Here is a 72089-nt window from a genome sequence, read left to right as displayed (position 1 = left end):
AGTTTTTATGGTGGAAAGAGCAAATAAGCAATTATTAGGATCCTGCTTAGACAATGAATGACTATCATTCAGTTTCAGTATGATGCGCAGAGAGGAAGTATTGGCAAACTGATTTTAAATAGTACTCTAAGTAAGTATGTGCCGAGTAAGTGGATAAACAATGGACACAAACCATCATGGTTTAATAACAAAATCTGGAAAATACTGAGAAAACAGACTGTTGCACTCTTTAGTTCAAAAAAGGAAGCATGTATGTCAAGAAACAAAAGTTGGTATAAATTTATTCATCTATAAAAAGATCAATGTCCAAAGCATACACCTTCCAACTTTGTACAATAATGAAAGATCTTGCCAAGAATCCTAGAAAATTCTAGTCTTGTGTAATAACACTAAGTGGGTTGAAAGCTTCTATTCAGTCCCTCACCAACCAGTCTTGTGTGGCAATACAAGACAGCAAATGGAAAGCTGAAGTTTTTGATTTCACATTTAAAAACTCATTATGCAAGAAAATCATACAGACATACAATTGTTTGACCACTGCACAAACTCCCTCATTTAGGACATAGAAATAGGCATGCCTGGCATTGAGGAGCAACTGAATAAGTTAAAAAGAAATAAATCACCAAGTCTCAATGGAATCCAGTTCAGATTTACAGAGGCTACTCTTTACCATCAGCCCTTATTTAGCCTGCACGGGTTCTGCACTGTTTAATGTCCACAGTAGTACTATTTTCCTTGCACATCTGCTGGGCCTTCAACACTTTTGTCTCATCCCAGTATTACAGGACACAGCCCATGAATAACCATAATTTAATTTAAAGTGTTTAACAGCTATAATATTTGAGTTACAGTACTCATATGTCCCCCAAAATGTGTATCATTGTACGCTCTTTAAAATCAAGCTTGAATTTTTACTACTGACATTACTGGGGACTGATATATGACACATACTTCACAATAAATACAAACCATGCAAGACATCTTTCTTATATGTAATAGGCATATAAGAGTATTAATTACATATGATTTTGCATCCTCATGTGGCTCATGTATGACACATGCTACAGATTCCAGATTTTAAAAGTTGATTGATCAAGCATGATCTATTCTTATACTTTAATCATGCTCTGTAGCATTCTATTGTGTCTGTCTAATCATTGTACATAAGTGATAAGTTCATTAGCAATCTTTCACACTTCTGGAGAAATAAATTTTTTAATGGTACAGGTCATCATATATTCTAGTAACTCTTGTAATTTGCTACCTAACAATACTTTGACAAGTCTTGTATCTGGTTTGGTATGGCTGTTATTAATTTTCATAGAATTGCCATACTTATTTAGCTTCACCTTACCATACTTTATAAGGAATTAATTTATTAAGGTGGTCTTATTGTCAGTAAGTCCAGTGTTACATTCCAAATTCAGCTGTTTATCTGTTTGTTATCTCCATTGGTTCAATAATTTTCCTTTTATTTCAACATACACTGCCTGACGAAAAAGTGAAGCACCCAGACGATGTAGACAGATGTCAATGTAACTTCTTCATACAGGTACACACCATCGACATGTACATAAATGATTAAGAGTTTCAATTCTCTGTGAAAGTTAGAAACGCTACCACAATTCATTAGTATAGTTCATATGTCATGTTGTTACCAGATCTGGTATCAGCACCTGACCGAGTTTGAAAGGGGCCTCATTGTAGGTCTCCATTGTATCCAGATTTATAAGGTATTCAGATGTCAAATTGGCCCAATGCTGGACTGCATGGGAATGTGAGAGAAGGCATACTCATCATCAAGGTTCTGATCGATCACATCCGAACACAAGAGGAGATCGCTGTATTGTGCATCCTAGATATAGTAAACCCTTCACACTTGTGCCTGTCATTCTAGAACATAGTAACAGGCACACTGTAACAGTCTGTGTCGTCCCACACCATTGGTCAGAGACTAGCAGCAGCTGGATTAGGGAATTAGCACCACAACACAAATGGCTGCATTTGGAGTGGTGCTGTGGCCAGGAGGCATGGACTGCTGAGGAATGGCCTTCACATTGTGTTAAGCGATGAATCATGGTTCTGCACTACCTTGGATGATCATCATCAGCGAGTATGATGGTCACCTGGGGAAAGGTCCCATTCTTCTAGTATTTTGGAAAGGTACAGCAGTGTCATGCTGTGGGGAGCCATCAGGTGTAACTTCAGGTCACAGCTGATAATGATTGATGGAACTCTGATTGCACAGCAGTACATCTTGTGTCCTCTTACGTTGCCTCTCATGTGACAGTATAGTGGTGCCATTTATTAACAGGACACTGCTCACCTACACATGGCATGTGTCCTGTATGAAATGTCTGTGTGATGTTGAGGTAATCCTATGGAAAGCAAGATCCCCAGATCTGTTCCCAATAGAACATGTGTGGGACCAGCCCACATATCAACCCTGTCACAGAGCCAGTATCTAGGATTTCAAAGAATAGTTACAACAGTAGTGGGCCAGCTTGCCTCAGCAGAGGATACAATTGTTTTTTGATACTCATTCCAAGTAAATCAGTGCACACATCCAGGCCAGAGGAAGTGGAATGTCATACTGATAAGTGGGCTCATACTCCCCAGTTATATGTGAATTTCACTCGATTTTGTGCTCGCTGAAATAACATCACACACCCGCCCTACATGTGAAGTTCATTTCATTTCCTCCTGGGTGCTTCACTTTTTTTGTCTGGCAGCTTATATATCCAGCATGTTGCTATCTTTGGCCAGCCATTCAAATTGGCTATTAGTGATGTGCACCTTGGCAGTTGGACTGGTTTCTCCTTGAGGTGGCCACTTGCTAGATTCCTGCTTATGCAACGCAATTGGCCTACTCACTGACAACTCTAAAAATGGTTCAAATGGCTCTGAGCAATATGGGACTTAACATCTATGGTCATCAGTCCCCTAGAACTTAGAACTACTTAAACCTAACTAACCTAAGGACATCACACACATCCATGGCCAAGGCAGGATTCGAACCTGTGACCGTAGCAGTCGCGCGGCTCCGGACTGAGCGCCTAGAACCGCTAGACCACCGTGGCCGGCACTGACAACTCTGTCACTGGCTACTTGTGGTGCTAGCATCTCCAAACAAGCCCTGTATACATACAACATTGCACACTAACAAGGTCTTACGTGAGGTTGACATCCTTCCACCATTATTTTCACCTATCTCATCCTAATATAGGTCAATCTCACCTGAATCGGTTGTTTTCTGAAATTTTACAAATCTGTGGAACTCCTAAGGAGATGTGCACTCCACTGTCTCCCCCAACTCATATTCCATACCATCTTACCCAATTTTCATTAATTTCTCCTCTTCCTGGGACACCTGCAAACCCAATATATGTATCAGAAATTCTAGTGCAAGAACAAATAATATAACCACCAACATACACTCCTGGAAATTGAAATAAGAACACCGTGAATTCATTGTCCCAGGAAGGGGAAACTTTATTGACACATTCCTGGGGTCAGATACATCACATGATCACACTGACAGAACCACAGGCACATAGACACAGGCAACAGAGCATGCACAATGTCGGCACTAGTACAGTGTATATCCACCTTTCGCAGCAATGCAGGCTGCTATTCTCCCATGGAGACGATCGTAGAGATGCTGGATGTAGTCCTGTGGAACGGCTTGCCATGCCATTTCCACCTGGCGCCTCAGTTGGACCAGCGTTCGTGCTGGACGTGCAGACCGCGTGAGATGACGCTTCATCCAGTCCCAAACATGCTCAATGGGGGACAGATCCGGAGATCTTGCTGGCCAGGGTAGTTGACTTACACCTTCTAGAGCACGTTGGGTGGCACGGGATACATGCGGACGTGCATTGTCCTGTTGGAACAGCAAGTTCCCTTGCCGGTCTAGGAATGGTAGAACGATGGGTTCGATGACGGTTTGGATGTACCGTGCACTATTCAGTGTCCCCTTGACGATCACCAGTGGTGTACGGCCAGTGTAGGAGATCGCTCCCCACACCATGATGCCGGGTGTTGGCCCTGTGTGCCTCGGTCGTATGCAGTCCTGATTGTGGCGCTCACCTGCACGGCGCCAAACACGCATACGACCATCATTGGCACCAAGGCAGAAGCGACTCTCATCGCTGAAGACGACACATCTCCATTCGTCCCTCCATTCACGCCTGTCGCGACACCACTGGAGGCGGGCTGCACGATGTTGGGGCGTGAGCGGAAGACGGCCTAACGGTGTGCGGGACCGTAGCCCAGCTTCGTGGAGACGGTTGCGAATGGTCCTCGCCGATACCCCAGGAGCAACAGTGTCCCTAATTTGCTGGGAAGTGGCGGTGCGGTCCCCTACGGCACTGCGTAGGATCCTACGGTCTTGGCGTGCATCCGTGCGTCGCTGCGGTCCGGTCCCAGGTCGACGGGCACGTGCACCTTCCACCGACCACTGGCGACAACATCGATGTACTGTGGAGACCTCACGCCCCACGTGTTGAGCAATTCGGCGGTACGTCCACCCGGCCTCCCGCATGCCCACTATACGCCCTCGCTCAAAGTCCGTCAACTGCACATACGGTTCACGTCCACGCTGTCGCGGCATGCGACCAGTGTTAAAGACTGCGATGGAGCTCCGTATGCCACGGCAAACTGGCTGACACTGACGGCGGCGGTGCACAAATGCTGCGCAGCTAGCGCCATTCGACGGCCAACACCGCGGTTCCTGGTGTGTCCGCTGTGCCGTGCGTGTGATCATTGCTTGTACAGCCCTCTCGCAGTGTCCGGAGCAAGTATGGTGGGTCTGACACACCGGTGTCAATGTGTTCTTTTTTCCATTTCCAGGAGTGTAGATATCAAGATCCACCATTACGCTTATTCCCTGTCTAGACATCATCATTCCTCATACATCCTTCACTCAACTAACTGCTGCTTCCTAACAGTGATATCTTGGCATATACATGTGCAAAGTAGTAGCTAGATCTAGTTAGTTCATAAGGACAAGACTGTGTGCCAAAGAGGCAATATTTCTTAAGTTCATTGGACAACAGCAAGAACAACTGGGACTACAGGGAAAAACTATGTAGGCAGCAAGAACAGGAGCTTCACCTACAAGAGCAGCAACAGTTACAGTTGCAGCAGAAGTGCATCAACAGTATCAAATGCAGCAGCAACAAATAAAACTTGTGGAGTGGTTACTATCTCACTGATAGGTGACTCCAACTTCCCTGGTACAGTCCACACTGCCCCCTTTCTTGTGTTAAACACCAACAGGAATGGAACTCATATGTGGCACATCTACACCATCACCTCATGGTGAGACACATTGCTGGTGCTGCTCGTCATTGGAACTACTTCCTCACTGTTATTTGTACCATGACTTGAGCCCACTCATACAAGTCCCCGTGAACATGAACCTGGATGTCTATTGTTACATTCTTGGTGACCAAATGTTGCCCTTTCTTCTACATCTACATGATGAATATACTGCTGATACACCTAGTTTCCATGACGACAATGGCTAAGTTTACAGAGTTGCACATAACCGTTCTTTTTTGATGGATACTCCACATGACATATCACACTTTGGCTGGCCTCCTGAATCATCTAATATTAATCCTATACAAAAGGCTGGGTCTATTTTGAACAGCAGATGGAACATGGAAATCAAATCCCTCCCTCTCAATCTGGAAGCTCTACAAGATCTAATCAGCAGTGGCTTCAGTTAGAGACATCTGAATGAAGAAACTTGTGGTTTCTGTTCCTCACTGATCTGAGGCCATATCAGAGCTACACATGTGCTGTTACACAGTATTAGTGTGATGTCCTCAGAGCAAGACTAATTTTTTTCACTGGTGTGCTTATATTCATATAACTTTGTTCAGTGCAGTGAAAAGTTTTATATGAAGTTCACTTTTTACCTCAATGGTGATTTAGCAGGCCATCCGAAGTGAGACAGTGTGTGTTAGTATTCATCAAACCAGAAATGTATGCATACAACCCTGTGAACATGGCTGTTGTCATTGTAGGTAGACTGAAGTATCCACAGCACACTCATCATAAAGGTGTAGAAGTAGTACAGCAGTTAGCCACAGAGAATGTTGAAATAAATAACTGTTTTTAATTTTATTTAATTCTTTCATATGATTTTGAAATGCACCCTTTTTGGTTTCTGAACATTTTTGAATGCATTCCAAATTGATTTCTGAACAAATCATAAGTTGATTTTTGAATGTGTGTATAGTGTATGTGATGTCTCTGTCAGGGGAATCCCTGTTGCATCTAGAAATAAAAAACTTTCCTGCAGACAAAAGGGGACGGGACTAAATGAGCTGATCCGAATAAAAGCCAACGGGTGAATGAAAATCTCTGTTTGATTATGTGGTTGACTGGGTGTGCGAATGATTAGCATTATTGTAATTACAAGTGAAATCCATAGATTCAGTGGAAATAAACAACTAACAGGAATAACAGATAAGAAAGATAGCATATTAATCTTCTGAGCGTATCCAAGAAAATGAAATTTTGACAGATAATTTTTGCTAGATCACTACACTACTAAGGGCCAGTTGTACAGTCCCTGGTTAGCAGCCATGTAAGTCCTATTCACGGAATAGCGCGGAAAATGCATTGTACGAGCACCTGATAATGCCTAACTGGAGAATAAATGCAGATAACTAAACTGGCGATTCTGGCAGGGTTAGTGAAGTTAACCAGAAAATAAGTTCTGTCAATGGCAGGAATAGTTACAGAATTAATTATGACAAGATTGTCTGAATGAGAAAGGAGGAGAAATTGAGACATCACACAAATTATATCGAAGAATATGACAATTCCAAATTTATATAAAAATAATGTACTAGTACTTTTTGATCTCATGCTTGAGAAACTGAATAGACATTTGATATTGATATGAGAAGAATGGATGTGTGGACTGTTTAAAAACTACAGCTGATTTAGACCAATGTTATTGTGGGTGATGGGTGTCAACGACACCAGATCTCACAGCAATGAATGTAATTAATTGAAAAGTGTGGCACTGCACCAAAATAGCAAACGCTGATTACTTCTGCTGGTATGGATTTGGCCACTGTTGCCTGGAATAAAAAAGTGATTCTTCTGGTTAATTATCTAGCAAAAGGGTTCGAAAATATAACTGATAAATACTATACAAGACCAACTAGATAAAAAAATATGTGTGAAGTGGGCTGAATTGTAATTAAAATAGAAATCATCTAGCATAATGACAATATAACATGCTTTGAAAATGGGAAAACTGAGGGAGTTAAAACATAAACTGTTGGCACACCCATTCTATTCCTCAGATTTTTCACCCCAATTTCCAATCATTCCCACATCTAAAATTTGTGCTCAGATAACAATACATTTATTTCTTTGTTCCTTCTCCATAGTTTTCATCACACCACTCTAATCACAATGTGGCAACATCATGCAATCACATTCCATCACTGACTGACTACTTTAGGACTTGTTGTCTTCTCTGTGGATGAATGCATTTCAAATATTTTATACTGCATGTTATTTAGTACAGTACTGTAATAAATTATTCAACAGTATTCAAGAAAACATGAATATTTACTGGAAGGATGAATTAGATAACTCTGAAGTAAGATGAAGCATGCATTTCAAATATTTTATACTGCATGTTATTTAGTACAGTACTGTAATAAATTATTCAACAGTATTCAAGAAAACATGAATATTTACTGGAAGGATGAATTAGATAACTCTGAAGTAAGATGAAGCATCTAGGTTTTGATTATACAAAACTTTAGTGCCAACAAGCAATTTACAATAACTGCGTGTGAAAACACAGCTTTTAAATGCATTATCATTCTAACCACTGAACGTACTACAAGTAGAGGGAAAAATCTCATTTACCTATGAATCCTTCTGTAATAAAGCATATATGAACTTGAAAGGATGTCAGCCTGATATACGAGGGTTGACTGAAAAGTAATGCCTCCATCTTCGTAACTCAACAGTTCGCAGCATTGGTATGTTGCAGGTACTGGCTTGTTCCGTAGCCTCTTCTCTAAAGCTCCAGTTGGCGGGAAGCTTTAGCATTGAATGGTTGTGTTGTTACAGTGTAAAGTATGGAACCCTGCGCAGATGGTTGGTCAATGTGATTTAAGCAACGTGTAGTCATTTAATTCTTGACAGCAGAAGGTGTCACTCCAAAGGAGATTCATCAGAGAATGAAAGCAGTTTATGGTGATTTTGTTGATGTGAGTACTGTGTGTCATTGGGCGAGTAATTTTAAAGATGTAGAGGCGGAAACACCTGCCCTGCGTGACAAACAAAGAGTTGGACGTCTTGTGACAGCAATCACCGAGTTTCACAAGCAAAATGTTGACAGATTGATTCAGGATGATCGTCATATCACTCAGAGAGAAACTGCAAGCACAATCGGCATTTCACGAGAATGTGTGGGTCACATTATTGCTTTGCTTGCTATCGGAAGATCTGTGCATGATGGGTACCCCAGATGCTGACTCGTGAAATGAAAGTGCACAGACTTAAAATTTGCCAGGAACTCCTATTGCGTTACGAGAATGAAGGTGATGCCTTTCTCCATTCAACTGTGACAGTGGGTACACCATTACAAACTGGAGATGAAACGTCAGTCTATCGAATATCGACACAAAGACTCACCCCAGCAAAAGAAATTCAAGACGCAGCCCTCAGCTGGAAAAATCATGGCCACAGTGTTCTGGGATGCACGTGGTGTTACCCGTGTTGATTTCCTTGATCATGTAACAACAATAAATTCAGAGCATTACATCACAACCCTGCGAACTCTGAAACAACGGCTAACAAGGGTCCGAAAGGGAAAGGGAAACATTTTCCTGCAGCATGACAATGCCAAACCACACACTTCACATGCCACCACAGCAGAACTTCAGACACTGAATCTCACCACCATACTGCATCCTCCATACAGTCCAGATTTAGCACCGTTTGACTTCCATATGTTCCCGATAATCAAAGACAATCTGCGGGTACATCATTATGCTTCCGATGAAGACGTTGAGAGAACTGTGAGACTGTGGTTGTGGAAACAGTGTTGACTTCTTCCGTGACTTCAGAAAACTTGTTCATCGTTAGCAGAAATGTATCCAATTGGCTGGTGATTATGTGGAAAAGTGAATACTGGTAATTAAAGATAACATTCGAAGGATTATTTCTGTGTTTGATTTATTAAAATATTTCCATCCAGACTCAATTAATGAAAGTGGAGGCATTACTTTTCATTCAACCCTCGTAAGTTGACAAAGGTACTATACTTTTGAGAAGCATGAGTGACAGAATGAGCCAATATTCTCTTAGAACTAGGTGTAGAAGAAAGTTAGGAAACCTGCACATAATAGGTCTGCTGGTAACTTATTGGAATAATAACAATAAAATAAAAGTAGCCCACATTTATGTGTAACTTCATTCACTCTTAAATATTTCAGTTTAATATTGACATGGACTTAACTACAAATTAGTTAACAGAACTGTGTAGTTAGAATTCCTCTCTGAAGAAGAAGCTCTTTTCTGTACGATAGAATCCTTTGTCAGAAACTTATTTATGAGATTAAAATGTGAAAATATACTAAGTAAACCAACTTATATGGAAGCTTGCAGATTACTTAAAATAGATTATTTTTTGCACATAGATGTAATTCACTTGCAAATCAGAATATATAAAAGTAAAAAATAAATCAGTTTAATATGCTGTTTTATCCAGTGTACATGCTACAAATTTTTGAAAAGAAGTTCATATGTAGAAGGTAACATGCTGCAAAGAAGAAAAATTCGTTTTGTTTGCTAGTACTGCATGGGAGTTTTCCATCATTATGTTGCAGAATAGTTTTTCTTTCTTTGCTCAATGATAAGTAACAGAGATTACATTTCATCTCAAACTCATGAAGAAATGCTTTCAAAAATGCAATGGCTTATTTACAACAAAATTTCATCAGAGTATATGTTTGTTAATAGTTAAGTTTCCTATAGCTAATATTCATGGCGATGTAAAACTGACTGCCAATAGAACTGTGACATATCCCATTTTGTTGATATTTCCCTCAGGTATGTGATTCAGGAACTACTCACAAATGAGAAAAATATAAGCTCACCAGACAAAACATTTATAATCCCCTTAACTCATTGACTGCTAGGAGACCGCTGGTAGAAACAGCAGAGCCTCAGACACACTATCAGGCTTGGTCAATACAGGCGAAGTCAGGCTAGAACAGTTCATTTTAACAAAAAAATTGGAAATGATACAAAATAAAGTTATTTTACTTTATACTTATTTTTGTCTCTTATATGCCAAAATTCTGAAAGAAAACTAGGGTGCCTGCAGATACATTATCTTTTAGTGCAACATGTGGACTCAGTGTGCTGTGTGGATGTTGACTGCTGCAGGTTAATTATCACAGTGAGAGTTAGAAACAAAAACTAGTTGTAAACAATAGGTACACTATGAACAAGTGATACTGGAAACCACCATCCTCTCGGCCTTCCATAAGAAAATGAATGGCACAGGAACTTAGAGGAAACTGAGTGTGGGCCTGAAGCACTATGTAGGCAGACCAAGGAGAAGTGACGAAGATACGGAGAGAATTCAACATTTTTCTAGCTGTCACCATAGCAGTCTGTATGTAGGGCATCAGAAGAACTGTGAATCCCTTGTACCACAATGCGATGGGTACTCCGAAAGCATTTTCATCTCTTTCTGTACAAACTGCAATTGTTACCGATTGTTGATTTGAAGGCAAGAACAGCAGTAGCTATTTAGACAGCTAATGTTCACATGTTGCAACGGGTTTGGAGCAAGCTGGAATATTGACTGGATACTGTATGTGCTGCAAGGGGAGTGCACGTAGAAATTGACTAAAGAACCAGAAAAACAACTTGAGTTGGTGCATCAGACAAACTTAACTTTTTTTCTGTAAGTTAATTACAGGTTGAGTTATGACACTGAAGTCAAAGTAACTTTTAGGACATCCTGTATCACTATACAGTGGTCGATACAAGTATCCTGTTTTCACTAATTCAGTTTCTGTGGTGTTTACAGTTTCTGCAAAGATGGTACTCTATTTGTTGCCGAAGATCATTAGCATTTTCTGACACATCAAATCCCAGCACAGAGTCTTCCCACAGTCCATAATAAATTCTGTGAAAATTGTAGGTTGTCTGGAATGCAAGTTTCATCTGACATAAGAGTTCAACAAAATGTGCAGTAGGAGCAACATAATATCATTGTTAAAATTATCGTGTGTGTGTGTTTTTTATCATGTATAAATACCTACCGCTACATACCAAACTCATGGTGTACAGAGCAGTTGTCATTTCCCAGCTCCTGTATGGCTGCGGAACTATGAGACTATCACTGTGATATCAAAAAACTTGAGTGCTTCCAAAAAAAAGATACATCTTGAATGTTAAGTGAGAGGACCATGTGACCAACACTGCAGTTCTTGAGAAAGTACATCTGAACAACACAGGCAACCATGGCCACTCATCCATCGAGCTGATTACGCAATCTTCATTGCATGAGTGATTCCAGGCTTCCCCACCAAATCGTTTATGGTGAACTCTGTTCTGGCAATAGACCACATGGAGCCCCTCTGAAGCACTTTAAGGACCAACTAAAATGCACAATGAAGACAACTTGTTTGAACAAATATGGGAAGATTGTGCTATGGACTATTTCCTGGGGAGGAACACTATCCATTGCTGTCAATCTGTTTGAGGTAGACCGTGACAGACATGAAGAGGCCAAGTGACAACAAAGAAAGCTCCATCAGTTGCAACTCCACCTGCCTCTAACCCTTCAGTGGGATTTGTGTATATACATTTTATGCCCGGGTTGGTCCTCTCTTTGGAAACACATCCAGAAGTAGAGTTGAAATGCTCAATCTATGCAGGAAGGAGTTACACATACACAGAACCAAGTTGCAGCCAATGAATGATGTACTGGTCCTGGTATGTGGGTGGTTCGAAAAGAAACAATGTTACTACGGCACTAGTGTGTGTGTGAGGGGACTTCAAATGATTATATATGGCCAAATAACTTTTATTGAAAGATGCACTACACTTCAAAGTGAAATACACACCATTTTTTGCCAGTCACAAAGTCATGAAACAATAGAACATTCAACCAATCATTCAATGCCTCAACTATAGAAAACCGCTTCTTGGTTATGGACACATTCACTGTGCGAATGTTATCACTGGGAAATCTTCCCCCTCAGATGCTCCTTCAGGTTGCATAAAAGGTGGAAATGTCATGGGGCAAGAATTTGATATCCCCATCAGAGACACTAACGACTGTGCAGAACTGGTCAAATTGTTGGCACCATTTCACTATGGCTGGACATTCATTGCATTGGCCCATATACTGCCAGAATTTCAGTGTGAATCTGCATGCAATTTAGATGTTTTACTCAGAAGAATATTACTGTCCGGGGTATTTCAACTTTGGAATACATTGTCAGTTACCATGCAATTTCACTTACACACTGAGGCACCAGTTGTCCATCCCACAACGTAACTGTCTCCGCAGCAGACCTGAGACATATGCTCTCTACTGACAATGTGCCAGAAGTTGTGCGAAGGTCTTAGTGTAAGACAATGCGTGTAACATTCTGAAATCCCTATGTATTACTTTCCAGTGTAGTTACTACAGTTGTCTAAGCATTTGTTCCATTGATAAACGAATCCGTCAAAACTAGTATGAGGGAAATCATGGTATAGGTCTTGCAGCCATTTACTGGCCTCCTCAACTTTGGAATCAATTCTGACGTGGTGGCCAGCCAGGTGCTTCTTTAATGGCCGAAACAGATGAAAATCACTTTGAGTAATATCCTGGTTGTGCAGACGGTGTTCCTTTACAGTCCAGTGGAAACAGCAGGCCAAATCATGTGTAACCAAGGCTAGATATGGTGTAGGAATGAACACACACTGTCTGATACACCATTTAGTGATGGAGAGAGGAATCCATTTGCTTGGATTTATTCTTAGCTAAGAGTTGCCGCAGTACCCAATGACAACGTACCTTCCAGTACTCCAGTGTATTCTCTTGCTCCACTACATTGCTGTGCAAAATGTCTTCATGGATGGGACAACCGGCTTCACTCAAGCCTCCTACATGAGCCATGCTGTTATCTGAGGTAAACATACTTGGTCACCCTGACCTTTGCTAGCCTCTCACACCTGTTCTGCCCTTATCAAATTCCTGGGATCAATTTCACACCTGTTTTCGTGACACTTGCTCTATAAACTTTCACTAGCTAAGTTCTTTTCTGTTAATGAAAAAAAAACCTTACTACACTCAGCACTTCAATCACTGAACACAAATCTGTCATCATTTAAAAGTGTATCTCAAACTGTGACAACAGTTACTTCCATATACCTGCAACATTTGAAATATTTGATCATCTATTTTATTGAAGAATGAAATTTAATTTGAACATAATATTTAGCACCCACAACAGCTTGTTGCCATACTTCCTGAACCAATCTCATAATACCAATGTCTGGCTGCTAGTGCCTCCAGACCTAGGCTGTTAAGATTTTTGTTCATGGATAAAGTGAAAAATGAAACAGAGGGGGAGAAAACGGGTGGATATTGGATGAGACAGACAGGCAGGCAGGCAGGCAGGCAGGCAGACAGACAGACAGACAGAGAGAGAGAGAGAGAGAGAGAGAGAGAGAGAATGAACTTCTCTCCCACTTGCTTCTTTAGGTCATCCTCAGTCCAGTCCAACGTGCTACCTCCCTGGCCATTGGCCTTCACCTCTCTTATGGATCCATCCACACTTCTTTCCATACCAAGTGCACTAACAATCAACAGCACCTACATTTTGACAGCTGTCATACCTTTCCTGCCAAAACAATCACTCCCAAACGAGCTTAGGCACCCACTGACTGCTTATTTGCAGTGACGAGAAATCCCTTCTAAGTAAGCTGACTGTGTAGCAAAGACCTTCACTGAGAGGCATTACCCCTCACAAGGAGATTTAACATGCCATAACCGCACACCCAACCCCCCAGGGACTAGCAGCATATTCCTGCAGAAGACCTGCCAGATTCACCCAACCAGCATATCCAACTCCAGTCCTGTCACAAGCTTACCCCATTAGAGGTTGGGTCACCTGTGGAAGCAGCCGTGTCGTACACCAGTTCTGCACAGCATTTTATGAGGGCATGACCATCAACCAGCTGTCTACAAGAATGAACAGCCGCTGCCATCAAATTGGCCAAGAGCAGAACTGATCACCCAGTGGGGGAACATGCTGATTGGCATGTCACGCAAGATTTCATTGGTTAGTCACAACCTCTGCCGTTTGAATTCTTCCCCCAGCACCAAAATTCCGACTCCCCTATTCTGTTACACATTAATTACTAGGTTACATTACCGCATAAAAAAAAGGTAGTGGGAGGCAACACAGACCAATAACAAAACCTCTGAAACTGGACAAGTATTCCATTGTTTCACTGGTAGGTGACAATCCACTGAAAATGATATAAGGAAGGAGAGCGACTGGTAGTTATTAACATTTGTGTATTGTTAACAGTTATTTTTACACAAGATACTGGATAATGCCTTTTTAAAGCTACGATGACATACACTGTGTATGTTACAAAAATATTCAACATACTAACACAGCAAAGATATATATATATAAATGCACCTTTGTTGTAACAGTTATTAAAAACTGTCATGGGAAGAATGCCTAAAAGGGTTGTTGACTGCAATTGCGAAATTCATACTCTGACCTAACTTATCTGCCACCTTGTTAAATTTTGAATATTCCTACAGGGCACTGATATGTTTGCGTTGTTAAAGCTGCTCACAAATGAGGACCAGGAGTAAAGTAACTATCTTGTAATTGTGTCATGTATGGAATATTTAACGCATTGACTGTCCCAAGGCTGCTGCTGGCCACAGCTGTGCCGCTCACCTGATGGTGTGCATCGGTCAACATGTTACTCAACAGTGTATACAGACAAAAGGAAGGTAATTAAATGGAGGGAAGTGTGAAACTTTTCACAACATACAGAAAACACAAAAATGGATGTTTTGTTAATTCCCAAAAATCACTAATGAATGATAATCTATAAATTTCAAAAACCCAGTTAAGCAGTAGCACCGGCACAAAGCAGAAATGCAGGTGTGTTTTTATTGTGTTCTGAAGGCTTCGTCCAAAAGCTGTCATCTTTATATGCCTATCGATGACAGAACTATACAGTGAGCACTTACCTTTACTCCCTATGTTATTTATACTTCAACAAGGTCTTTCCATTACCATATTTAATTCTTATTTTACTGAACAGTCTGTGCTGTCACTACCTTACATGTTTGCACATGTACTACACACAGCCCATTTCAACACATGAATATCCTATCCCACCCACCGTGTGCCTTGTTGAAGCAACACTGCCTGAAATAACTGCAAAAATCAATGTGGGATGCAAAGTGAACCTATCCATTAGGACAGTGCACTGAAATCTTGTGTTAATGAGCTATGGCAGTAGATGACCAACATAAATGTGTTTGCTATCAGTATGGTATTGCCTCTCCAGGGCTCGTGACCATATCTGCTGGAAAACTGTGGCCTGGTCAGATGAGACCCAATTTCAGTTGTAAGAGCTGATGATGGCTCCATAATGATGTGAGCTGTGTTTACATGGGATGGACTAGGTCCTCTGGTGGTGGTGGTGGTGGTGGTGGTTAGCGTTTAACGTCCCGTCGACTACGAGGTCATTAGAGACGGAGCGCAAGCTCGGGTTAGGGAACGATTGGGAAGGAAATCGGCCGTGCCCTTTCAAAGGAACCATCCCGGCATTTGCCTGAAACGATTTAGGGAAATCATGGAAAACCTAAATCAGGATGGCTGGAGACGGGATTGAACCGTCGTCCTCCCGAATGCGAGTCCAGTGTGCTACCACTGCGCCACCTCGCTAGGTCCTCTGGTCCAACTGAACCAATAATTGACTGGAAATGGTTATGTTTGGCTACTTGGAGACCATTTGCAGCCATTTTTTATGGATGGCAATGCACCATGTTAGCAAGCCACTATTGTTCTCAACTGATTTGAAGAACATTTTGGACAACTTGAGTAAATTATTTGGCCATCCATATTGCCCAACATGAATCCCATTGAATGTTTACAGGACATACCTAAGGGGTCAATTTGTGCACAAAATCCTGCACAAGCAACACTTTAGCAATTATGGAAGGCTAGAGAGGCAGCATGGCTCAATATTTCCACAGGGCACTCCAAACAACTTTTAGAGTCCATTCCATGCCCAGTTGCTGCACTCTCCCTGGCAATACGAGATCTGACATATCAGGAGGTATCCCATGACTTGTCACTCAGGGTAGTCTCTCTTTTAATATATTAGAAAATGAAAGCTGGCAAGATATGGTAATTTATTAATTAGTGTGTCTCAAATCATGAAATTAAAGTTCATGAATTTTGTTGTATGTGTGGGTCCAGAAAGTAGTTTTTCCCACTGAAATTTTCATCACACTTTGGCAGGAACAAATACCTTTACTGTTTACCCACCTGACTGCAGAAATGAATCTGTACGAATTTTTATCATTCCAGAAAAATTCAGTTTCAGAACTCTACTCGCTTAAACCAACTGAATCCAAACAATTCCTCTCTAGCAAAGAATAATTGTGCAATTCAAACTATACTGTTGGCCAAGGACAGTCTACTAGAAGAGGTCAGTGAATATGTCTACCTTGGCCAGATTATAAATATGAAGGGAGACATAAGGTCAGAAATCTATCGACGCATCAAGCTATGCTGGCAAGCATTTGGGAAGAATTCAAAAGTATTCAGATCAAAAATGCCAGTAAATCTGAAGAAAGCAGTATTTGATCAATGCATTCTTCCTGTGATGATGTATGGCTGCGAGACATGGACACTGAACTCATTCACAAAAGGGAAACTTAGGACAGCACAGAGAGCCATGGAGAGATCAATGCTGGGCTATACAAGAAAGGACAGGAAAAGGGCAGATGACATCCGGTCTGGGACGAAGGTCAATGACATCTTAGAGAGAGTAGGTTCCTTGAAATGGCAGTGGGCTGGCCACGTCGCAAGAAGAAAAGACAACAGATGGACGAAGCTAGTACTGGAGTGGAGTCCGAGAGAGCACCGGAGGCCTAGAGGAAGACCACCAGACAGATGGGACAAAGACATCAAGAAGATCGCTGGTAACACCTGGCAGAGAACTGCCCAAGACCGTCCCACTTGGAGAAGACTTCTGAAAGCCTACCTGAATCCACGACTCGAAGAGGCCACATCATCTAATGATTGAATTGGCTGATGATGATGATGATGATGATGGCCAATTCAAGCTTCAGTAAGCACATGTAGCACACTCCATCTGTTTATGACCACATGAAATGAGTCTGCCTAAATTGATTTAAAAATTACAGCAATCACACATTTGAGAAAACAATCACACTTATCAAAATCAAATGTCTTTCAAATTGATCATATGTGGTACATGTATAATCAACGACAGAATACCAACTGAAAAGCATACTTCAACCACTTCCAAATGTTCGACACTACCCTCTGTTCTCCCAAGTATTATTTAAGCCTGTAACAAACAAGAGTACATTATTCCTTGAATTTGTGGTCTGCCTTACAGAGTGGATTGCCATGAACTGTGTACACAATTGTCAAATCTCAGGTCCAATTCCTGAAAGGAAATGAGGGGGGGGGGGGGTTACTTCCTTTGAAAAGTGGACAGAAATGGATATTGGCCATGAAAATGGCACTGTGCTGACACAGTATCAGTTGCCTTTACAGCAATGTGTGCTAGGTTTCGTCACATGTACAATATTTGCTAAAAATTCCTCTCAGTGGCACGCAGTTACAGTGCCCATACATCATTTCTTATGAATGTTTTCACCTCGGAATTGGCTCAGCATGCACAATACTTTTCACGTGTGTCTGTAGATAGAAAAAAAAAAAAGTTTCAAGACCCATGTGTGTCATATCATAGAACTGCTCGAAGTATGTGAGTACCCATGCCTGTTCAAAAGTTACAGTTAAATTTTGCCAATGAGATGGATCATCCATTGCATGGGATTTTCTGTAGCTCATGTATGATATTTCTCAAAAAAATTTGTCTGCACACTAGTCGGCAAAGATGTAGCAAGAGCTATAGTAGGTGCTGGCTCAAGTGCATCTATCAGGAGAGAGGCCGAAGACAGACTCGAAAGAAACACACCGCCAACGCCCTCTCAACCGCAAGCATTTAGATCGTTGCCGCTCACCAGAGGGCCACTGTCTCAGTCACTAGCTCAGCCGCTGGCACACAACTCGCACTCTAAGTTGGCATCTGTCAGTACATTGAGACCAGATAAGTGTGCATAGTCTGACTTGACTTTACCCACAGCGATACTGAAGTTTTTAACAACTAGAATACTGATATTGTCTGCAAGAGGGCTATTACGGAAGAGCTTGTACCACAACATGTGGACTCTCTTAAAGATAAGTAGCTTCCTGTTCATGTAAATAAAGAACCCTGTTAATACATGTGTGCAGTTGTGTTGTAGAAAGAGGAGACCTGTCACCAATCATCTCCCTTGATTCCTATGGTACAAGACTTGACATCTGGTAACAGATATAGCCAGAAAACAAGTACAATTATGAACATCTTTTTCATGATCTAGTTGCACATTATGTCTGAGGGAAGTAACTGTACACACAAGGTACCTCCAACCATGTAAAGAGTACCAACTCTAAGAATATAGCCATATAGGAGCAAAACTGTGCAGCTCTTTGCAACACCTTTGTATGCTGAACAAATCTGGTTGACATTTTTTGTTTTAACAACAGATAATGCGGCCAGCAAAATATGAAGTAACACAAATTCATGAGACCACATATTGCCAGATTCTTTTATATCCAGGAAACATCAGATTTTCACAATCTGACTAATCGAGTAAGAAATGTTACAAAATGTGTAACATGAAAACAAGAGATACTTTTAGAATTATGTGATTGTGTGTCAGATCTTTAATGACTTCTCAGCTATTTACATTCACCCATGAGTGAATGTCTCGAGATTTTGAAATTTGTGGGAAATTTTGTTCACATTGGTCATGATCAACAGTGATTTTTAAAAATACTTTATTAACTAAGTCACATTTAAAACAAGTATATAACAAATACCATACTATACTTAAACCAACTCATGGTTAGACACTTATGGTAATATACTATAATCTACATATTTAATAATTACTACACTGCAGTGTTGATATAAATACGCACTGTAAGGGCACTAAAGTATAACTTAATTCAACACTGGAGCAAAATTCATGCCATTACATACAATATACAATACAAAATTATGTTGCATAAAATGATAACTGCTTATAGAGAAACACAATGTGCATTCTTCAAAAGAAAAGTATTAACATACAAATGATTTTATTTGTAGGACATTCAAAAAGCCTTTACATAGAAGTTAATAAAATAGAGTGTAGAAAGGAATGCTAGTTTCTAACACTGTTCACCCACAGATATGGAACTGTGGAATCAATAACAAATAAAAGACTTTTCTTTCACATGTAAAGAGATCAGGACTTAGTATACTACAAAAATGACAAATACCATACTAGATACTTTTTAGGTAACAGTTAGCACTTCTGTTGTGTGTAAAACTAAACCATAAATGAACATGTAATGAGTTTTACAATAAGCACTATTGGATCCTCAGCCTGTCTACCACTATCAGCTCTTTGACAGTAATCCAACCTTTACGGAGTTCGTTATTTGAACCGCTGCCAGTTCACCTGAAACAGCAAAAAATTTGCATTTTACTGACATTCAACAACTATTTTCTTATCATTATCTTATTTTTACAATTGTTTTATTGAGTTTCTGTTTACCAATATTTATCAGGTCATTTAGTAACTAACTGTTTATTGTGTGTTATTGATTTCTGTATATGAAGTGTTCTTGAAAATGGAGGAGGCATCTGTCTTTCCTGATTCTTATTATGACTAATTTTTTTTATTGTGTTTGGACTAGTGAATTCCTGCCAACCACCTATCCTATCCTCAAAGCATGTTATGTAGTATGCTGTGTGTGGTCATTGTCTTAACTTGACAAATCCTACATCATTGTGAGATGAATCTTGAATGAATAAAGTCTAACACAGTATCTTCTGACTTCTTGCACTAAAATTTTGACCAAATTTATCTGGATTGTTTTTTTTCCCCTTCAAATCCTGAAAGTTTTATAGTGCCTACAGATAAGTTCAACATCAGAGTGTTTATGTCATTGTCCTGATCTGGTCTAACAGAAAATAAAGTCCTTAAAAGAACGTACTATCATATTAAAAATCTGAAGTATCATCACAAAAGGAAACACTGGGGAAAGAGGTATAAAAATACTTACACTTAATACCTGTAATATAACTGTGGTTAGTATACTATGGAGTTCAAGAAAGTCATCCCTTCAATGACTTACCAATAATCAAAATGTTCCTGATAAAGCACGGCTGCAATTTTGAAAGCATCAAAAAAGGAAACAAAAATCGCACCTGCCGTAAGCTGTTCCTGGTATACATTAATGTTGAAATTTTCTCTACCCAAAATTAGGACCCACCAGCTGACAGACAATACCTCCTTTCACGCAGAAAACAATGTTTTCCATTAAGTTTTTTTACATTAATGGTTTACAAGAGTTTGCCAAAGATTTTACTATCATCTCAAAAAAATACAGCTGGGTAAGTAATTTTTTGTTGTTTGCAGGTATATGCCTGCAGTTCTGGTAAACATCAAAATCTTGGTATCACAGCACCAGGGTACATGAGCTGAAACAAAATAGCTCAGCTCATTGATAAAAATCTATTACTGCGCTGTAGTTCATTTTCGGCAGCCTCTGTGTCAGATTCCTGACAGAAAATGAATTATTGCACAAGTTTTATCAACAGGCTGTGCCATTTTATTTCAGTTCCCTCAGTGATGAGCTACAGTATCATGGCACAGGAATTTCAACGTTTACCAGGACTACGGACTTGTACCTGTAAATAAACAAAAAATTAATTATGTAAATATTTTTATTGAAACTTTATAACTGTAACACACAAATACTGCTTGAAGCTATTTCTTGTTTCAGTGGACTTCATAAAATACAATTAGTACAGCTAATTTCTATTTCTTTGCTGCTAGTATTTTTCAAATTAGATTTATCTTCACATGAACAAGAGCCCGAGGGAAGCCTAACGTACTTAGGATTATACTGTCGTCTATGTGGACTAACAAATTCCACCTTTTGAAAAGCTTTCTCAGAAGGAAAAAAAAGTATCATGGCATAGGTTAATGTTATGTTTATATGTTTGTTACAAAATTTACTTTTAGAACAATAGAAGAATTATGTAATCAGTCACTAAAATTTACATTTATTAGATTTATAATTTGGGTGTCATTGTCCATAGTTGCTTTGTAATTATTGAAGGTCTTTTAATTGTCTTTACAACTACACAACTGTGTTTCATTTGATTGACATAAAATATTAGTGGTCTTTAATGGGAGATATTTACAAATTGGCTGTCTTCCTAGATCGAATAACAGTTTGTTGCTTTTATTTATGGTATTTCTGACAGCAGGAAGCACCGCCTGCTTGGATGTTTTTAAGTTCTTTCTTTTGGCACTGTAGATTCTGGTCTAATCCCATACTGCTTTGCAGGAGTATGCTTTCTCAATGTGGAACGCAACCACTCCTATTTCTCTTTCTGGCCACATACAGCTCTTGTGTTTTGCATAGTGTTACCCACTTCTAGTTTTTTTTTTTTTTTTTTTTTTTTTTGGGTTTGATGTAGAAATGTACTCTTCCTATTATTCATCATATGTTTGCTATGATATTGAATAATGTTATGTAATCATTTAATGTGTAAGAGAAATGAAGATGTAGTGATGGAGTTAAAGGTTTAAATGGTGAGTAGGTGGAAGTCTGTTTAATGTGTAAATGACTGCTACTTGTTTGTTGTTCTGTGGGTTCTCTTACTCTACCAGTTTCCTTCTTTTGCTCCTCACCCATTATCCTCCAACACACACTCCATTCCACCACTTTGCATTCACCATTCGATCCTCGCCTCCCCCCCCTCTGTAACGTACTATTTGAACCTTTAACTTCATCATTACACCTTCTGTTCTCTTACACATTAAATAAATACATAGTAACATAATTAAATGACAACACACACATGGTAACTGGAAAAGTATATTTCTAGTTCAAAGGAAACACTGTTGGTAGAGTTGGTAACACTACACAGAACAAATGAGGCATATGTAGCCAGGATACAGACATTAGTGGTAATGTATTCTGGTACATTTCACAATGAGAAACACATTGTTCTGCAAAGCAATGTGGGAATAGGCCAAAAGCAGCAGTACCAAAAGAAGGAATAAATCAAATGGCCAAGCAGATAGCATTTACTGATGGGAGCAGAGATCAAGCATGAAAGACCCTAAGTAAAATGGACATCATTCTTCACCAACTGTTTACGAATCTAGAAAGAAACCAATTTGTAAATATATCTTATTACAGACCACTGATGTTTTCTTTCAATAAAACACAACACGTTTGGTGACAAAAACGAGCATTTTTTGTAGTTGCTAAGATGGAATTGAAATACCATCAATTATTACTTTTATTAACTGTAACATGTCAGACACAGATCAATCTTTAAGTGTCAATTTCTAACTCCATTACATCAGCACAGCTTCCAAGAGAATAGCAACATAGATTAACCGAAGTTCAGCACCTATGACTGCACTGAAAACGTGTGAACATTCTCACACAGGTCCCCAATAAACATTGGGGAAGTTTAACATTCATCAAAGCAACATTGGCTGAGCATAAAAATTTTGAAGGTTTGGCCTCACATCTCTTACATTATTACCGTCACAGCTGCTCTATATTGTACTTCTGGTTCTTGGACCATTCACTGTTTCTATTTTGCTCTTTTTTTTCTCAGTCCAGTACACCTTCTTCCTGTTTCCATGCTTGATCTGAGTTCAGTTTTTGATGTTGTGTCCACTGGGCCCTCTTACCACTAAATCTGATGGCAGTGCAATGGGGAGTTTACCTCGTTGGCAAAATCAGGGCGAAAATACCTCTTTTCCAACCTTCTTATGAAATCTTCCACTTTTGACTTAATTTACTCAGCATTGGAAAGTGGCACATAAATGAATATTTATATTTGAGAATCTTATGTTGTTAGGTTACTACATGCCTAGTTACACATTTGACATACCTGTATTCCCTGAGATATAAGAAACTAAACCTTGAAATCTTTTTGGGTGGCAATTTTGCATAAACTTTCCTGGCTGAAAATGGTTCATCATGTTCTTTTCATTATTATTCTTAGGAGAACACAAAGTTGTGCACAACATGGTCAAATTTGATTTCTTTCAACAAAATATTTCCGCGAGATAACAGCTCGAAGTTGCCACAAGTTCATGCTTGATCTGTGAAAAGTTATGCATGGAGTCAAACTAGTCACTTATCTTGGACAGTACTGCTTTGATGAACGTTAAACTATATCAATGTTCATTGGGAACATGTGCAATTGTTCACATAAAATTTAAACTAAATCTGATGCTCCAGCATGGAGGTCTAGATGAGTTGACATGGAATGACCCACACCTTCACTCTAACGGACAATTTCTTTCCGTTATTCGTCACAGTTACCATTCTGCATCAAGTAAAACAATGTAGAAAATCTTGACACGTTTGCCAAGGTAAAAATGCATTGCATAACCTTGCAATGTGGTTGATTTTAGCTTGCGCATTGCTGTGTATGAAATGTAGGTAAGATATTGATATTGTATTTAAAATTGAAAGCAGAACAATATAATTTCATTCTCGAGTTATTAGTTTTTTTTATCTATCGGACCGTTGTGTGAGTCACACTCAAGTCCATCCCTGTGCTTTTGGAATAATGCTCATAACAATTGCCATATTTCATGAACACTTCAAGATATCAAAATGAGTTTTTTTGCAAATGATAACACATAAGAGGCACATGTTTTGTGATAAATACTCAAAACTTTTTTTTTCATTCACTGGTATATGGAAACAACTAGTTTGCGGCAGTGAGGGGGTCAGCAGAATGGGATACCGTAGCACGTCAATAGTGTACAAAGAAAATGCAGAGGCTGCATTTAAACGCATTCTCAGCACCTGGGAGCAGTGGAGCATAACTAACTCGCCCACAGCAGTAAAATGTTCATGGAATATTTTCTAATTTTATCAGTTATTATGAAAAGTTCATGAGTCTAATTTTTCACAAATTCAGATTTCAGTATTTTTGCATTCTCCATCTGTAGACGCAGGTACTTGTGTTGAGAACTCCACGAGTTTCTGCCTTTAAAGCCAAGAAAATCATTGCCAAAATATTTAGTTGGTACTAAAATGTCGTGAGTCCAGGACTCATGACATTTTCATACTACATCTTCATTAGTTTTATGAAATATTTTTTAAATCGCTGAAAGTAGCCTACAGTTTATGTCCCTACATTAACAACAATCAGATTTTACCAGTACCGATTTCATGATCTACTTTTGGCACTGCATTGTAAGACGAATCTTGTGTGGTTGTTGTCTAATCTTTCATTAGTAGTATCAATTTAACCATAAAAAGAGTAAAGGCATACGGCATTATGATAAATACAAACCCATCATAATGAAGGCTAGATTACGAGGAGAAGCGTAGATTAACTATAAGGGACAAAACATTCCTGCAACTGCAACACGGAAAAATTGCAAGTAGGTATAAATTTAAAAACTAAATGTCGAATACATGTTTTTTTATATGTATAGTAAAACATAAAGCCTACATTTCCCTTGTTTATTCTAAACACTGCTTTCTTCTATTGCAGTTGTAAGCTTCACTGTTTTGATGCCATTGATGAGATCAACAGAGCCCAGATCCTGGAAATATTCAAGGAATTCGGGAGCAAGGATGCACAAGATTGTTATCTACAAAGTCTTATGGAAGATACTGAAATTACTCGCAGACACCCAAGAAAGGATAATCCAAAATGTAGGAAAAAGAACTTCAAATATAATGTTCAAGTTCACGGAAAGAGAATTCTGGTATGTAAAACTGCATTTATTAATATCCATGGCCTGAAGAGTGACGGGATGATTCGAAGATTAGGAGGTCCGCTGGTTTTAGGAAAATTTCCTGTGGATAACAGGGTAAGAGCATGGGAAGCGGAGTCAGAGCTATAAAAGGTGATGCTATTGATAAAATAAAGTAACACACTGAATCGTTTGAGGTAAAAGTTACTCACTATGCAAACAGAGATTAAGTATTTTAAGGCTGATTTGAATGTAAAGATTATGCATTCACTATTTCTAGAGACATTCCCTGATTTGGATGAAAATATGGATTTTATTTTAAGTTTTCCCACAAAAATTATAATTACAGGTTTGGTAGATCTCAAAAAGATGTTTGTAGTTACTGTGAGGAACTTTAAACTAAAAAACACTTACATTTATGATTCAGTTAAAAGAGTGATTGTTGCAGAGCAAGTGGTTCATATCCGAAGGACCAAAAAGTTTTTATAAAAAGATAAAAGCTGTACAGGAAAAGTGCATTCAAAATGATGTCTAAGGAATATGTATGGATTTTATGCAGAACGTACCATTTCCCTGCACTACAGTACAGGAAGTGTTTTACCTAAGTCAGCTCTGGGTCTTTACTTTCAGTATTTACAACTTTAAGGGGATACAGAATCTGATTTTGGGTTAAAAAATTGCGCTTTACTTATACACGTCTCTCATGGCTGACCATAAACTTTTTGGCAGTACATTTCTGTGACATAAATTCGAATATCCCACTTTCCAGCCAAACTTTATACATTATTTGTCCGAAAATGTTTCCCTCTGGCTGCCTCAAGTTACTCTGACTTTGTGACGGGCTTGATTGTAAACAGTGTGCTATATGAAAGTAGTAGTTGTCGAGTTATTCCGTATTTGGTGCTTCATTTTTCGCAGTGAAAATGCCTCGAGCTAGAGCAAAAGTGTTTCAAAAGTGTGTGAACTGGCAAAAGAAAAGAAATAGTGATTCAAATTAGCAAAGCAGTTCTTCATCATCAGTTGGAAAATGTGAGTCCACTTACTACTGATTTGCTGAACGAACTTACTCCAAATGAAAACAATGCTTATCATAAAAAACTAAGCGATTTGGAAGAGAAATATAATTTACCTGATAAAGGGAAAGAAGTTAATGAACTCATTGATACGAGTATATTGTGTGAAGCTCTTGAAAACAATGTGTGCTGCAAAAATGTCAAGGAAACGTTTCTCTGAAAGTAGAATCCCATGTTGGTCTGGCAGCCCATTTTAATTTAATATGCAGTGTTTATAAGTACAGCTAAACGTTTCCAAGTTGTTTCAGTAACTGTAAATAATGGACACAAGAAAACTGAAATTTATAGTGTAAATATTAGGTTAGTTTATGGATTGTGAGCAACTGGTAAGGGCAAAGCGGCTGGTGATATGCTATGTGGTGTTCTACATCTTCCAAGTGTACCTTCAAAGTTTGATGCTTACAACTATGTACTAGTATGTGCAGTTGAAGATGTAGCACAAACTCAATGCAGGTAGCTGTGGAAGAAGCAGTGAAAGAAAATGATGGCAGTTGTGACCTCACAGTAGCTTTTGACAGCAGTGGCAAAAAAGGGGTCACACCTGCAACAATAGTATTATAACAGCAACTAGCGTTGACACTGGGAAGGTTATTGATGTTTCAATACTGTAGATGCATAGACACGCTGAAAAATGAACACAGTTATGATTGTGTTGCTAATTATTATGGTAGTAGTGGTGGCATGGAGGTTGCAGAGGTGAAAAAATTTTTGATCGCTCTTCAGAGTGGTATAATGTTCGCGATGTCAGGTACCTGGGAGATGGTGACTAAAGCATTCAAAGAAGTTTTGGAAAACAAACCACATGGGAACAGTGCAAAATGAGCAAACTTGAATGCATAGGACATGTGCAGAAGAGAATGGGTGCCAGGCTGAGAAGGTTAAAATCAGTTATGAAAAGGAAAAAACTAGATTATGAGAAAACCTTGCATGGCAAAGGAAGATTGACTGATTCCATAATAGACCACATTCAGAATTGCTATGGCCTTGCAATCAGGCGAAATACAGGCAATCTTGAAGAAATGAGGAAAGCTATATGGGCTTTGTATTTCCACACCACTTCATGGAAAACTGCAGAACCCCAACAAGTGCTTGAATAGTGTGATATGGCATCGTCTCCCAAAAACAGGGTTTGTCAGAATTAATACACTACATTTTGGTATGTATGATGCTGTGGCAACCTTCAATCTTGGGAATATAACTAAATGCCAGGTCCTTCAAAAGTTGGGTTTGTGTGTTGGTTGCCACACAGTACGTGCTATGTTGACTTCAGATCAGCACAGACTAAGGCATGCTGACAATATCAAGATATTAGTGAAAAAAGCGAGATAAGTGAGGAGGGGTGCCAAAAGAAGACTTGATAATTATGAAGACTGTGAATGGCGTATTAACTATGGATCAGGAATGTTTTGATATTCTTTGTCCGTTTCTCATAAGTTTGCTTTTTACTTCTTCTAGGAATGTTATCTCGGGTACTGGTAAACCTAGAAGAGCTATGATGTTCATTGTCCTCAGGTTACCTTCTGAAGAAGACAAATTTATATTTGTCGAAACCTAGGTAAAGAATTTCTTTATCCATTGCAACTGGTCTGCTGTTTATAATTTTAAAACCTATAAGGCTGAAATTTTTATGACTTATTCACATGGGTTTCTTTTACACACTGAAACAACGATTTTTTAATTACTTGACTTACTACAAAAGACTTAGGGGTGATAACCTAGTAAAAAGTGACGGAAAAAATGTGCTTAAAAATAAATGTAAAATATCTCTGTAAGAAAATACTTTGACAATAAACTGTTGTTTTAGTATTGTAACATATCAATGCATGTACAGTAAAAATTACATTAAAAATTTTATCTCTGTCTCCAGTAGTTTGCGAGAAAATGTTTCCTATAGTAGGCATATTTTAACATTGGGGGCATAGGTGATTCCGTATCTCCTTAAGACTGGCAAACCTCATTTCTTTGTATTCCATGAAGGAACAGCCAAAAAGGGAGCTAATGTGATTTGTAGTTTCTTGCTTTCTTTCTTTCTTTGGAGAACATTACTTTGGTAAAAATATTAAGGATATACACGATTTCTCTGATGGTGGCCCAGGACAAAACCATAACAATACAGTAGTCAGATTCCTAATGGCATTAGTAGGGCTTGGTATGTTTGAAAAAAAATTTTCAATACTTTCCTATCTGGGGTTACTCTTTCCTACCTTGTGATAGGGTGTTTGGGGCCATGAGAAGAAAGTTATGACAAACTGTGAAATAATAAATTGAACTTATTCTTCATCCTGCCAATAAAATGAACTCATTCATTGTCAACTATCTTGAGGATAACAACATTGTTAAGAACTATAAGGACTGGTGGCCAGATCTTTCTAAATGCAATTCCCAGAGTTTAGAAACAATGGGAAAAAGACAGTTCAATGAAAGTCAACTTCAGTGTTTCACAGTACAATATGATTGAGTTGACAGCCACAACCCAAGGGTATTAGTAACCCAGTCATTCATTGATGGACTGACTTTTTCAGACTTTTAAAACACCTAGCAAACATCACACTCCTAACAACCTTAGCACTTGGAGAGAAATATCCTATATACAAAGTTAAGATAAATGATATAAAAAAAAACTGGATCATTACATCCCAGAGGAGCTCAAAAACTTTTATACTGATTTATTCACTTGGCCTACAACAACTGAAGATTAAAATGCATGAAACCTACAGAAAATGTTGCAACACTGCTTATCTGTAATGATGGTTATGTTAAAATACTATTTGTAATTTGTGTTTATTAATAAATTCTCAAAATTCTACAGCTGTTCAATTATTTTAATCTGGTTCGAAAAGGTAATGAGTCCAAGATTAAAAAAATTAATTTGAAGAATATGAAAATAAAAATTGATGATTTGAAGATGCAGGTTTAATGGTTTCCAGGTACACCAGAGTTTAAAAATCCAAGTACTTCATAACTTCCACCATTGAAGCATAAAACAGTTTTCTTTGAAAATCTCAAAATCATGTTTTATGGACTTATGACCTTTTTATAACAACAGATTCAACTATAGCTACAGTCTTGAAAAGTGTTGAAAAAACTAATCCCAGTGTCAATAAAAGGGTTGTACTCTCTCTCTCTCTCTCTCTCTCTCTCTCTCTGTGTGTGTGTGTGTGTGTGTGTGTGTGTGTGTGTGTGTGTGTGAGAGAGAGAGAGAGAGAGAGAGAGAAGAGGGGGCCATGTTACAGGCAGCTTCCACCCCCTACCCTCCAAAGTGTACCCAAACAAAGCAGAAGGAATTGTGCTTTAATTATCGTATGTAGAAACTTGAACTTACATTACTATTAAATAACTACTCTTTTAGAGTTAGAAGCATGTCACAATATGCACCGTATCATCTGCCTTTGTCCCACATCAACATGGTTGTTAATAGATTTGGCATTGTTAATTTTAAGGGGTGGCCTTATGTCGTCCTTGTCAGTCACATTTCATTACAACCTGGGACGAAATGTGAGTATCTCAACTGTTTGCGTTTAGTGAAATTCACGTGAAACTGAGCTATCATTTTCTAAATGTTTGGAAATGGTTTAACTGAGACAAGACTTTGATACCAGGCCAATATTCACCTATTGGGAAGTAGGAAACCACCCAAAACCAACATCCAGGCTGGGTGGTACTCCAACCCTCATCATCAACCTGCCAGGCAAATCTGATCCAGGACCACTGCATTTCCCCACCCCAGAACCGGTACTTTAAATACGTACAGCTATCCAAGCAGGCAGGGTTAATCTCGCTCCTCTTTGTGATATCTGATGGTGATGAAAAATCCTGGATGATCAAATCCAAAGAATTGCAAGGGTAACAGTGGTCAAGAGCTTTTAAACTGCTCGAAGAGTCACTACAGGTGAGGAAGAACTCACCAGTGCCAGAACGGATATGCGCAAGAGCACAAGAGAGGGCTACCAACTCTTCAGTGGAGACACTCCAACCTGGAAAAAGAGTGGAGTTCACTGAATCTCGCATGAAAGTAAGCAAAGGCATTGTGACCGGCAGACATCAAGCTATCAGCATAAACTACCTCTGAACCCTCAAACGTACCGACAACAGAAGAAATGGTTGCGGTAAGCCGATTCTTTCAGACCTTGTGAAGGTCAAGACAGAATTGTGGACAAGGGCTGCACAATCATGGAGGTATATGTGAGTGGCATGGACAAGACGTGGTAGAGGGGAAAGCTGGAGCTGAGAGTGAGAGAGTGAGAGAGAGAGAGAGAGAGAGAGAGAGAGAGAGAGAGAGAGAGAAAAGAAGACCAGATGTGGATGGCAATCTTAACCCCGCACCTGAGCTACCACTATGGGACGTGCATTTCTGTATCTGGAAAGAGGAGACACATTCAGGTGCTCCAGGAAGCAGCAGATATATAATGCATCAGTGATCAAACGGTGCAGAACCCACAATGGTGGAACTCCTGCCTCTGCTAGGAGGCAGATCACAGGGCTAGTTTGAAAAGCACCAGTTACCAGTCACCCCACAATGGTGTATTGGGTCCAGCATCTGTAACGTCAAATGTGACATCGAGTCACATGCGAGACTGCTGTAATTCGAGACAAGACTGGACCAATGCTGTGTAGAGCCGCATCAGAGTAGGGTGATCTGCAGCCCTGTTGCTGAGGATCGAAGAGCACTGAGGTGTGACCAACATGTCTGTCTTATATCACAAAGATGGGAAAGCCATGTCAACCAGTTATCAAAGACCAGTCCTAAGAAACAATGAAGAGTTCACCACAATAAGGAACTGGCCATCAAGGTCATATGTGAATGGGAATGGACTGTATGACAACAGAAACGCGTAACGCAGGTCTTGGCAACTGAGAAATGGAAGCCATGAGGGAGAGGTCCCATGCCTGCACTCTGTATATTGCATCCTGCAGTCTGCGTTCAGCAACAATGCCCATCACGGCCAAACAAAAATAAATGCAAAAATCATCAGCACATAAATAGTGTGGGGGACACACACTAGGCTCTGCAGCTGCCACCAGACCATTGATAGCCATTAAAAAGAGGGACACAAAAAAAACAGAATCCTGTAGAACCCCATTCTCCTGCAGATAGAAGGTGCTACGGGAGATACCAACCTGTACATGAAAAATGCAATATGAAAGAAAATTCTGGATAAAAATTGGGAGCACACCATGGAGGCTCCACTCATGTACATGGTGGTGCCATGTGGTACCATAAAATTTATGCAAATCAAAGAAGACAGCAACAAGATGTTGATGCTGTGCAAAAGCCATTTAGATAGACTCCAGGTGGACTAAATTATCTGCAGTAGAGCAGCATTGGCAGAAAGCACCTTGGATTGAAGCCAAGGATTCAAGGACACAATACAGCCTTCGACACCCCATACATTTAAGTAAGTTACAGAGGACCACTGGTTAAACTGACTGGATGATCCCTGTCTATCTGAAGAAGCTGTTTACCTGATTTCCAAACTGGAATAATTGCACTTTCTCACCATGTGGAAGGAATTCCCGTTGCTCCAGACATGGTTAAAAAGGCCATGTATAAGCCAACATTAAGTGTTGAAGCATTCGGTTGTGTACCTGGTATGTTCCAGTAGACGTGTCAGAGCAGAGAGCAAGGGCACTGACTAACTCCCATTCACTTAATGGAGCGTTGTAAGATCACACACTGTGAGGAATGAAAGATAAAGTGAGTCGTTACACATTGTGTTTGAGGAGACAATGCGGTCAGATGGTTGACCGAACCTGAGGCTTGGGCAAAATGCTTAGTGACAGAGTCCAGGCTTGTGAGGATAACAGCATTCAGAGAAATTTCTGAGACATTTGTTGGAAGACAGCAGTTAAAAATTCACCAGATCTTTGACCATACCCACAAAGGAGGAGTGTGCACCCCTACGACGACAGCAACATATCTTTCCCAACAAATCCATCTGGCATTTAACACGACAACAGGCTTGGGCATGAAGCCGCCTGAAGGCCAGGAGGTGGTCAAGAGACAGTCCTCTGTCAGGAAGAACCTGAGGAAGAAGGAATCACCGAAGCAGCTGTCAAAAGGATGGCATTGGTCGAACTCCATATGGATTCATCACTGCTGTTGTGTTGTGGAGCAGTTGGATTGGCAGCCAAGGAAAAGGCATACCAATCCATATTAGTGAAGGCTCACCTGGGAGGGCATGCAGAGCAGAGGGGGAGAAAAGATAAGATGATCAGAAAATGATCTCTGTTGCACAAATCATTGTGAACTTCCCACTGAATGGATGGGATGCATCCAGGGCTACAGATGGACAGATCAACGTCTGAGAAAGTGCGTGTGCCACACTGAAATGTGTAGGGTTCCAGCGCTGACGAGGCAGAGATCAAGACCTCCCAGCAGGTCTTCAACAATCCTGCCCCGGTCAGTGGTCGCAGTACCATCCTACAGAGGATTATGCACATTAAAATCCCCAATACGGAGGGAGGGAAAGAAGAGCAGGAAGTTTAGGTGGCCAGTCTGGGGGGGGAGAAAGACTGCATATCGTTAGCAGAGAGTCTAAATGGATCCGAACGGCCACCACTTCAAGCACAGTATGAAGAGGAACTAAATGCCCATATGGATCAACAGACAAACACTACTGAAAGCTCACAAAGGGCTGACCCAGTTCCAGCAGAAGCCTTGGAAACCACGAAGAGCTGACATATGAGTATCCACAAAATGAGATTACTACAATGCAAGTTACGGAGTAGAGAGAAAGAAGAGACTGCAAGTCCAGAAGGTGGATGATAGTATATGAGGCTGCTGGACATTGAATGGGGCAGACTGTGTCGTGCCAAGTCAGTGGGTCACTGGTAAGGATGACATCCATGAATGTAATATAGGGCCCTTATTGAAAGGGAGGGGCTACAGTCCCTTGGGATGTTGGGGGAAGGGAGACTTGTGCTGCTCCTCCTCCTACTCCTCATTCTTCCGATGGCAAGAGGTAGTGTGGTCGTAGCAGTATCAGGATTTGAAAGAGAACGAATGGCGTTGAGGTCCACAGAGCACGTGTCCCGCAGCTAACTAACAAGCTTAAGAACCTGGAGACACCAAGGAAGGGGAGTGCTAGAGGGAGCCCCCATCAGTTTCTTCTCCAGTAAAGGAGAAGCAGTAGTTCTATGAGGGTAGGGAACCATAACCGCTAGGGAGGAGGAAAGGAAGGAGGGACAGGATGAAAGTGAGGAGAGGAGGGGATGGGGGAGAGGAGGACACAACAGAAGCAAAATTAGACAAAGGTACCAGGTGAAGACTGTTGAATTTCTGTTGGTCCTCAAAATAGGATAGCCGGTCAAGAGAATTCCTGGATTTTCCTTTCCTTTTGATAGATCAGACAATATGGTGACCAAGGCGAATGTAGATTAGAACAGCTCACAACTTGGGACATGGTCTGCAAGGACTCCCCACATGGAGGAGGCACCCACAGTCACTGCAAACAGGTTCCTCCTCACATTGTGAAGACAAGTGACCAAACCGGAGGCACCAGAAATAAGGCACGGGAGGTGGGATATAGGGTTTTAAGTTGCAACAGTAAACCACAACTGTGACTAAAATGCCGCCCCCCCCCCTCCCAAAAGCCAGGATGAAAGCACCAGTATCAATTCAATTGACCTTAAGACCTCTCTGGACTCTATGGACGAAATTAACGTCATGCTGTGACAGATTAGTCCGGATTTTCTTGTCAGACTGAAGGAGGAGTCCCTGTGGAAGATAATGCCCTAGGTCATATTTAAGGACTGGTGAGGAGTGATGCTTACTGAGTTGTCTCTTAAGCATGAAGGGAAACCAAATGACTGGCAGAAGAGGTTTTCATCAGTAGGGAACCAGATCAAATCTTACTTAGTAAACTTCACCAAACTTTTCTTCGGTGTGTTTTACAGGAGAAAGCAATTTGTAGGAGTCAAAGTCTCCTCATTTGGAACAAACTAAGAATCAGGGAATGGGTTTCACCCCAAGCTGGGGTGCCTGGCCCTCCTCCCAGGGAGTGGCCCAGGAGGGGAAGGCCAAGGAAGCAAATGTAGGAGCAGAGACAGAACCGTTACAGACTTAAGAGATTACCGCTGAAGAGTAGCCGGAAGTACTGAGCCTAACACACGTAATTTGCAAAGCATCCACCTTAGTAAAACCCATTCCCATCAGGGACTCACCCCATAGGCACCACCCAGCCGTGGCAAGGGGAGCCTAGCATGGCAGTCATTGCCTGGAGTTTTGATGCCCCAAAAGGACGAGCAACAACTCTTAGGCAAGATGTGCCGACAGCTCAGGTTCCAGAAGTTTTAGCCAGATGGGTATATAACAGCCCTGCCACATGAACTGGCTACACATTACACATGCTGGTGACCTGGGAGGGGGGGGGGGGAGAGATGATGGATGGGGAAGGGGTGTGGGGAAGGAGGGAGAAGGGGGAAGATACCCACACTGGAGACACTAGGGAGGTAGAATTTCCCCAATTGACTCACATGACGGAAATAATTTAGAAAGGGAGGTGTGGAGAGGACACAAGAGTGAGGAGAAACAGATGGAGTGGGGAGGGAGGGGGTTGGGTGGAGTGGGGGGGGACACAGGAGCTAGGATGGGAAGGAGTGGATATCGGGAAGAGAATGCAGCCTGGGAGAGAAGGAAGTCTGCAATAGTTCAGGGGTTCATGCACGCCACACACGTACCAATGGAGGGAGGTATAGGCCACATGGAGGGAGTAATTATGTTTGGACACACTATATTAACTTCATTTATAATCATTTAGTAACACCATTAAATGACTACACTATTTAAGAACAGCTGTTCTATTTGGCAACTTAATAGTCATACTGTAGTTATGCAAGCATTTAAGAAGGGGAAGGAGAAAGATGCAACCCTAATTACTGTGTAATTAAACTGCCTCGTAAATTTAGTAGTGCGGCCTATATTCGAGATTTACCTTTTACTGTGGTCGCTTGTCAAAAGTTTAGGTGCACCCTACTTCTACATGCAGCCTATACAGGTGCAAAAAAGTTATTTTCTGAGGCTGAGTGGAATGTAGAAAGTACAGACATTGCACTAAGTGCAGCAACACAGTTAAAAAGCTGCTTTTACATATTTGTCCATATTATTCCGTATTTTTCTCCAAACATCAACTACCTGTAAATTGATTAACTTACTGTTAAAAGTGCGTTTTGTAGTTCTTGTTCCAAAATGCGAAATAAGTTACAAAAATGTGTGTATTAACAAAGCTAACATATTTTCTGTGCAGCCTTGTAGATTAGTAAATAAAACCTCATGCCAACTTACTAGCTGTGTCTCCAACCACACCAATGACTGAATATGGAATGTGCTAATTCAATCACAAAGACAGCTTTGAAGTTACTTTTCTACCTCCAGACGTTTTAGGCAATGTAGCAACAAAGCACTATAGACTTGGTTATAAGAACTAACATTTAAATAAAATACTGGTTAGTTAAAATATATTAAATTATATCTACACTTTTGTATATTATTTTCCTACGTAACACAGAGTTAAGTATCATTTCTCAACTAATTGACAAATTCCCATCAAATAAAATTATGTTTGAGAGTGCAGGATGTGACATTAACTAAGAAATTTTTGGAGTTTAAGTGCTGGGACATAAACCATTTTACCTGCATGAATTTTAAATTTATTGAGTATCAAACCCAAGAACTTTGGTATTGGTATGAGCATAAATTTTTGAACCGTAACTCTTCTCAAAATGATTTCCATCTTTTCATGAACACGAAAAAATGGTCTAGGTCTCATTGTGTTGATTACGATAATGGCTCAGGACATCAGAAATGCATAATGCATGGTGACAGTTGCATAAATAAAGTAACATGAAGGTGTAATTTTAGGACTTTCTAGTAATTTTTCTTTAAGCACTGTTGTATATTTCTAACCCACCAGAGGTAATTTTCTGAATACTGCCTTATCACAGATATACATATCCTATCAGTGACTAACCTCCTGTCCCTGGAAAGTGATCGTGATCGCCTAGGTGAACGACTTCGAGATCTTGACCGACTGTAAGAACGCCTTCGAGGAGACCTAGACCTGCAAGACAAAACAAGATTAACACTCAAAATATTTTAACATCAATCATTCTATTCCATAAACACTAATTACAATAAGGGTATAATTACTGAAGCATGAAAATCTGCAGTCTGACTGGCAAACTAATCGCAATTACCATACTGTTTTATCTTCACAAACAGATCAAATAAAAAAGTCTCCAAGGTGAAAAACTAATTATTAGATTTAGTCATGTTAATTTTTTTTAATCATTATTTGTACTGTAAAAATTTTAACTGCTTATTCATGCAGAAAACCTAACTTTTTAGATCACAGCTAATGTAGTTCAAACATACAAATTTAAATTTCAAAAATCTATATGAAGTTTTATCAAGTGAAAGTAATCATCTACTTGCATTATAATTTAATAACATATGAAGTTTAATTTATGATTATATACCAGACTGCATTTAACTGGGCAAGCAAGTAAGCTTACATGACAACAGAAGATAAGTTGGGCAGATGAGAAGCTGCAATTGTTGTGCCGGTGACAATTGATGACAGAATGTTGTGTTGAAGGTTGGACAAAACCCAGCCAGCGTTGGTTGGGCAGGTTTTCCATGGAATGGTGGTAGTGGAAGGCTGTCGGTTTTGATTATCGGTGTTAACTGCCACACATAATTTTATGCCTAACCGGTTGAGAAGGGTAGCACACGTGCACGTTGCGTCGTGATGAGCTGAGCGAAGCATTCATATGGGGAAGTTGTTTGGTTGACCCGTCATGTTGGTAGCAAAAACATGAAGATCAGGGTGTCTGGAGCACGAGGTGGTAGATCAGAAGGAGAAGAGTGAGCCCTGGAAATTGTGCCACATCATCATAAATATGTCACCACCTCTTGTCCAGAACATCCCGCTATCAGTTCACTTCTGTTAAAAACTTACCCAAAATTTGCTAACTTTCTATGGTACAAAATTTAACATTTAAAAACCAATGAGAAGATAATGTAACAAATGGAAATATGCACACAATGTAATCAAACATTTCAATCATGTAATATTTGTATTTTTAATAGGTATGTTTCAAATAAAAAAATTAGTAGCAACAGGCTTTACCTTGACCGACCCCTCCAACTACCGCCTCGTCGACTACGTCCAGTTGACATCTCAACTCTCACGCGTGTTCCACACAGCCTCCTGCAACAGCAATATTACTTAAATATTTGATTCAATTTTTGGTAACTAGTTAATAAATGCAATATTAACTTACATGCCATCGAGGCCTCTCACTGCATCTTCAGCATCTCTTGGATCTTCAAATTCAACAAATGCAAAGCCAGGTGGATTTCTAGCAACCCAGACATCTCTCAGAGGACCATATTTGCTGAAGGCAGCCTCAATTTCATATTTTGAAGCACTGCTGCCTAAATTACCTACATAAACTTTGCAAGACAGGTCCCATTCACGGTATCTTGACATGGTCGACCTGAAAATTGCAATTTAAGATATATACATTAAGTGAACTAAAATCACCGTAACAAAATTGTTTGCATAAAATCAAATATTACTGAGGTTTTCAACAGTAACATTACATCAGTCTTTCAGATATTCAATTTCTCCTGCTTGCAAGTAGCTGTCAAGAATTATGTAAGCTAACATCTGAAGTTAACTCCTAGTGCACGTCTGGAAAATGTTTCCATCTGAACTTATAGCTACAAGATTCAAACATCTCTCAAGGAAGCAATTACTTACAAACACTAAATGAAACAGAATGAGAGTTTAAAAACCTAACACATTAAAATTGTGTGCTACACCTAGTTTCAAACCCTGACTTTTGTGGGCCTGTGTCTACAAGGGAATGTTGGCAACTGTGTATCACTGATATTGGATGAAATACTACAGTGACTAACCAGTTAGTGAGCAACTCCTATGGAGACATGATTAATAAATTGGCTACAGATTTGCTGGCTTACTTTCAAACCTACCTTACAATTTTTAATACTCTTCTTTATATAAATTTATTGAGTACTTTTTCCACAAAATACTATTTAAATGTTTTAGGAAGTAGCACAAATCATTATCCACTGTCACACCTTCAATTCTGCTAGAAACATTAATTTTTGAACTTCAACATTAAAATGAGAATATAAAAATGGAATAGATCACTATGCCTCTAACCGTATCACTACTATGCCATAGAAACCCAAAACCATGCATACTCTTAGTCCTGCTGGATAATTTGAAACAATTATGCAAACAAATAGCAAGGTCATTATGCATGGCACGGAAGGACACACTTGCCCTGTTCGCAAGGCAAAACAATAGCTGATTTCAAGGTGGCAGCAGACTCCCATGGGCTCACTTGTCGATCAGCTGATGTTCACAGCAAGCAATCTGGTGTATTTGTTGACAAACACCCTCTACTAAGAAGTTTACTTCTGGGTTTTTATTTGGACTTTATTACTACTTAGTGATTACATTTTCCTGGCACACAGATTTGCCTGCCTGCCTAATGCAGGACTGCCTTTGCTCACCGTTCAACTGACCATTGCGTTTTCAGTGAATGAACTGACAGTATATGGGTGCACTGAAAGGGTTGACTGTACATGAGAATTTCTCAGATGAACTAAAGTGACCTCAATGATGTGTGAGTTAATCAACAAACTTTCAAAGTACTGTACTGACCTGAAGGTCTTGGACCTCCTGACATCTTTTGTTGTGATTCCGTAAGTGTCAAGAACTACTACTTTCCATAATTTAACTGTAATTAAGTTGTGCTTAATAAAATCTGTGCTGTTGAGGAAGCAGACTTACGACACCCAGGAAGGATACATAGAAAACAAATTATGACAATGCTCACACCTGTCACTTTTCAAATGCAAAACTGAAAACGAGAGAATGAACAGAAGCAGCAAAGAAAATTCTGCTCTAAGATATAACACAAAAACAAATTATGAGGAGTGTAAAGGAAAGACAATAAGCCAGAGAATGATTCATACAGCCCAACAAGCAGACCACTCAACTTTCTCCAATCTTGAATAATAAAACAATCTGTTGACATACATCTTTCATTCTACAGAATGATTATAAGAAGAAGCATACCCATAATTAACTTTAGGTACACAAAAAATTTAATACATAAATTAAAAAACGAAGTTTCTCAGGAAAATCTCTTCGACAGCTACGTAACTGCAAACAAACATATCACCAGTTATTGTTTATAATTCAATAAAATGACTTACAGTACCCAACAACCCCAAATCTTAGATCTAAATGACTTGGAAAAAACAAACCATGTAACAAAAATTAGACAATTCAACACAACCAAGGCTTTTTGAAAAGCTGATAATTTATACAACAAAATAATAGCAATAAGATCTGCATGTAAATCAAGATGACAAACCTTCAGCACCACTGTAAAAATATTATACAGGAAGAGAGAAATCAAGCCCAAGAAACAGATGAAAAGAAAGATCAAAATAATCTGAAAACCATAAAAATGAGGTGTGCACAGAAAAAGATTAACTGTTAAGTGGAACTGTACACACGACTGACCTGAAATTCAGTTAAACAGCAAATGTGATGACTATATTGATTCAACACTGACAGAGGTTGCTAATCAATATATTAAAATGGATAATTAAAAATCACTTATGACAGCATGCATGCCCTTTTCTCACACTTTTATTAAACTGTGAGGGGGTGTTCAAAACAAAAGGTACGAAACCACACTGTGGGTATAACTGAAGTCTCTACTCAAAAGTAATCACCAGATGCATGAGCAAAACTAGCCTATTGTTTCACGAGCTGAAGGATTCCCTGTTCCCAGAATTCCTGTGACTATGACAGGAGCCAGTCCTTCACTGCGTCCTACAGTTCTTCGTCCAAGTTGAAGCACTTCCCTTTGAGATTTTCTTTTCACAGACCAAACAAATGGAAGACACAAGGTGACATGTCCGGGCAGTGGGGCGGATACTCAAGCCACTCCCACTTGAACTTTGCCATCAGACTGTGCGTGACCTTACAGGTGTGTCTCACCAGGCTGTTCACCTTTTTGACGAGTTCAGCTGTGATTACCATGTTCACCTGGCCTGGTCTCGGGTCATCATTCAAACACTCCCAGCTTTATGAAAATGGGCATGTCACTTTCGTGCTGACCCTTACACAGCATTTTCCCCGTATATGGCCACCACCTGGTGATTAATATTGCCTGGGTTAACACCTTCCACTGTCACATTCTAATATAAGCTAACCAGCAATTTGAACATGACCCCCGACAAAAGAAAATTGTTCCACACTCTTCTCATTGTTTTACAACAGCCGAGAAATGCACATCAAGAAAAACTGCTGCCCTTGTGTAATATAAAATGCAATCAAGTAAAACATGAAGCACTGACACCAATATAAAAAAATGCATTGCACACTGGATGGTCCTCCCACTGGCAGCTCTGGGTCAGAAGTGTTAAAACCTTTTTTCTGTCTTTGTGACAAACCCTTTATATGCTACTTGGTACCTCCAGGCATACATTTTCACACTGACCAACACTGCTTCTAAACAAGACAACAGCACTTAACTGAGGCTGCACTGGGCAATGAATTATTTTCATTGTAAGTGTTCCTTGCTGTCAAGTCAGTTTGCTCATTTCCTTGACTCATATAGCCTCCTTCCCTTGAAATTTTAATATGTCAATGTGTCCTGAATGTTTTGGACCAGTTTGTTGGGTGCATATGCTAAATGATCTGTAGACACTTAGTGAATCAGAGTAGACTGGAAAATTATTTTGTTGATTGCACCTCATCTACTCCAGTATCATCAGGAGCTTTGCATAATGCTGTAAATTCATCGAAGCTGAATCCTAACTCCACTGTCAGGAGAAGCTACTGATTGCACGATCCTACTTGGGCTCGTATATCTTAAATCTTTGTGCTCATTTTAAAATTCATAAAAGGCTTGTGTTTAATTTTAAAACCTGGGGTAAAAGCTTTATTGTGAAATGTAAAATTTAGAAATAGCCTAAACCTCTTTGCTACTCACAGAGAATAATTACTTTGATCATGTGTTTCATTCAGGTTCATGTTAAATTAGTAACATTCTACTTCATTTCTCAACTGACTTTCCTCCAACTCCTATTAGTTCAGATCTGACACCTACCGTGTTGAATTACAAGCAACTTATGGATTTTCTCTGTGCTCTAACAGGTTTATGCATTTATTGCCTTTTAAGGAAACCATCCACGCTGATCATTTCAAAATCTCTGCTTGTAACTTGGCTAGTAGTAACAAATGTGATGGCAGCAATTCCTCATTTCCACTGCCTTCCTTCATATTCCTGGCCAGAGCTGCGTTGCCTCTGGGCGCCCAGGCAGAAACACACTACAGGTCAATGCTAACACAAGAAAAAAAACAGTCTTTGTAGGGCTTTGCTGATGTTAAAACATACAAAATGCAGTGTGGAATGTGATGACATTTTGTCACCAAGGAGGAAGAAATTGAATTCTTCATTGGTGATTTCCCAATATTTTGCAACTTATTTCGTCAAGAATCAGTTTCCAGTACCACCCAATGATACTAGTCTGGAAGTGGGCAAGACCAGAGTATATAATTTCATCCATAGGTGGTTTGGAATTCTTGACACAAAACATAGGTTCAAATTCTGTTATTTCTGAGAATGCAATCTAGTTCTCTCCCTAGTAAGTAATGGGGAATAGACAAGGATGACACTTCTGGGTGTACCGGAATTACACCTTTATGCGGTTTAGGAAGAAATACAATTTAAACTTACGAGAATCTTGGTTGTTGGTTTCTGATATAATTATTTTACATAATTGTGAAAAAACTGCAATCAGATCTTTATGCAGAGACTATAAGAAATACTGAGAAACTGATTAACTTTAGCCCAGTCATGCGTTTAATTTTGTTGAACTGTAATTTGTAAGCTTTGGTCACACAAATGGTTTTCTTCTTGAACTTGCTTAACACATTTATTTTACTACACAGAACTGCAACACTACCAGACAACATTTTTAAATTTTAGCCCACCTAGTGCCTCTCAGAAGCACCATCCTTTACCATAAAATCAATGTAAGTAGAGCAAATTAGATCTCTCTAGTACTGTCAAGCTAGTCTTATTAGTTATCATATTTAGCGAGTTCAGGATTCAGTCTGAACGGTTACTGGCAAATTCTAGTTTATATACAATTTATGGATAGTTGAAAACAATTTCATTTCTGATACCGAAGTAGGAATTATTTCGCTCTACCTGCATTTGCATTAAAGTGAAAGTGCTGAACACAAATCTGAAGAGCTTTATGTAAACAAACAAACGAATGAATGAATGAAACCAAACTAATGCACCCCCCCCCCCCCACACACACACGCTACAAATCAATATGTCCCCACAACATTTGTTTCATGTTCACATTTGAACACTCTCACCAAGACTGTCACTTTAAAGCCTCACCCAGTTCTCAAAGGTTACACTTATTACGTCCTAAACAAGTAAAATATATGAAATGTGTTAACTGTGAAGGTTAACTAATATTGCGCATACTCAGACATTTCCAATTTAGGGATATCACTATACAAGTGGAAATCAACAAGATTTACCATCCCCCCCCCCCCCCCCTACTTAATGTGTAACCCAACCAAGTCTTGCACTTATGATAAGCTTCCATTTTCTCATTTAAAATTTCGTATCTTAACAGACTACTACTTATCATCATAAATAAGCACCTGCTGAAATTCTCTGTTAAGGTATTTTATCTTGACTTCCTTTTCGGTTCATCCACAATCATCACAAACTATTTACAAATGTGACATTTACTAACGGAATCCCACGTAAATTGGTAAGGAATTACGTAACTTAAATTTTTTTACAGTGAAATAGATAATCAGGAGAAATATGTTACTGACGACAAACAGAATACCTACATTACCCCAAACATGTCATGAAAGAAATGCGTAATTAACTTTTACTCAAAAAACACCACAAAAAGTGATTAGAAGCAGACTTCAATGGGACATTCTGGATTCATTTTACGCAAACTTCTAACTGGCGAATCAAGTCACTAATAGAGCAATAATGGAAAGTTTAGCTCAAAAGGACAAAGTAGTATGCCTATGCCTCAAAATATGACATTTATGTTTCAGATTGCATGGCATTTGTTGAAAACCTGCATCAATAAATTCGTCCATAGATATGTGGGACAGATTGAAACACTTAACTTCATAATGTTCAAGGAACTCAAACACTGAAGTCTAGTATCTTTTTTACATATCCTACGTGTCACTCATCTCTCACACCTACAGTCCGCACTTACTCTGTTATTACAGGTTTAAATATTTCATTTTCAAGCAGGAACAACATACAAGTGGCATTAGTATTTCATTTATTTATATGTCAAGTTCCACAGGACCAAATTAAGGAGCAAATCTCCAAGGTCATGGAACGTGTCAGTACATGAAATTACAAAGTAAAAGTAATAACAGATAAAAATAAAATGTTTATGAACCCAAAAAGTAAAGCCATAAGTTTAAGTAAACTCAATCAACAATACAACAAGAATCGGCTTAATTTTTCAAGCAACTTTGACAGAATAGAAAGAGTTACCCATGAGGAAACTCCAGTTTCAATTTGAAAGCATGTGTATGACAGCTAAGATTTTTGAATTTGAGCAGTAGCTTATTGAAAATGGATGTAGTAGTATACTGCACACCTTTCCACGCAAGAGTTAAGAAAGTCAGAGCCAAATGCAGGTTTGATTTCTGCTGAGTATTAACTGAGTGGAAGTTGCATATTCTTGGGAATAAGCTAATATTGTTAACAAGAAATGACAGTAAGGTATATATACATTGAGAAGTCAATGTCAAAATACCCAGACTCATTAACAGGGGTCGGCATGAAATTCATGAACTTACACCACTTATTGCACATTTCTGAGCCAAAAATATCCTTTAAGAATGGGAAGAGTTACCCCAAAATATAAGACTATGTGACATAAGCGAATGAAAATAAGCATAGTACAGTAATTTTTGTGTCGAATGATCATTCACTTCAGATACCATCTGAATAGTAAAAACTGCAACACGAAGTTTGAACAAGATCCTGAATGTGGGTTTTTCACGACAATTTACTACCTATCTGAACATCTACAAATCTGAACCCAGTTTCGCTAATCATATGCCTATTCTGTGAAATTAAAACATTGGATTTTGTTGAATTGTGTGTTAGAAACTGTAAAAACTGAGTCTTAGTGTGATTTAGCATTAGTTTATTTTCTACACGCCATGATGTTAAGTCATGAACTGCACTACTTTAAACAGCCAACGTTGCACACAACATCCTTCACTACCAAGCTAGTGTCATCAGCAAACAGAAATATTTTACAGTTACCTGTAATACTAGAGAGCATATCATTTATATGAACAAGGAACAGGAGCGGTCCCAAAACGGATACCTTGGGCACCCCACTTGACTGTGCCCCACTTAGACCCCTCATCACAGCCATTCTCGACAGTGTCAATAATGACCTTTTGTTGTCTGTTGCTAAAGTAAGAGGTGAACCAATTGTGAGCTATTCCCCGTATTCCATAATGATCCAACTTCTGGAGAAATATTTTGTGAACAACACAACACAATCAAACACCTTAGTTAAATACAAAATTATGCCTAGCATTTGAAGCCTTTTGTCTAACCCAGCCAGTAAATCACAGAGAAAGGAGTATATAGCATTCTCAGCTGATAAACCACTTCTAAAACCGAAGCGTACGTTTGATAGCAAATCATGGTCAATAACTTTAGCAAAACACTGATGGCATAGAAATAGGTCTAAAATGTCTACATGATCCCTTTCTCCCTTTTTATAAAGCTGCTTTACTAATGACTGATCGTTCAGGAAACTGACTATTACTAAAGGAAAAACTACAAATATAGCTAATTAGAGGGCTAACATGTGCAGCACAGCACTTTAATATCTGCTAGGTACTCCCATCATATCCATGAGAGTCCTTAGTCTTCAGTGATTTAATTTTTGACTTAATCCCTCCCTTGTCTGTATCACAGATGAGTATTTCAGACATCAGTCTTAGAAAGGCATTTGCCAAGAGTGTTATATGGTTCTCTGCAGAAACTAAATTTGTATTTAATTCACCAGCAATGCTCAGGAAATGATTGTTAAATACTGTACATATATCTGATCTATCAGTAACAGAAATATTTTACTAGTAACTGACTATATATCGTCGACCTTGTGCTGCTCAGCAGACACTTCACAACTGACCATATGGTTTTAATTTGAACCAGCTATTCTGTTTGTGTACCACATACTCTTTGCCTTCCTAATAACATTGTTAAGCACCTTACAGTACTGTTTGTATTGGGAAACTGTAGCGTGATCATGACTACTTCTTACATTTGATATAGTTCCTGCTTTGCTCTACATGATACCCTTATCCCACTAGTCAGCTACCCAGGCTACCTTTTACTGCTAGTACCCCATTTAGAATGTTCTAGTGGAAAGCAACTCTCAAACAGCATGACAACTGTATTGTGGAAAGCATTATATTTGTCATCTATGTTATTGGCACAATAAACATCCAGCCACTCTTGTTCCTTGACGAGGATTAACAAACTCTCCATTGACATTGGATTATCTTAACTACATAGTTTGCAATCATATGACATTTATTTGAGTACAGAAGCCTTTTAGTGTTAAAATTTGTGCATCATTGTCTGAAAGGTCATTCACCCTTTTACTAACAGAATGTCCATCTAGTAATGAAGAATGAATAAAAATATTATCTATGGCTGTGATACTGTTCCCCTGCACCCTAGTTGGAAAAAAAAAAACAATCTGCATCAGATCATATGAATTTAGGAGATCTAGCAACATCCTTTTTCTTGTACCATCATGTAGAAAATTTATATTGGAGTCACCACATATAACCAATTTCTGGTACTTCCTATAAAGTGAACCAAGAACCCTCTCTAGCTTAAGCAGAAATGCCCTGAAGTCAGAGTTAGGGGACCTACAAACAAAATTAGAAATTTAGTTGCCCCTGCACAACATTCAAATATCTGTTCAGTGCAGTGCCATGATACGTCTATGGACTCAAATGTGATACTGTTTTTTTATGTACATAGCTACTCCCCCACCCCACAAGGAACTCCTTGAAAAACAGACAGCTAATCTGTGTCCTGGTAAGGGAAGCCTCTGAATTGTCAAAGTATCTCCCCCACCCCACAAGGAACTCCTTGAAAAACAGACAGCTAATCTGTGTCCTGGTAAGGGAAGCCTCTGAATTGTCAAAGTATTTAAGTGGTGCTACGACATACCAATAATTTCAGAGGCAACATCTATAAGCAGTTCACTAACTTTATCTCTAATACCTCTTATATTTTGATGAAATACGCTAATTCTTTCTCTACTTAGAAAGACGACGTTCTCTGAAGGTGATCCCTTAGAGGGACTTCCCTTAAGCAGGTATACCTATCGGCTGACTTCAAACTAAAAACGGTGCAGCTCTAACACCAACTATTACAGGAATTTTTCCACGAGTGATCCCACCACCACCCACTACACTGTCAACTATAAGCTTTGCCAGCCTCCCCTTCCCATACCTATTGAGGTGCAGGTCATGCCTAGTGAAACCCGATTTACTGATAGACTCAACTGCCACCACTGAAATGCGGCCCATGGGTCAATCCATACCAGGTGGTCCAGCACTGGTTGCTTGACAATCTCAGAAAATTTTTGTATTTGCTGGGTGAGTCCCCTATGTTAAGTAGTCACAAGAATGTTTTTTAAACATTATTGTTTATTATTTTGAAATGGTGGCAATATTTGTTACAGGCGGCATGTGTTTTTTTTTTTTTTGTATTTGCAAGCATCTACATTTTCTACAATTATTCAGTAGTGGATTGTCCTAAGCCTTTCAGATAAAATGAATTTAGTTCAACACACTCTGGGCTACAAATTAACATCATTCTTCAATATGTTTTTAAAGGCTAAGTTATAAACCACAAATTTAAAAAACTCAATTTTTGAACAGTAGTTTTCCAAAGAAAGATTAGTCCTCAGCTTTAATATTTTTTCTGCTATTACACTGTATAGTATAGTCACTTTTTATAGAGTATCAATGGTGATTAGCTGACAAAAGATACATTATTTTAAAAAATGGATTTTTTTTTATGTTCCCATTTTACAAACAAGTCAAAAATATGTTTAACATCTGCGATATCTAGGCTTCTGGAATAAATATATCAGTTACAGTACATAATTTAATCATCTATGATTACTTACTTTTTTAAATTGAAAATAAGCCTACTAATTACATTATATTGCTCTCGTTATTTGTTTTTAGTAGGCCTACATCGCTCATTTAACATTTGAGAAATTTGTCCACTCAGTTTGGGTGTAAATTGTAAATTCCATGAGAGACAGCTTCTTTAGTACTACTAAAAATATATTAAAGAATACATTCAGCTAAGTGATAATGATGTTAATTTGTAGCCCAGTGTGTGTTAACTAAATGCATTTCACCTGAAAGGCTTAGGACAATCCACTACTGAATAACTGTAAAAAATGTAGATCCTTGCAAATAAGAAAAAATGCATGCGGCCTGGAACAAATATGGCCACCATTATAAAATAATAAACAAATTTTTTAAAATATTTTTGTGACTACTAAACTTTGGGGAATTCACCTAGCAAATATAAAATTTGTCTGAGATTGTCAAGCAACCAATTATCTTTTTCTTGGACCACTTAGTGTGAATCGACGACCATGCTCTCCGAGCCCTCTCCAGTCCCACGTTAACTCGCCTAACAGTCGGATTATGAGGCTGACCGCGACACTGAGAGTTGCACAAAATGCACATTAGTGCCACCAGTTTGAGTAGCTATCTTTACCAGGTCACTGTTGTTGTTGTTGTTATTGTTGTGGTCTTCAGTCCTGAGACTGGTTTGATGCAGCTCTCCATGCAACTCTATCCTGTGCAAGCTTCTTCATCTCCCTGTACCTACTGCAGCCTAAATCCTTCTGAATCTGCTTAGTGTATTCATCTCTTGGTCTCCCTCTACGATTTTTACCCTCCACACTGCCATCCAATGCTAAATTTGTGATCCCTTGATTCCTCGCAACATGTCCTACCAACCGATCCCTTCTTCTTGTCAAGTTGTGCCACAAACTCGCCTTCTACCCAATTCTATTCAATACCTCCTCGTTAGTTATGTGATCTACCGATCCGATCTTCAGCATTCTTCTGTAGCACCACATTTCGAAAGCTTCTATTCTCTTCTTGTCTAAACTATTTATCGTCCATGTTTCACTTCCATACATGGCTACACTCCATACAAATACATTCAGAAAAGACTTCCTGACACTTAAATCTATACTCGATGTTAACAAATTTCTCTTCTTCAGAAATGCTTCCCCTGCCATTGCCAGTCTACATTTTATATCCTCTGTACTTCGACCATCATCAGTTATTTTGCTCCCCAAATAGCAAAACTCCTTTACTACTTGAAGTGTCTCATTTCCTAATCGAATTCCCTCAGCATCAGTCGACTTAATTCGACTAAATTCCATTATCCTTGTTTAGCTTTTGTTGATGTTCATCTTATACCCTCCTTTCAAGACACTGTCCATTCCATTCAACTGCTCTTCCAAGTCCTTTGCTGTCTCTGACAGAATTACAATGTCATAGGCGAACCTCAAAGTTTTTATTTCTTTTCCATGGATTTTAATACCTACTCCGAACTTTTCTTTTGTTTCCTTTATTTCTTGCTCAATATACGGACTGAATAACATCGGGGACAGGCTACAACCCTGTCCCACTCCCTTCCCAACCACTGCTTCTCTTTCATGTCCCTCGACTCTCATACTGCCATCTGCTTTCTGTACAAATTGTAAATAGCCTTTTGCCCCCTGTATTTTACCCCTGCCACCTTCAGAATTTGAAAGAGAGTATTCCAATCAACATTGTTAATAGCTTTCTCTAAGTCTACAAATGCTAGAAAAATAGGCTTGCCTTTCCTTAATCGTTCTTCTACGATAAGGCGTAAGGTCAGTATTGCCTCGCGTGTTCCAACATTTCTACGGAATCCAAACTGATCTTCCCCGAGGTCGGCTTCTACCAGTTTTTCCATTCGTCTGTAAAGAATTCGTGTTAGTATTTTGCAGCTGTGACTTATTAAACTGTTAGTTCGGTAATTTTCACATCTGCCAACACCTGCTGAATTATTATATTCTTCTTGAAGTCTGACGGTATTTCGCTTGTCCCATACATCTTGCTCACCAGATGGTAGAGTTTTGTCGGGACTGGCTCTCCCAATGCTGTCAGTAGTTCTAATGGAATGTTGTCTACTCCGGGGGCCTTGTTCCGACTCCGGTCTTTCAGTGCTCTGTCAAACTCTTCACGCAGGATCATATCTCCAATTTCATCTTCATCTACATCCTCTTCCATTTCCATAATATTGTCCTCAAGTACATCACCCATGTATAGACCCTCTATATACTCCTTCCACCTTTCTGATTTCCCTTCTTTGCTTAGAACTGGGTTTCCATCTGAGCTTTTGATATTCATACAAGTGGTTCTCTTTTCTCCAAAGGTCTCTTTAATTTTCCTGTAGTCAGTATCTATCTTACCCCTAGTGAGATAAGCCTCTACTCCTTACATTTGTCCTCTAGCCATCCCTGAATAGCCATTTTGCACTTCCTGGTGATATATTTGAGACGTTTGTATTCCTTTTTGCCTGCTTCGTTACTGCATTTTTATATTTTCTCCTTTTATCAATTAAATTCAATATTTCATCTGTTACCCAAGGGTTTCTACTAGCCCTCGTCTTTTTACCTATTTAATCCTCTGCTGCCTTTACTATTTCATCCCTCAAAGCTACCCATTCTTCTTCTACTGTATTTCTTTCCTCCATTCCAGTCAATTGCTCCCTTATGCTCTCCCTGAAACTCTGTACAACCTCTGGTTCTTTCAGTTTGTCCAGGTCCCATCTCCTTAAATTCCCACCTTTTTGCAGTTTCTTCAGTTTTAACCTACAGTTCATAACCAATATATTGTGGTCAGAGTCCACATCTGCCCCTGGAAATGTCTTACAATTTAAAACCTGGTTCCTAAATCTCTGTCTTACCATTATATTATCTATCTGATACCTTCTAGTATCTCCAGGATTCTTCCATGTATACAACCTTCTTTTATGATTCTTGAACAAAGTGTTAGCTATGATTAAGTTATGCTCTGTGCAAAATTCTACCAGGCGGCTTCCTCTTTCGTTCCTTAACCCCAATCCATATTCACCTACTATGTTCCCTTCTCTCCCTTTTCCTACTCTTGAATTCCTGTCACCCATGACTATTAAATTTTCGTCTCCCTTCACTACCTGAATAAATTCTTTTATCTAATCATACATTTCATCAATTTCTTCATCATCTGCACAGCTAGTTGGCATATAAACTTGCACTACTGTAGTAGGCATGGGCTTTGTGTCTATCTTGGCCACAATAATGTGTTCACTATGCTGTTTGTAGTAGCTTACCCGTACTATTTTTTTATTCATTATTAAACCTACTCCTGCATTACCCCGATTTGATTTTGTATTTATAACCCTGTATTCACCTGACCAGAAGTCTTGTTCCTCCTGCCACCGAGCTTCACTAATTCCCACTATATCTAACTTCAACCTATCCATTTCCCTTTTTAAATTTTCTAACCTACCTGCCCGATTAAGGGACCTGACATTCCACGCTCCGATCCGTAGAATGCCAGTTTTCCTTCTCCTGATAACAACTTCCTCTTGAGTAGTCCCTGCCCTGAGATCCGAATGGGGGACTATTTTACCTCTGGAATATTTTACCCAAGAGGACGCCATCATTTAATCATACAGTAAAGCTGCATGCCCTCGGGAAAAATTACGGCTGTAGTTTCCCCTTGCTTTCAGCCGTCTGCAGTACCAGAACAGCAAGGCCATTTTGGTTAGTGTTACAAGACCAGATCAGTCAATCATCCAGACTGTTGCCCCTGCAACTACTGAAAAGGCTGCTGCCCCTCTTCAGGAACCACACATTTGTCTGGCCTCTCAACAGATACCCGTCCGTTGTGGTTGTACCTACGCTACGGTTATCTGTATCGTTGAGGCACGCAAGCCTTCCCACCAATGGCAAGGTCCATGGTTCATGGGGGGACCAGGTCACTACCTACATCATATTCCCTGTCACTATCAAGACTATTCCCTGCTCCACACACTATCACTACCTGATCCTCCTCCGTAAAATTCCTACGTAACTCACTTATGCTGTCACTCACCTGAGCCGACCCTGCACTAGACTTAACTATGCTGGTGACATGGTACTCACTCCCCAACACTTCCAGGAACTGCTGGCCCACACCTCTACTGTGCGAACTGTCTAGCAGCAGAACCACCTCCATTCTGTTAGACTTCGCAACAGACCTAGGCCTCCTAACCACTGAGGAATTCTGCATGTTCCTGACATCTACAGCTTCAAGAGGCTCCTCTCCACTCAACTCTGACATTTGGTGAAATCTATTACATGCATTCAAAGTACAACTGTCTGAATACCACCTCCTCCTAGCTGCCTTCTTGCCAACTGCCAGTTCCCATTCCTCAGCACCCTTCACCCTCCTCCACCTATCCAGTTCCTCCTTTGCATATTGAAACTGCACCTAAAGGGCATAGATCTTATGCTCCTGCTTCTCTATCAACTTATTTCTACTACAGATTCTGCATTCCCGGGAGAGGTTCTCATTAGAATGTCCACTGGCTTCCCCACTGCATTCCACCCAATGAAAATACATTGCACAAATCCCACGCTGCAGCCCACTACTTACAAAGCCACAACGTAACCCACGCACTTTTCACTCACGGCAAAATTTTACAGCTACTGAAGAAAACTAAACTTCTACGTTACCTAAGTTCTGTTACACCAGTACGACTGTTTATACAACTAAAAATAGTGGTCTTGATATTCTCTGTCTTACTGAGAAAGCAACTACTTTTATTAAAAGTACTAAACCACAACTTATACCAATTCCAACAAAACTTCACAAAATTATTAAAGAAAACCAAAAAATCCAAGCGGCCACTGGAACCCTAAATGAAGTTAAAACAGTGAATGGAAATTTGACTGAAGGGTCAGGCTGTGATATTGTATGCCACAAGTAATGAAATTCAAAAACCTTTTAATCATCATAAAAATTTGTGCTGCTTTGTCAGAAAACTATGTAGTTTCATATGCTATAGTCATTTTCCTTTTTAAAAAATTATTAGTGTGATTTTTTCTCACACATTTTGAAAAAATAAAATATTTCCTGTTATGGAAGGACATTTCATTTTTATTATTTGTATCACACACATTGATGATCCTGTGACAAAATCTATGTGGGCACTTAAGTTAGCCTAACAGGAATACATTGGTATTAAAAGACGGAATTTGGTATGTTTATCAAAGACATAAAATTTCCCTCAAAATTGTAAATGTCCATCCACAACAAATTGTTGACATAATTTCAATATAAAATATAATGAACAGTTAATATACAATTTTCTTTTCCATAACTTCCTAATGTAAGAGTATTATGATGTCTTCAGTACCGTAAATCCACATGAAACACGGCTATTTAATAAATATTTATTTTGTAAAATTTGTTACGGAAGGACATTTTTTGTTACGGAAAGACATTTGTTATAAATGTATGAGTTTCCCTCTAAAAATGAAACCAGCCACTCACAGCATGTCTTTATCTAGCTAGCCAATGAAACAATTCAGTCAGATGTTTTCCCTCTAGTTTTCTCTTCTCTCTCTACATTGTTGTATAGGTTTCAAGTGGCTGTTCATGTTGGAAGTGTAATATACTAGTTATAAACAATTTGAAAGTAAGTATTAGTTTAATGAAAACGAAGTTAGTTTGTTTATGCATAAGTCAAACATTTTTCGAATAAGCCTGATTACTTCAAAAGTCTGTGTGAAGAATGTATGCTATAATTCCATGTGCTATATATGCAAGTGTATCAAATATTTACATGCTGAGACATCTTGTTAATATTGTTAGTATTTATCTGACAACTTCCAAATATTTTTATAATTATCAACAGTGAAGGAATATCGTAGCCTACTCTGCGAAGACTAGGTGACATCGTTATGTGCAACACTTTAAAAAACATGTAAAAAGACTCATTTTTTTGGCTTTGTAATTTTTAATTTATATGCTAAACAAACATTAAACGCTAAACAAACACGGCATATTTCCTTTCAGCTGAGCATATGTTCACTCTTTGAGCTTGCAAATAAAATGTAATGTACAATAATGGCTTACTATGAAATTTTTGAAAATGTAATGTAAATTCAATTGCTTCTTTGGTTCAGTTATAGACTTAACAAGTTTCTTGAATATATGTGCAGGTGTGATGGCCAAAACTGGTGCCAAGAATTCTAAGAAATGCAGAAAACTAAAAATGAATGATCCAGGAACAGCAGAAGTGTATCATCAAAAATATTGTGGGAGAAATAAAGCAAAGGATAGGTCATTTACGAAAATATGAAAATGCTCGTGAAACCAGTGCAAATTCAACATTAAAAACGTGACATTAGGTCAAGCTACTGCTAGGATCAAGAGATGTCTCCCAAAATCACCTTCCAGGTATCCCGAAGTTCTTGGAAAACTCGTCAAATCCTTTTCACCCCGAAAACTTAATTTTTTTGAAGTTGCTGGCTTTACTGCTAGGAATGTAAAACCAAAACAATCAGTATTTGGAAAAAAAAAAAAAAAAAAAAAAAAAAAAAAAAAAAAAAAAAGATTCTGTGCCAAATCAAACAATACAGAAGGTGAAACAATTTTATGAAAGCGATGACGTAAGCTAGCAGTGCCCTGGCAGAAAGGAATTCATTTCTATTAAATGTGGTAAAGAGTACAGGCAAAAGAGATTTTCGTTATACAATATTAAAGAAATTTATGAACTTTTCTGCAAAGAGTATGCGGAGTTACCCATTGGACTGTCAAAATTTAAACACTTACAACCAAAGCATGTGGTACCTATAACACAGAGATCGTGAAGTTTGTGTCTTTATTTACAATTCCAGACTTTGACCAGGCATGTTTACAATGCAGGCAGCACTCTGAGTTGCGCATGTTAAAACGTGTCCTTCCCGAAACAGACATTGTTGTACTAGAGGACTTGTCAGAAAACTTTTCAATAAAACATCAATCTGAGATCATGCAGGCTCACTGGTGTTCACCCAGTGTGTGTATTTTTACAGTCATTGTGTATTACAAGTGTCCTTAGCTGAAGCATATAAACTACTGTGATTCTTTAGAACATAGTAAGGACAGTGTCCATGCTTTCAATCACGCAATTTTAGCACATCTGCAAACAAAAGTTGGGTTTCCAATTTCACAAGTCCATTACTTTAGTGATGGAGCTGCAACTCAGTTCAAAAGCCAGTTCTCTGTTTGTGATCTTTTTCATGAAGAAGATTTTGGTGCAACAGCTGATTGAAGTTACTTCGAAACAGCTCATGGAAAGGGTCCACATAATGGCATCGGATGAGAACTGAAGTGTGTCATTTTTCGTTCCATACTCCAGAAAAAAACAGTAGTAAATAATGCAGAAGAATTTGCAACAGCTGCAAAAGATCTTGCCAGAAGTATTATTGTGATTTGCGTTCCAGAGTCAAGAATTGAAACAGTAAAGAAAATGTTGGAAAGCTGATGGAATAACTGTTTGCCTACAAGTGGCCTTCAAAAATACCATTTTGCACAACCCTCTTCTGATAAACACGTCACACTTTTGGAAAATTCTGTTTTTTTCTGGGCAGCATAGTAGTCTCTTCTACAGAGTGCAAATGTTTTCAAGCAGCAGCAGAACCAAATAGTTCAAAGCAAGTTAACAAATGATTCAGTCTTGTCTAATGGGTCATTTTTACTTTGCAAAGTGTTTAGTGATACAGCTGTTGTATACAGGTATGCATGCATTATTCATAAGTTTCATGCTGATAAAGATGTTTACGAAGTGATGTGAATGCAATCAACAGACAACACTAAGAACACATTTAAAATTGTCCAGAATGATGTCCTTAATGTTTCTCCTGGTGACATTATTTTTGTGTTAAGTGAACCTCATATTAATGGTGGTTCTGAAAGACTTATAAATTTTCAGATAACTAAATGAAAGTTTTTTTTTTCCTGGTACTTTCTTAAAAATCTCAGCAACATTACTCACGCTTTCTTAAGCGAGTAATTATGCCTGAATATATAGTTTTTAAATTATTTTGAAATTTATAAATCATTTTCCAGTGTTACTTGATTAAATGTAAAGGGTACTTTCTCAGAACAGTGTTTTAAATTATGTATGTGCAAAGTCTACATTTTACTAACAATAATTTCACTTTCCTATGCTACATAATTGTAATTTCAGTAATAAATAAATATGTAACTTGTATGATAGCATTTATTGTTATAAAATTCAATGAAATGGAAATGAAGTCCCATGCGTCTTTACAGAGCGTAAGGGAACGATGCGGGAGACCCGCACCACGCAAGGTCCTAGTGGAGGTGGTTTGCCATTGCCTTCCTCCGATCGTGATGGGGATGAATGATGATGAAGACAACACCCAATCATCTCGAGGCAGGAAAATTCCCTGACCCCGCCGGGATCGAACGCGGGACCCCGTGCTCGGGAAGCGAGAACACTTCCGCGAGACCACGGGCAGCGGACTATAAATTTCAATAAATAACAATATATTTTGTGTTAAAAGTCAAATTTGTATAGCTGGGTAAAAAACGTCCTTCCGTAACACTGCAGCTACTCACTTTCTTGGATGCAGCATTTAATCTAAGAGCTAAAAAATCTATTATGCCTTAAATTATATAATAAACATACACAGTTAACCAATTAAAAAAATTCTAAGTGAAATATAAACATTAGAGCAGGAATTAATCTCTCTACTCAAGTATCAAAAACGCTGTGCTTTTTCTTGTCCTTCCGTAACGCTCAGTAAAATAATTAATATTGAAAATATAGAAACATAATATTACTATTTAAATACATAAAAAATTTCATGTTGCTTGTAACAGTTTGCAGAATATATGTTGCGCCCTAGTTTTTTTACCCAGATTTCACAGAAAAGTGTCCTACCGTAAAAAAAAAAAAAAAAAAAAAAAAAAAAAAAATTGCACGGACTGACCCTGAAATATTTCACTAGGAACGTCAGCTGTAAACTAAAGCACGAAATTTACTAACCCACTTCAACGCACAGAAAAACTTGAAACACGCAGCGAGTGAACGTTCCAAAAACTTTATTAAATCGTTATTTCGCCAGAAACAGCACGAAACACCGTCGACAACCATTAAATTAGTGGCAGTATAACAGTGCACAAATAACTCTGTCAGAACTTAGCTTTGTAACCGTTACAGCTGCAACCGCACGCCGCGAAATGTAAACACATTACGTTCTGGAAAGAGCGTCAGAAAATAAGCACCATATTTATTATTGCGTATTTCCGTATCTCCACTGAGGGAATCGCGCGTGTGGCCGATTCCACGACAATGCCACAAATACGCACTAAGTTTCCAAAGTGAAATAAACAAAGAACATAAAACAATTAAATTTTCCCGTAAAAAAAATATGTCTTGACAAAAAACACCCTTACACAGCAATAGCACCTAAAGTACGCAAAAAAATTAGCAAACCAAAACATGACACAAAAAGTTTACAATTTTACTATTGTGACTATCGAAACTAACATTAGAGGTGTGCAGACGAGTAGAATTCTTTTACGCTTGCGCAGTCACTAATATTTTACGGCAGGAAACAAATTATAAGGAAACATCCGGCTCAGTCACTTTCAATCGTCGCAAAAATTAGTGGTAAGTTCAAGATGGCGTACCGATGAGAAAACTCAAAACTTTAACGTTCATCACCTTAAACTACAAACAAGTGTATGACTGATATTACATTGACACTAAATTTAAGAAAGTACAATAATGCAATACGTACAATTTTCAGTAAGTGCAGCTTCCAGACAAAAAAAAAAGAAAAAAAAATTAGTATGCACACCAGTACTGTCTCACACCACTACCAACTCGACACGACCAACGATTATCTGCCAAGTGGTCATTAGTATTTCGACCTCTATTGGCTGAACACAGTGATCTGTAGGTTTAGCATCTGTGATTTTAGCGGCATTTTTGATTCTTCTTCGGATGTTCTCCTATGGTATTTAAGGTCAATAAACACTTTTTTATTTTTTCGTTCTGTGGATCATTGTACTTTTTAATGACAAACTTTTTGAGGGAGAATTTTTTTCTGTGTCTCATCAGGGATGAGGCACTGTAACGCGAAAAGAAAATGAGTCGAAAGTGCATAAAAAAAGTGAAACGACGAAACTATTGAACCCATAATACGTGACAAGAGCGGGTATTAAGAGCAGTTAAATAAAATTATCTATGGGGAATGCCATCCGTGATAAATCTGCAATCAGAAAGCGAATGTTATTACTTGAGGACAATTCACACCTACCGTCATGTGCTGGCACCTCAAAACATTCCACAATGCATTTCAAATGGTGACATTCACACTTGGCGTCAGTGCCTTGGGAAATCTGCTCACATCACGTTACCATCAAGATTTCTCGGGAAGGAAGTTGTTATGGTGACGTTGGTGGTGGTTCCTGATGGTGGGGAGGGAGGGGGAGAGAGAGAATTGTCTCTCGTCATCTGCTAATGTCGGAAGTTAACCTGTTTCCGCCGCGTTCACTCATGATATAGTAGTGGATTTTAGTCTTTGGTATCTTCTTAATCTTTAATTTTATTATTTTGCTTTATTTTCATGACAACTTGCGAATGTTCTATGACGACTTGGATATATTTTCCATTCGGTGTTCTTCTACAAGTGAAAACGAAAAACGATTTATGTTTTACATTAACAGAACAAAGCAGAGACCTACTCTGTATATCATTAAAGCCGAAGTTGATGAGGCAATTTTCATTAAACAACATTTTTCACGTGAAGAAATCAGCTCTAATGAAGGAGGAGAATAAAGTCGTTCATGGTGTTATTTGCTGCACAAGAAAAAAATGAGTAAGATAAACAGACTGTATTTATCCTCTTATAAATATTCTATGACGTATTTGTATGCATATATTTTCTCTAGCTAATAAATGTCAATGTATGGAAATGTTTTTTCCCTTCTCAGCACATTGCCACATAAAATTGTTCAGGAATGTGCATTATGAACTTTGCTTTGACTAATAAACTTTATCGTTGTTAGTTCCTCAATTCCATCACCATACTCCGACCTTTTGTATCACAAATTGTTTATCGTAAACACACTTAGACCATTCGGTACTGTGCTAAGCAAACTGATTAGATGTAGCGTCGAGTGCGAATACACCCTGATGTGATATGACATTATGTCATGAGAGGCACTTAGAAAGACACATTTTGATTCACATTGCTTACCTCGATCGACACAATCAAAGAGCGACTTTCACGTATCCAGATGTCAGGACTTCAATCTGTAAGTAACTTACAAGCTAAAAGTGTGTCCAGAGACACAGAATTCGGCTTAATTCTCAAGGAAACTCAGGGCCAATGAAACTCTGAATAACAAAGTTCAGTGGTAGTATAATCCTGTCACTATTGCATGGAGTTACTCTAAGCCAGTGTAGACTATTACTGTATATTGCTTATTCAGCTTTACTAGTAACCTGGTTTTGTTCTTGCGAACCCGAGTCTATCTTCTCAGTAATGCTACCCTCTTGACATTGTCCAGTTGATATAAGTCAGCAACCTGGTGATGACCGACAGAGGGGTAGAATCCCAGACGATTATCGAATTGTTTCTTCGTCTTCAGGATGGGTTCACTGTTTATACCGCTCAACAAGTTTCCAGATGATTCCCTCTGACGTACATAGTCTTCACTGTGTGAACATTACCATATTTGGGCAGATAACGAGAATAATACAGCGCTCTTGCATGTTCGTTACGGGGCTCAATTCATGCACTCGCTGGATACTGTCTTCCTATGTGTCAATACCTTGTGATCGGTATGGCGCCAAGCTGATGCTGTTTGGGTAAAAGATAATGCAAACGATTCCCCTGCCTTTCGAAGGCAGATCTTAGCTGTAACGTGAATTTAATGCCATATTTCGTCTCTTAATGTCGGATACCAACCATCCCCTGTGTAAAATTTTTAGTCCAATCAAATGAAAGTTCGAAGTGGAATGTTATGGCGTATTTTTTTAGTGGTTTATTTTAGGTATTTTGGTGTTCTGAACATGAATCTGGAGTCGTTCAGCACAAATTTTCCCTCTAAATATGAGAAATCATCAAAACATCTCTAAAATAATCTTTTTTAGTGATTTTCACCTTATAACTTGCAAAGCAAGCTATTTACGCGAAAAGTAGTCCTGTAGTTAAATAAAGGGAAGAAAACTACCTACAATTTGTGTCTGTGATATTTTTTTGTACGTCATATGGTTTTAACACAAAAGGGAGTTGAAGTATCAGGGAAATCAGTAATTTTTGGAAAATAGCAAAAGACAGCATTAATAGATTTTTAATTCATGTAGGTAAGCATTACTGTAAATGCTAATAAAAGAGGTGAATTTATGTACAACTTATATATGTTTAAGTACTAATACGAGTGCTCTTAGACACATGTTCCACAATTTCTTCAGACACATGTTCCACAGTTTCTTCAGGACAGCCTTCCAGCTCTTCTATGCATGAAACAAATAATAAATGACTTAATTCTAAGTACTTGACAGTTTATTGAATACATATGAAAGCAGTACCCATTAAGAAACATATTTTGGACATAAAAATGAATAGTGAGTGAAGAAATAAAGGCGAGAGAGAATTATTTATACGTAGTTACCTTCAAGTAATCCAGGGAGCACCAGATCATCTGCTATTTTCACTCTCCTCATTAGGGACTGCTCAGTGCTCATGTCGGTCCATGTTCCACACCAGAATTTGCTGGTCCTTCGTGCTATGAACCTGCCAGTCGTGAGCATTTCGTATTCCTGAGCGCTCATTTTATCTCAAAAGCTGTGCACGTCTTGTAGGTAGAGGTGGCATACAAAAAAAGTCAGTAGTGCCTCTCGATCAGTATTCCTATGTATTTATATTCATTTTAGATTTTTACATCTGACCACAATTCACCAAGTTATGACTGGCATCTTTCGTCATCCTAAACAGTATTATACAACATTGCATTACATTTTTACATCTGACCACACCTCACAAAATTATGACTGGTATCATTCTTCATTTTCAATGAAGCAATGCAGATATTTACAAAATAAGCCAATATTTTGAACTACATTGTATCACTTTTCAGTTCTTGGTGGAATGTATCGTTTATTAATGTGTAATTGTGGGGAATGTAGCACTGAAAAGAGGGATTCAGTGTTCCTAGTTCTCCTTCATAGAGAAGTGGTAGCCCTCTGTAGTCTCTGGTTGGCTGAATGGCAATGATTTTCTGACCTTAATTCATAAGAGGTCAGCTCTCCCTCACCATAGTCCATATCAGTTCAATGAGCTCAGGTATATTCCACAAATATGCTTGGAGCACATTCATTCATGACATTAATTGTCACAGAAATTTTTGCACAACGGTCTGTAGTAGCTATCTGACAAATTTTCTTAGCACAATTTGGACAACATTTACGATAAATACATAGGCAACACAAGATAATTAATAGACATAAAACAGCAGATCAGGAGTATCCTCATGTGAAATATTCGCCCACAGACCACCCTTTGAAGATCTTTCTTTGTTGATAATCTGTTTCCTCTTGCAGTTCATTAGTCTTACACCCGTCAATCTTTAAGTCGTCCAAGTGGTGAACTATGTGCTCTAAAGATAACGTTACGTATATTTCTGAGATTTTCTGCCTCTGACCTTCTGTAATACAATAGTCCATTTCTGAATTTACACCAAGTACTATATCTACATTACTTATACTGGTATGTATCATATGTTCTGATTGTAAAGTGATCTGAGCTCTGTACATCTTGCATTTTCCCAGAAATGTCAATGGTACTGAAAAATACGACATTAGCAAGCAGTAACTCCTTATATAGAACCGTTAATCCCTCGTCCTTGCGAGCTACAAATAACAATTTATTGTCTCATATCTGCGTCCATATACGTCCACTCAACACAATATACCTTAGATTACTGTCTTTACATTCCTCTCTAACTGGTTGCAACATTCGTGCTTTGTGTCTCTCATGATCATAGGTAGACAATAGCACAAAATCCTGGTTACATCTGTTACTTAATGTTAGTACTTTTACACTTGAACTATTCAAGGAGCAGTTCCACATATGGCCTCGTGGCTTCATCGATTATTAAGAATTTGGTTTTGGGAGTAATATACAGGAAAGTAAACATTCACTTAGTTGTATGAACTTCTGCTGGTAATAGTCATGTCTTATACGTGTTATACTCATTGCTGTCCATTAGTGGTACAGTTAGAACGTACCTTAAAGTACTGATGGCTAAGGATACATCTAATCCTGGCCCTCAGTGAATTCGATAAGAAACTGTTTATCTTTCATACCATCTTTCAAAAATGGTTCAAATGGCTCTAAGCACTATGGATTTTAACATCTGAAGTCATCAGTCCCCTAGACGTAGAACTACTTAAACCTAACTAACCTAAGGACATCACACACCAACACCCGAGGCAGGATTCGAACCTGCGACTGTGGCAGCAGCGGGGTTCCAGAGTGAAGTGCCTAAAACCACTTAGCCACAGTGGCCAGCCATATCATCTTTAATTGACTCTAAGTACTATACCGCCTACACTAGATTTATCAAGTGACACTACAGGAATCTGTTCTGTGCATTCACTATGACCATATTTACAAATCATATTCTCGTTCTAACTGATTGAACAGTTTCATTAATTGCATCAGCTGTTCGGTTACTGCTATCAGAACCAGTGCTTGCTGTAAGTTCCAATTCATATTGCTTTTATACTCTTTCGTTTGCCTATTTAATTTCTGTATGCTGTCGGCAATTGTCTTTTTCTTCTTTATAACCACACTGATTGTCTGATTAAAACCCTTTAAAGAAGCCTTCACAATCGTCACTTGGTCCTTGAATAACCGTAATAATTCTCATTGCTGTTCCTCCAGTACATCTGTCTCAGCTTTGAAAAATGATGCATCATTCTCATCTAGTGCGCCAAATAAAATATTACTCATTTATCATATAAAACTCAGAATTCCTCTTTTCTATCTGACACATTCATGTCTCGCTAGCTGCCCTATCAGTTATTTACCTCTACTTATATCTTTTTTATGTGCCATGTTACGGCTTCACTGTATGTAACCTCATTACACAGTGCGACACAGCTTGGTTCGTGGCTTGGCCAGTTTTATCAGACTTATCATGCAATGCCTTTGAACTGAAATAGCTTACTATAGGCCAAGTGGTACTTTATAAACTAACTGTTCCTTGATTGTCACAATAACTCTGGTGCAGACTGGAATCATTGTAACCATACATCTCTCGGTGTCTCTGTTTGTTCCACTATGCTTGTCATCACACTACTGATGATTGGAAATTCCCATAAGACTCGTACTCTTGCCATCTGAAATTAAAAGAATTATTTCAGCTTGTTTCCATGTACCTCTACACATTTGTGTCCATTAATCCAAACTGCTACATTTGGTCCATCTACAGTGATTACGTTATAGGACTCTTTCTAATAGCTGTCTAGTTTCCTCAATCAATCCCTTCTTACACTCACTTTGTATAATAACACTCTGTCATTCACCATAAATGGCATGGCAGGTGACATTTACCGTCAATTAAGGAGTGCAGTGCAGTAGTTTATTGAATTTTCCATCGCAATTCATGAGTCCACAGATATTTCAGACGCCACACAATTAGTGATTATGTCCGCGGCGTGGACACTGCTCTGTACATAACAGAGGATTTTTTAGATATGATATCTTTAAAAAGCACGATCACCGGCGCTGACATACTAAAGGTCGTTGAAGAAGCTGTCAGTTAAACTGTCTTAAACTGGGGATATTTGGTGTCAGTGACAACAGACGGAGCAGTTGCAATGAAAGGGGAACAAATGGGATTTGTTGGATTACTGAGAAAAAAGCTGCAGCGTACAGAAGAATCATTGTACAGCATCCAATTCATTTTGCATCAAGAAGTACTCTGTGCAAAAGCAGCAAAACTGGAGGACGTCATGCAAGTTGTTATTCGGGCAGTTAATTATTTGAGATTCCATGGGCTTACACACACATAGTTTCACACATATTTAGTTGAAATTGGGGAAGACTACGGTGACATAGCATACCACAGTGAAGTCCGCTGACTTAGCCACGGTAATGTACTCAAAAGATTTTTTGAGCTAAGAATACCAATAAATCAGTTTTTAAAGGACAAAGAAAGTTACGACCCCACGTTATAAGATCCAGGGTGGGTTGCCGATCTTGCATTTTTAGTGGGCATTGCCAGAGACATGAATGCATTGAACACAAGTTTGCAAGGAGAAAATCAGCTAATTTGTGAAATTACTGAAAAGGTGCAAGCTTTCACTAGCAAGCTTGAGTTGTGGGAACGACAGCTCTCGTCAGGGAATGCAGTGCATTTCCCTGCTATGTCTACTGTGTGAGAATAGAATTGCAAAGACTATGTTTCCGTACTTAGTGCAATAAAAGATGAATTCCGCAAGCGATTTGGGTGGATATTTTTATCCCAAGCTTTTGAATGGTTCGCAAGACCATTTGCTGTTTCTGTAGACGATATTCATCCCAATTTGCAAATGGAGTTACTAGATCTACAGTGTAATTCTCGTCTGAGAGACAAGTTCCTTTTGGCAAGACGTCTATTAGACTTTTATCACGACTCCTCACAGCAAGAGTTTCCTCATCTCCATCGTGGAGCGACGAAGATAATGTCAGTTTGGTTAGACATATGTTTGTGAGAGATTTTTTTCTGTTATGAAAATTAATAAGTCTCGGTTAAGAGCAAACATCAGTGATGAAAATTTACGCTAACTGTTTGCGTTTGTCTGTGTGTAGAAATTTTGTTCCAGGCATTAAACGTATTTAAACTCCACCTGTGATAATTAAATAAACGGTATCGTAGGTAATAGGTAGTCTGTAAAACCATGATTTCTTTCAAGCACTCCTACTAACCTTATTCCTTCATTCAATAAAGGAAGCTAGTAAACAAAACGGAATACAGAGGAAGAGGCGGAGAGACGGTATGGTGGGGAGGGGAGAGAAGTGGGTGGCCAGCTTGCCCCCGTGTGCACGCCGAACACCTGTTAGCTGCACATGTGCAAGTGCACCACACACGTGCAGGATTCCTGCCAGCCCCTGGATTAGACAATCACTTAAACATTTGGAAAGAACATAAAGAAGTAAAAATGCCTGAAAAAAGAGAACAAATTAAATTTAAAAATTATACTCATTAATTACAGGCATCTTTTGTAATTCAAGTCTGAATGTTTTTAAAAGTTGTGAAGACTTGTCAACCAAATCCTGAAAAATTTTATATCTAATATATCAGAAACACATATCGTTTTCGTTTACTTATTATCTCGATATTCGATTAGTGATTATAAATGCCCTGTAATGTGTACTGGTAAAGATGCAGGAGAAAAATTCATTGTAATTTTAAAACAAGAATGTTGAAAAGTTAAGGAAATGTAAGGTCGAAATGTAAATATGATAATAACTAAAAAAGATATAATAAATATTAAAAATTCAAAAACTTGTATTATTTGTGAAGACGAATTTACTGTTGACGAAACAGGAGATCATTGTCTTTTAACAGGGAAATATCGAGAAGCTGCATATAAGAACAGCAATCTTAATTAACAAAATCCTGAATTTCTTCCAGTTTGTATTCATAATTTAACAAATTATGATGTTAATTTGTTTATCATAGAATTACCAATAGATAATTAAAATACTGAAACTATTCCAAATTATGAACAAAAATATATATTTCATTTAGTAAAACAGTTATAAATGGATTGACGTTAAGATTTTTAGATACTTTTAAATTTACCTGTATCTATATCTATATCTATATCTATATCTATATCTATATCTATATCTATATCTATATCTATATCTATATCTATATCTATATCTATATCTATATCTATATCTATATCTATATCTATATCTATATCTATATCTATATCTATAAATTATCTTCTGATGTTAAAAATGACATATTTAAAGAGTGTGCAAGGGATAAGTCCCTGCAGACGCACTGTCATCTGTGCCCGCGGTGGCTCAGATGGATAGAGCATCTGCCATGTAAGCAGGAGGTCCTGGGAGGTCCTGGTCACGGCACACATTTTCAACATGTCCCCAATGAAGTACATCAACGCCAGTTTGCAGCTAGGGTGTCCATTTAATTATCATTTTATTTAAAGGAACATCAAAATATTTCAAATGTGAACGACTGGATTGAATAATTAAAAAAGGTGTTTACATTATGAATAGATTTTTAAGGAAAAATTGAAAGAAACAAAATTATGTAAAAACAATGATTTTATTCAAGACTTAATAAATCCAGTATTTCTGGAAAAGATAATAATCATGCAAAACTAGTTTGGAAAAATTCAATACTAAAAATTTACATAAATATACAAGATTATATATTAAATTTGATGTTTTAATATTTGCAGATTGTTTTCAAAATCGTAGAGATTAATATATTGAATCTTATAAACTTGATCCAGCTTGGTGTTTTACTGCAACTGGTTTATCTCGGGATTCTACGAGGGCCGTTCAGAAAGTAACCTCTGGTTGATTTAAAAAAATACACCAAGTTAAATAAAAATATTTTAATATATACATCTTACAACTACATCTTTGCACTATTTTTCTACATAGTCTCCATAGCGATTGAGGCACTTATCATATCTCTTCACAAGCTTTGAAATTCCTTCTGCATAAAAATCACCCGCTTGTGCCTGGAGCCAGCCTGTGACTGCATCTTTGAGCTCTTCGTCGTCATCAAACCGCTGTGACCCGAGCCATTTCTTCAAATGCATGAAGAGGTGATAATCACTTGGCGCCAGGTCTGGGCTGTAAGGTGGATGGTTGATAACGTCCCAGTTGAAGGACTCAAGAAGGGCCGTTGTTCTGCGAGCAGAGTGAGGATGGGCGTTATCGTGCAAAAAAACGATACCGGAAGTCAGCATACCACGGCGTTTGTTCTGTATAGCCCGTCGTAACTTTTTTATTGTTTCACAGTACACGTCTTGATTAATGGTCGTACCACGTTCCATGAATTCAACCAACAACACTCCTTTGGCATCCCAAAACACCGTTGCCATCAGTTTTCTGGCAGAAAAATCTTGCGAGGCTTTTCTTGGTTTGGTAGGCGAATTTGAATGTGCCCACATCTTTGATTGTTCTTTTGTACTTAATCCAGGTTTCGTCACCGGTCACGATTCTGTTTAACAATGGTTCTCCTTCGTCCTCATAACGTGACAGAAAGTCTAATGCAGAGGCCATTCTTTGAGTTTTGTGGTGGTCGGTAAGAATTTTGGGCACCCATCGTGCACAGAACTTACGGTAACCCAATCTTGCTGTCACTATCTCGTACAAGAGAGTCTTAGAAATCTGTGGAAAACCAGTAGACAACTCCGACATTGAGAAACGTCGATTTTCACGAACTTTTGCATCAACTGTCTGAACGAGTTCGTCAGTCACCAATGATGGTCTACCACTCCTCTCTTCATCATGAACGTTTTCTCATCCACTTTTAAATAAACGTACCCATTCACGGACAACTCCTTCACTCATAACTCTTGGTCCGTACACGGCACAAAGCTCACGATGAATAGCTGCTGCAGAATATCCTTTGGCTGTAAAAAACCTTATGACAGCACGCACTTCACATTTGGCGGGGTTTTCTATTGCAGCACACATTTCAAACTGCCACAAAAACTAAACTAGCGCAGGTGCGACGTTCACTCGACCACGGCTTGATGCCGACTGACCTGTTGAGTGCGTGAACGCACAGATGGCGTCGCTACTCCCCCCACAACCTGCACTGTGACCAATCGGAGGTTACTTTCTGAACCGCCCTCGTATGTTAAAAATGACGAAATTTGAATTAGATTTATTAAATGATTATGACAATTTTATTTTTTAAAAAGGATTTCAGGGAACAATTTCATAAAGTATTAAAAGATACGCTAAATCAAATAATTAATATGTGAAATACTCGGAATGAGAAAAACAAAGAAATTACATTACATGTTTGGACACAAATATATTATGCAGTTGGGTAATATGTCAATTTATATCATTTGAAGATTTTGAGTGGTTTATACAAAAAATACATAATTGACTCAAGAATTTTTCATTAGCACCTGAAGGAGGAAATAAACTATTGACAACATTAACTAATAAAGAAATTACGTTTTACAATACAAAAATCAAAACAGTGTCTACATCTTGGATTAAAATTAACGAAAGTTGATAGGAACTTGTCATTTGAACAATCAGATTCTTTAAGAAATACATTAAGACATAAATAAGAAAAAATCCAAATAAAGAATTTGAAATGATTTTGACAAACGAATGAATAACTTTTTTGCTAAAACGATGGAAAATATATTCAATGGACAGAATATTAATACACTAACATATTCAAAACAATATATGTGTCATATTTCATGACGAAATGATGATCATTCTATTGTATTTCAGAACATCTGTAGCAGATCCTATGAAAAAAAACAGTAATTTCAATAAACCCATTTTCACTGGATGAGTATTTTAGATATATCGGAAATAATGTAAGATTTTAATTATTCTGTAATGAAACCAAAATACAGTGAAAACACTTATTTATGTTATACAGATACAGATACCTATCTTTGTGAGATAAAAATGAACGTTTTCTTTACCACAATGAAATCTATCACAAATAAATTTTACATTAGTGATTATTTAAAAGCTAATATTTATGAAATTCCACAAGAAACAGGAAAAATGTAAGAAGAAGATTCTGCAAAAATGATGTTAAAAGATGTTAATTTACTATCGGAATTGTGTGCTTATAGAGTGAAGATCAAGGATATAAAAAAATTTAAGACAGTTAAAAAGTCTGTTGTGAAAAATGAAATTACTTTTGTTTATTATAAAAATTGTTTAGATGACAAAATATAACTATATAGAAAAACAAATTTGTTAAGATCCTTAAATGGAAATTATATACTATCGAATTAACAAAATCGTTTTAATTTCTGACAATGATAAACGGATTATGTTAGATGATGGAATTAATAGATTAACATATGGTCATTATAAAATAAATAAAACGATCATGAGCGATACTTACACTAATTTCCTGTGTGAATTAAAATGTTGCAAAGAAGTTATACCAAAATGAATTACAAAATACAAAATTAACCAGTTTTTAATATATTACCATGATATGGTAATTTCTGATGCGTTTTCAAATATATTTTATGAACAATTTTTCCCCAAGAACAATCAAGTTCTTGTAATATCTATCTTTATGTGTTTCACCTCCGATGACGAGGGGAAATAAGAGTTTCATAACTTCCTGAACAACAAGGCTGCGAGCTGGTAAGACATGGACATACAAAAACTGCCACAGCATCTACAATACTGTACCGACAGAAATGGTTATGTTGATAAATAGCTAAATGTTCAAGCTGTAAACCAATGTAAATCATTGTAGAAATAAACAGGTCTATGTACTTATAAAAAAATAGACCTTACTTTTGGGGTTACCCTTGTATATAAAAATATAATCAATTAAATTGTAACCATCAGTTGCACCCTTGGAACATGCAACCACATACTGTATTTATTAATGAACTTGGGCTACATTGTTTAATATCAAAATCAAAAATGAAACAAGATGATTTGAGTAATGGGTGTTTCATGCAGTTTTACAATCAATTTGAAAACATGTTGAACATAAAATAAAAGATAATGTAAAACAACTCTGTGAAAGACAAATCAATCATTTAGAAGATCTGAATTAAATTGAGGATAATTAAAAAAAATAAGATGATAATTTGATGGACAATAGAAATTTCACATGAAAGAAATGAAACTTATGAAAACGAAATGAATAAATGCATTATGACCACATGTTGTTTCTCAAGTAACAGATGAAAATTTGATACCCACTTTTTTATTTTAAAATTTACTGGCAGACGGGGTGGCCATGTGGTCTAGGGCGTCTTGTTCTGGTTCGCACAGGTCCTCCCATTGGAGGTACACATCCTCCCCGGGGCATGGGTGTGTGTAAGTTAGTTTAAAAGTTAGATTAAGTAAAGCGTAAGTCTAGGGACCGATGACCTCAGCAGTTAGGTCCCATAGTCCCTACCACAAATTTAATAGCTATGATATTGATTATGATTACTATGTTACACAAGCACAATTTATAAAATCGTCAAAAACAAATAAATGTGAGCAGAAATTTTTGCGAATTACTACATACTTAATTGAATAAATTTAGCCCAAAGAATGAAAAATGGACTGGATATGTTTTATATAGAAATTATATCAATATTTGGGATTATTATTCACGAAATGAATTACATGACAATGTAATTAATCTTGCAAATCTTTGTTATAAAATGAAACTGAATTTTAAGTAATTCATCATAATTAATGTTTATACAAAATTCATAAAGGTTTTTATATTCATCTAATAAACGAAAGTTATTAAAACCACCTGATTCAATTAATCCAAGTGTTAAATTCAGAAATAAGTTTGATATAAAGTCATATATATATATATATATATATATATATATATATATATATATATATATATATATATATATATATATATATATATATATATATATATATATTTGATTTCAGGACCCAATGGTCTTCATTAATTTTCAGTTCTAATGATCGGAAATTTTTGACTTTTTCTAATTTTTCATTGTCTTTAAGATTTATATTATTCACAGAAGTGTCGATTTATTGTAATCAGAATATCTTGAAATTGTTAATTATCTGACAACATTTTTAAGACAAATAAACATAAATGAATGCAAATAAATGTGTTAAAAGTCTGTAATGTTTTGACATTATAATAACATTTACATTTCTGAAATAGTTGACTAGTTGTTTTGGTATGTTACTACCAAATGAATCAGATACTTGTTAATTTTTCTGGTTTGTTATAATAAATCGAATGAGTACCACCAATTCTGGGTGCATCTAAATTAACTGCTCCACATTTGTATCAGTAGGTAATTCATCAGTCATGAATGCACCACGAAAATGTTTAATTTTTAATTGTTTAATTGAGGCTTCTATATCAAAATTAGACAAAAGAATTTTATTTTTTATTTATTTTTTTCCATTTTCCAGTACTTTACCTTTATTTTCCATTACTAGTGTGTGTGATCTTTGTTCTTCTGACTTTTTATTATTTTTTCTTTGTCACTGACTGATTTTGCGATTGCTGCTGCAGTATCCACTAATGAACCAATTGCCAATAGTGCTGTTAATAAAACTGGTAAAAATCCGCTGATTTTCACCCATATCTTTCATATTTATTTTTACCTGTGTTAAAGGATTCATTAACCCATTGGTTCCTTCATATTTTCTTTATCTGATTATTAAGTTTTAAACATGAGATGGTCCTGGTTATATTGCAATATGTTTAAATCTACTAACAGGTCTTAATCCAAAAACTGTATCTTCTCCATTGTTGACAAATTCTAACATTCTTTCACATATATTTATTTTTCAGTATTTTATTTTTAACATCTTCTTTCACATTTTTCAATAAATCTTTCATTCTTGGTGTTCTGAACTTTCATATTGTTTAACCGATGGCATATCGTTAAATTCTTCTAAATAATATTATTGATGAAGAACTATTTGCTTATCAACTTGTCTGTTTCCTTCAATCGCTTTTAACATGTTATGACCTATTTCTTCAATTCCTTGCTTTGCTTGTTCAACTGTGTCGATAACAGGTTGATCTTATTTTTTAAATATTTCAGATTCCTATGTTGGTTTGTGTTTTCCATTCTTTGAACTCTTCTTTAACTTGTTATTTTTTCCTTTTTTGGCTAGGTCTTTTAACAACCTCTGGACCATATTTTGTAAACTTTAGTTAAGTATAAAGAATAATCAATTATTTTTTATGATGTTTACAATCAATGTTATGTTCAACAATTATGTCCAATGTTTACACTCAGTGTTTATGCTCAAAGTGAAAAAAATTAATTTTTTTCATTGTGCTTACTGTTATTATTTTTCTTGTCATATCTATTGTAATCTACACATTTCCTTGAAATCGTCGAACTTTAAACCTCCTCCAGTGGACTTATGATTCATATGACTATTGTGTCATATTACCTGAAAATATTTAAAAAGTTAAGGTTATCGCCAAATATTCGTTTTAGTATTATTGAATTGTTTTCAGTTAAATAAGAACAATCTCTTCAGTTGTGTACACATGTAGTAAAATATTATCTAACTATATCTTGATTTTCAAGAATGAAATTGTCAAAAACTACACCTGAATTATCTTCACAGTCATCTATCAAAATAATTTCCTCATAATTTTCAATAAAAGTACTAATTATTCATTATTTTTGTCTTCGATTCCTTCCCATCTTTGTATAAATTCTTGCTGGAGCGAAGCTTTTAAAATAATGTACAAAACATTTCCTTAGTCCCAGTTTAAACAATGGAGGTGCTGGAATATAATTGTCAATCAGTCACATTGTTTCTCCACAACCACTTGGTTTAATTAATGAAGATGGAATCACATATGTTAAATTTTTAC

General features: G+C 38.0%; 1 protein-coding gene across 3 annotated transcripts; it reads right to left on the bottom strand.

Annotated features, from left to right (window-relative positions):
- Window positions 1–19167: 19167 nt before the first annotated feature.
- On the bottom strand, window positions 19168–57362 carry LOC126248841 (RNA-binding protein 1-like). 3 transcript variants are annotated; one of them, XM_049950261.1, is made up of 5 exons: window positions 57263–57362; window positions 37510–37725; window positions 37356–37436; window positions 36195–36284; window positions 19168–19852 (listed from the first exon to the last, which is right to left on the bottom strand). In XM_049950261.1, the coding sequence occupies exons 2-5, from the start codon at window positions 37716–37718 to the stop codon at window positions 19849–19851; spliced, it is 384 nt and encodes a 127-aa protein (XP_049806218.1). In that variant the 5' UTR covers window positions 37719–37725; window positions 57263–57362; the 3' UTR covers window positions 19168–19848. The 3 variants fall into 3 exon arrangements, with proteins under 3 accessions (XP_049806218.1, XP_049806217.1, XP_049806219.1); XM_049950260.1 differs by lacking the exon at window positions 57263–57362 and adding an exon at window positions 57010–57120; XM_049950262.1 differs by lacking the exons at window positions 37356–37436; window positions 37510–37725; window positions 57263–57362 and adding an exon at window positions 36739–37013.
- Window positions 57363–72089: the final 14727 nt, after the last annotated feature.

The sequence above is a fragment of the Schistocerca nitens genome, chromosome 3 (genome assembly GCF_023898315.1).
Source record: "Schistocerca nitens isolate TAMUIC-IGC-003100 chromosome 3, iqSchNite1.1, whole genome shotgun sequence".
NCBI lineage: Eukaryota > Metazoa > Arthropoda > Insecta > Orthoptera > Acrididae > Schistocerca > Schistocerca nitens.
The sequence above is the reverse complement of the archived record's forward strand: the minus strand, read 5'-3'. Positions and strand labels throughout refer to the sequence as shown.

Excerpts from the sequence above, each read along its gene's own strand:
- LOC126248841 (XM_049950260.1), bottom strand. Across the intron at positions 37,437-37,509 it reads GTGAGAGGCCTCGATGGCAT|GAGGCTGTGTGGAACACGCG; the intron begins GTAAGTTAATAT and ends TTGCTGTTGCAG. Across the intron at positions 36,285-37,355 it reads AGTTGGAGGGGTCGGTCAAG|GTCTAGGTCTCCTCGAAGGC; the intron begins GTAAAGCCTGTT and ends TTTGTCTTGCAG.